Raw genomic sequence first — 60,948 nt, 5'->3', positions numbered from 1 at the left:
CAATGATCTTAACTCAAGAATTCCCCTTGAAAAGCCCTCTCAAAATCTCCAAAATCTGAGCTCAAAATATTGAAATGAAGTCAAAATCGCGAAACCTTCGTTTTAAACATTCTACCCAGACCCCTTTCACACTTGCGGCCATTTTTCCGCATCCGCGATCCCGCTTCTGCGGTGAAAACTTCGCATCTGCGGAAGTCACTTAGCCTAGCTTCCTCCGCCTCTGCGAGCCTTGGACTGCATCTGCGCCTTCGCAGGTGCGGAAACTTCCATCGCACCTGCGCGCCTGCCCGCACCTGCGCGCATCCTACCGCTTCTGCGCAAGCACTTCTGTGCCCATACACCCGCATCTGCGGCCTCTGCCCAAATCCTTCCTGGCTGCTTCTGCGGTCTCTTTTCACGCTTCTGCGAGCTCGCATCTGCGGTTCCTAATCCGCAGGTGCGATTACACCAGCAGTTGCAAACCTTCAGCATATTTTCAATTTCAAACTTTGGTCCGTTAACCACCCAAAATCAACCCGAGGCCCTCGGGACCTCAACCAAACATACCAACAAATCTTAAAATATCATGCGAACTTAGTCGAATCCAAAAATCACCTCAAACGACATCAAAAACACACATGGATTCAAGCCTAATGAACTTTGAAATTTTCAAATTCTACAAACGATGTTGAAACCTATCAAACCATATCCGATTGACCTCAAATTTTTCACACAAGTCAAAAATAACACCACGAACCTGTTCCAACATCCGGAATCGGAATCCGACCCCGATATCAAAAAGTCCACTCCTGATCAAACTTTTCAAAATTTCAACTTTCGCCATTTGAAGCCTAATTCTACTCCCAACCTCCAAATCACAATCCGGACACGCTCCCAAATATAGAATCACACAACGGAGCTAACCGAACCATTAAAATTTCATTCTGAGGTTGTTTACACATAAGTAGATATTCAGTCGACTTTTATAACTTAAGCTTTCAATTAAGAGACTTAGTATCTCAATTCACTATGAATTCTCTTCGAACTCGAACCAACTAACCCGGTAAGTTATATAATAACTTTAGAATACAAAAGGAGCAGAAAAATGAGGAAACGGGGCTACAACTCTCGAAACGACCGACCAGGCCGTTATAATATATATATACATATATATCACTTTCACTTTTATCTTATTTGATAAAGATGATGATTGAATTGAGTTGAAGAAAAATAAGAATTCATATCGCCGATCTTATATATATATATATATATATATATATATATATATATATATATATATATATATATATCACTTTCACTTTTATCTTATTTGATAAAGATGATGATTGAATTGAGTTGAAGAAAAATAAGAATTCATATCGCCGATCTTAACTTATTTGAGAATGAGGCATAGTGTTGTGATTTTCTTGTTTTACGTTCATTGCATGGATCCATCCTCCATGAACAAACTTTTAAAAATAAATTAAAATAAAACTTATCTTACAACTATGAAGTGGAGGATATCATTACTCTTGACTTTGCATAGAATCAAACTTTGGTTAGTCAACCACGTTCAAATAGATTATCAACCTCAAGAGGAGGATTCCTTTTTTATTTTGAGAAATAGTTTCATTCGCGCTAAGGCAACAACAATCCTTCAAGGCTGAAGGAAGCTCTTTCGAGCCCAAGAAGTGAGGGGTACTCTAGCAAGTTATTCTAGATGTAAGAAGTTTAAAGATTGAATTGAGAATGCAAACTCATTCAACAAAGAGCCTTTGTAGGAGTTGTTCGGAACTATTAGAATGATTCAGTTAAAAACATTATTTAGGTGCCAAAATGTCTTCAAATGGAGGATGTTGTCCTTTATTTTAAATTTGAGTGGATAAAGCAAATTTTATATATGTTCAACTTCAAGATGGAGGAAAGTTGTCATGCATTTACAATCTGTGGGGGAAAGTTAGAAAACTACCTATTTCTATGCATAAAGAGTATGCGGTTTGATTATTAACCTATTCGTGAGTTAATTGATTGAATTACTTTATTTTACCATTTCAAGATATAATTTATTGAAGTAATGAATTAATTATAAGAAATCCACTTTCATGGTAGGTGACAACATTTACAACTATATTAATTGATTGAATTACTTTATTTTACCATTTCAAGATATAATTTATTGAAGTAATGAATTAATTATAAGAAATCCACTTTCATGGTAGGTGACAACATTTACAACTATAACACGTATTTTGATTTCAAATTCAAATTTGTTGGAATGAAAAGGGCCCGTCTGACTCACTAGACTAGGCCATGAGAATAAGAGGGTCCTTTCCAATAAAATCAAGATAAATACCTTATATGAACATATAACTAGAACCAGCGTAAAGAGCCACTAGGAATACGACAACAGTGATAGAGAATCAGTTTGTATTTATGCTCGGTAGATCTACAACGGAGGCTATACTCTTACTAAGAAGATTGATAAAAATGTATCGTTAAAGAAAAAAAATATCAATATATGGTGTTCATTGATCTAGAGAAGGAATATGATAGAGTCACCAAAGGTCCTTTGGTAGGTAATAGAGAAGAAAGGAATTCATATAAAATATATAAATATCAACATGTATGGAGGAGTTATCACTAGTAAAAAAAAAGTAGAAGATACAAAGGAGCTTCCTATAATAGTGAGTTGACAAAAGGGTTTTGAATAAAACCCTACTTATTTACTTTAATCATAGATGAGCTAACAAACGCAATACAAGATGAGGTTGCATGGAGTACAGTATTTGCTGATAAAATTATGCTAATTGACGAGACTAGCGAGGGTGTCAACCAAAATATTGAGCTATGGATAAACACCTTAGAAAATAAGGATTTTACGATAAGTAGAATTAAGATTGAGTACCTATACTACAAATTTAGTCAGCATAAGAAAAGCAAAATTGAGGTGAGACTAAATGGGATTGTGGTGCCAAAATACAAATAACTTAGATATCTAAGCTCGTTGTTTCAAGATAATGGAATGATAGGTGAATATATTACTCATAGGATTAAACCTGAATGGTTATAATGGAGATGTACTATCGTGGTGCATACAATAAAAGGATACCTACCAAAGTGAAAGGTAAGTTCTATAAAACAAATATAAGACCAGCTATGCTATATGATAATGAATATTGAGCTCCTAAAGTCCAACATATCCACAAGATGAGTATTGCAAAGATGTGGATGCTAAGATAGATATGCAATGACACAAGATTAGATAAGATTAAAAATGACTATGTGTCCTAGAAGGCTGAGAATAAAATGAGAGAAGGTAGTTTGAGATGGTTTGGTCATGTATTGCATTGACCTATAGATGCACTGGTCTGTAGGAGTAAAAGTACATTGAGGGAAGGTATTAAAAGGGGACAGGATATACCTAATAGCACATGAAAGGAAATAGTCTTAAAATATCTACAAATCCTTAGAATCAATGCAAAGTTAGCTAAAGGTAGGCAAAATGGAAGATAAAGACCCATATGTGATGTGTACTAGTTGGGAATAGGTGGAGTACTTCTATTATTATTATTATTATTGTTGTTGTTATTATTGTATATATATATATATATATATATATATATATATATATATATATATATATATAATTTTTCTTATAGGTCGTGATGGCGCCTAACGTCGCCGTTAGGCAAGCTAACGATGAAATAACTACGTGATTACTCCTTTTAATAGGTTTCAAAAAAAATTTAATTTTGGTTACTAAGAGAATTTATGAAGTATAAAATTTAATAAATAAAACGAAAGAAATTGAGTGCAATCATAGATATATAAATACTTCAAAACCATAATGTCTACTAAAGTGTGTGCCAAGACCTGGTGTCACAAGTGTATGAGCACTAGTAGAATATACAAAACTCTAACTACTGTCTTAAATAACATACACAGAAAATAAGTACAAAATAAAGGCTCTAGGTGCTGCAGAACGACCCGGGAAGCATCTCACCACTAGGCCTCCGGATATCGGGGATGCGAGTTGGTGTGACCGCCAGATGCACCTGCCTCAGACCCTGCACGGTTAGTGCAGAAGTATAGCGTGAGTACATAACAACATGTACCCAGTAAGTATCAAGTCTAACCTCGAAGAAGTAATGACAAGGGGTCGACATCGACACTTACTATGGGCTATCAGTAAATAATAATAATAATAATAATAATAATAATAATAATAATAATAATAATAATAATAATAATAATAATAATAATAATAATAATAATAACTAAAGAAAAATAATATATTTTCATTCTTTCACATATGGTAAGTCCCAAAAAAATTTCTGTCTTATATAATTTTAGCCTCTCAAACCAGGGAAAGAGATTAAATATATAATTACACTTCGAGTGTTATCACGCACACTTATGCCGAGGTCGTACGGCCCAATCCAGAATAATGTGTACACTACTGAGGGTCGAGTGGCATAAACCATAGATGCATCTATCTATGAGCGAGGTGTTCGACCCGCTCCACAAGAAGAGAGGATACTTTATAAATAATCGGTTTAAGAGCTAATACAAGGCTGATGTACAAAGAAATACAAAATTCTTACTAACGATCAAGTAACCCGCCAAGACTCAATAAGTGAAATTCGGTCTTTTGCAATTCCTCTAACAAGTTCTGATATAATTTAGGCGCTTTAATTAACAAGTAGGGTGAAATATTTACAAGCATTTTATGATTCGGGTCCTAAACTACCCGGACATAATCATAGTTAGTAGCTATGCACGGACTCTCGTCATCTCGTGCGTACGTAGCCCCCACAATTAGAAGCAAAAAGTAATTTAAATCACCTATGGGGTAAATTCCCTCTTACAAGGTTAGGCAAGAAACTTACCTTGTCTCAAAGCTCGCTTTCCGGCCTCCAATTCACCCTAAAGCCTCAACTCGGTGCCGAAAAATCTTAAACTAGTCAAATGTTGTATGAATTAATCAATATATGTTCAAAAGTTAATGATTTAGATATTATAGTAATCCCACAACCCAAATTGGAAGATTTTAAAAATTCACCCCCGGTCCCACGTGCCCAGATTCCGAAAATATTTAAAGAAAGTTGTTACCCATAACCTTACGAACTCAAATATATAATATTCACTAAATTCCATAACCCTTTTCGTGGGTAAATCCCATTCTTATCAAAAACCTAGGGTTATTCATCTAAACCCATAATTTTCATAAATTTTCATTAAAATCTACCCATAATCTATGTATTTGACTCACATTGTATATATATATATATATTACATACCTCAAATAGCTAGGTGGAAACCCCTCTCCAAAAGCTCCAAAATCGCGCAAGCAAATGAAAGAAATGAGTCAAAACAATGGTCTAAGTCCATCTTAAATGACCTCACTGCCTTCGGTGATTTCACTTCTGTGGACAGTCTACTGCATCTGCAGAAGCCAAGTCGCATTTGTGGTCAGGCCTGGCCAGCCTCCAAGCGCACCTACGGCCGCTTCCTCGCAGAAGCGAGTCCGCTTCTTCGGAAGTCTCACTGCTTCTGCGGTCTACAGGACACAACCCAGACCGCATATGCGGTAGGAATCCCGCACCTTCACCTTCACAGATGCGGCCCTCTCCCTGCTTCTGCGACCATGAGACAACCTCTCCCTTACGCTTTTGTGGCCCTGGGCTCGCTTCTGGGAGCTTGCATTTGCGGCCAAAAGCTCGCAGATGAAGGCACACTAAAATTGGTACACCAGCAGCCCTTTGGGCTCTAAAACGATCCGAACATCATTCGGATGGCACCCGAGGCCCCCGAGGCCTCGTCCAAACATACCAACAAGTTTATAAATATAAAATGGACTCGCTCGCACCCTCGTAACGTGGAAAACAACATTGGAACTAAGAATCACAACCCAAAACCAATAGGATCAACTTATGAACTTCAAGTTCACCCAACTCGCCCCGTACGCACCGAATCATACCTAAACTACTCGGAATGACACTAAATTTTGCGTGCAAGTCTTAAATAATCATACGGGACTATTCCTAGGCTCGAAATCCCAAACGGACCTCGATAACATCAAAACCTACTCCAAACCAAATTTAAAGAACTTTTAAACCTTCAATAAGCCAAATTTCAACCTTAAGTGCCGAAACGCTCTCGGGGTCATCCAAGACCCTATCCGAATAAACACCCAAGTCTAAAATCATCATACGAACCTGTTGGAATCGTAAAATCCTGGTTGCAAGGTCGTTTACTCAAAATGTTGAGCAAAGTCAAACTTAGCCATTAAACTAAGGAACCAAGTGTTCAGATTTCAACCCGAACCCTTTCAAATCCCGAACTAACCATCCCCGCGGGTCATAAAATAGTAAAAGCACATACGAGGAGTCTTATTTAGAGGAACGGGGATCTAGAAAGCAAAAAACGATCAGTTGGGTCGTTACATTCTCCACTTCTTAAACAAACATTCGTCCTCGAACGGGTCTAGAATCATACCTGGAGTATTGAATATGTGTGGATATCTGCTCCGCATGTCCTCCTAGACCTCCCAAGTCACCTCTTCGACAGGTTGGCCCCTCCACTGAACTTTTACCGCTGAAATCTTCTTGGACCTCAGTTGGTGAACCTATCTGTCAACAATGGCAACTAGCTCCTCCTCATAACCCAGGCTCTTATCTAACTAAACTGTATTGATGTCTAACACATGCGACCTATCGGCATGATATCTCCGCCTTTCTGCTTAAGTCATCCACAACTACATTAGCATTGCCCGGATGATAAAGGATGGTAATATCGTAGTCTTTCAGTAACTCAAGCCACCTGCACAGCCTCAAATTGAGATCCGTCTGCTTGAAAAAATGTTGCAAGCTACGATGATCGATGCAAACCTCACAGGACACCCGATAAAGATAATGCCTCCAGATATTAAGAGCATGAACAATCACAGCCAACTCCAAATCGTGTACGTAGTAATTCTTCTCGTGGGGCTTCAGCTAACGCGAAGCATATGTAATAACTCGCCCCTCTTGCATCAATACACAACCCAAACCAACTCGCGAAGCGTTGCAATACACAATATAAATCCCTGAACTGGAAGGCAACACTAACACTGGTGCTTAAGTCAGTGTGGTCTTGAGCTTCTGAAAGCTCGCCTCACAATCATCGGACCATTGGAATGGAGCACCCTTCTCAGTCAATCTAGTCAAAGGTGTTGCAATAGATGTGAAGCCCTCCACAAACCGACAATAATAACCTGCTAACCTCAGGAAGCTCCTGATCTCAGTCGCTATGGTAGGACGCGGCCAACTCTGAACTGCCTCGATCTTCTTAGGATCTATCTTAATACCCTTGACTGATACAACATGCCCCAAGAATGCTACAAAATCCAACCAGAACTCACACTTGGAGAACATAGCATATAGCTTCTATTCCCGCAAGGTCTGAAGCACCACTCTCAAATGTTGCTCGTGCTCCTTCATGCTATGCTAGTAGACCAAAATGTCATCAATGAATATAATGACAAACGAGTCAATATATGGCCTGAACACCCGATTCATCAAATCCATAAACGTCGTTGGGGCGTTAGTCAAACCGAAGGACATCACTAGAAACTCATAGTGGCCATATCTAGTCCGGAAAGTCGTCTTCGGAACATCCGAATCACGAATCTTCAACTGATGGTACCCCGATCTCAAGTCAATCTTAGAGAACACCCTAGCACCCTGCAACTGGTCAAACAAATCATCAATACACGGTAACAGGTGCTTGTTCTTAATGGTAACTTTGTTCAACTAGCGGTAATCAATGCACATCCGTATAGTCCCATATTTCTTCTTCTAGAATAACACTGATGCACCCCAAGGAGACACACTCGGTCTGACGAACCCCTTTGCTAGCAACTTCTCAAGTTGTTCTTTTAACTCATTCAACTCTTTCGGAGCCATGCGGTACAGTGGAATAGAGATAGGTTGGGTACCTGTAGCCAATAAATAAATCGATATCATAATCTGGCGGCATGCCTGGAAGATCAGAAGGAAACACATCGAAGAACTCCCAGACCACGAGCACTGAATCAATTGCTAGAGACTCTGTAGTAGTGTCTCAAACATAAGCTATATAAGCCAAACAACCCTTCTCGACCATGTATCGAGCCTTCAGAAAAAAAAGATAACCCGACTAGATGCACTAATAGACTAACCCTTTCACTCCAATCTAGGAAACTCAGGCATCGCCAAGGTAACAGTCTTGGCATGGCAATCAAGGATGGCGTGATATGGAGACAAGTAGTTTAGGCCCAGGATGATCTCAAAGTCCGTAATATTGAGCAATAGAAAATCCTCTCTAGTCTCATAACCACAGAAAGTCACTATACAGGATCGGTAGATCTGATCCACAACAACATAATCGCCTACTGGTGTGGAAACATAAACAGGAGTACCCAAGGACTCATGAGTAACACCAAGGAAATGAGCTAATATATATGAAACATATGTATATGTAGACCCTGGATCAAATAGTACTGAAACATCCCTACCGCAGACAGAAATAATATATGTGATCATGATATCTGAGGCTACTGCATTTGGTCTGGCTGGAAAGGCATAGAACCTGGATGGAGCGCCATCTGGCTGGCCTCCACCTCTAGGATGACCTCTACCCACCTGCCCTCCGCCTTTGGGCAGCCGGACGGCTGGTGTGGCAGCTGGTGCTGTAATCATAGGTTGTTGACCTTGCTGCACTACCTTGCCCCGAAGCCTAGGGTAGAACCTCCTCACAGGACCAAGATCCCCGCACTCAAAATAACCTCTCAGTACGGTGGACTACTGACTTGAAGTCTGACCCTGATGGCCTAAAGGCCCACTAGAGGAACCCTAAATAGTTGGGGGATGGTAGAATCTATCTGGAATGGCTCCAAAATAAGGCCACATTGGATCACCCCGAGGAGGCGGCGGTGCTGGATATATGGGCCTGCAAGACTGACCCCTCACAAACTGACCTCTACCCCCAGCCGGGGCACCACTGAACCCTCCAGAATATCGAAATTACTTATCCCTCTTTACAAATCCTTCATCAAGTTTCAATATAATTTAGGAACTTTAATTTAACAAGTATGGTGCAAACATTACAAGTATTTCATGATTTGGATCCTAAACTACTCGGACTTCAGCATGATTAGTAGCTACACACGGACTCTCGTCACCTCATGCATACGTAACCCCCACAATTAGAAAACAATAGTAATATAAATCACCTATGGGGTAAATTCCCTCGTACAAGGTTAGGCAAGAGACTTACCTCGTCTCAAAGCTCACTTTCCGGCCACAAATTCACCCTAAGGACCCAACTTGGTGCTGAACAATCCGAAACTAGCCAAATATTATATAAAATAATCAATATACGCTCAAAAGTTAATAAATTATCTATTAGAGTAATTACCCAACCCAAATTGGAAGATTCTTAAAATTCACCCCTGGGCCCACATGGCCGGATTCCGGAAATTTTCGAAGATAATTGTTACCCATAACCTCACAAACTCAAATATATAATTTTCTTCCAATTCCATAACCATTTTCGTGGATAAATCCCATTTTTATCAAAACCTAGATTTTTCAACTAAACCCACAATCTCTACACTTTATATGCTAAGAATCTACCCAAAATACATGTATTAAACTCATCTCATTTAGAAATTACTTTTCTCAAAGTACTAGGTGAATACTCCTCTTCAAAGAGCTCAAAAATCTCCCTAGAGATGAAAGAAATGAGCTAAAATTGCCTAAGTCCCGACATTAAAAGCCCCCACTGCCTCCAGCGATTTCCGCTTCTACGGACTTCGGGTCGCTCCCACGATGCCGCTTCTACGGGCAAAGGACCGCTTCTGCGGAACACACATAGCCCAGAACCGGGCGCACCTGCGGAAGGGAACCGCACCTGCAGCCCGCTTCTGCGGCTCGCCCCTCGCACCTGCGACCTTGCCCACACTGGACCCCGTCTGCTTCTGTGTATTTTCCTCCGCTCCCGCAGGCACGCGCCTGCGAATCAAGTCCGCTTCTTCGACCCCACGCTACCTTAGCCATTTTCGCATCTGCGGCCACGCTCCGCATCCGCGACCTCGCAGGTGCGGAATTTTCCTCTCACCTGCGCTGCCAAGCCATCTCCACCAGCCTCGCACATGCGTTGCCAAGCCATCTCCACCAGCCTCGCACCCGTGATTAACCAACCGCACTTGCGGGACCGCACATGCGGCCATTCCCTCCGCATGTGCGAAACCACCAGGTTCAACAGCAGCAGCACTCCCAAATTTCAAGATTCCAATCCATTTTCGATTTGAATTTCACCTGAGGCCCCCGGAACCCAGTCCGAGAATACAAACAAGTTTGTAAACATACTACGGACCTGCTCGACCTCTCGAAACACGAAAAACACGAAAAATAACATCAAACTAAGAATCACAACCCAAAACAAAATAAAATCAACTTATGAACTTCAAGTTCTTCCAACCTATTCCGAACGCGTCGAATCATACTTAAACTACTCGGAATGATACCAAAGTTTGCGTGCAAGTCCTAAATCACCATACGAAACTATTCCCAGGCTTGAAATACCAATTGGACCTCAATAACATCAAGTCCTACTTCAAATCAAATTTAAAGAACTTTAAAACCTTCAATGCGCCAACTTTCAACTTTATGCGCTGAAACGCTCCTCGGTTATCCAAAACTCGATTCGAACATACGCCCAAGTCCAAAATTATCATACGAACCTATTGGGACCATCAAATCCTGGTTCCGGGATCATTTACTACAAATATTGACCCAAGTCAAACTTAACCCCTTTAAGCTAATATTAAGGAATTAAGTGTTCCGGTTTCGACTCGAAACCTTCCAAGCCCGAACTAACCGTCCCCGCAAGTCATAAAACAGTAAAAGCACATACAGAGAGTCTTAAATTAGGAAAACGGGGATCTAGAAAGCAAAATGACCAGTCGGGTCGTTACAGGCTCGGAACCCCAAACGGACATCGATAACACCAAAATTCACTTCAAATCAAACTTCAGAAATTCTTATACTTTCAAAATGCCAACTTTCCATAATAGGCGCCGAAATGCTCCCGGACCACCCGATACTCAAACCGAATATACGCCCAAGTCTGAAATCATCATACAAACATATTGGAACCTTCAAATCCCGATTCCGATGTCGTTTACTCAAAAGTCAAACCTCGGTCAATTCTTCCAACTTAAAGCTTCTGAAATTAGAATTTTTCATCCGAATCAACTCTGAACTTCCTGAAAGTTGATTCTAACTGCGCGTACAAGTCATAAAATATGAATTGAAGCTACTAGAGGCCTCAAACTGTCGAACGACGCGCTAGAGCTCAAAACTACCGGTTGGATCGTTACATTCTCCCTTACTTCAACATACGTTCGTCCTCGAACATGCCAAGAACTGTTCCGGAGTTTTCCAAAATCACTGTTTAACACCTCGTTCACCTGCTCGCGCCACCACAACCCATGTGAGAACATTAGCTTGAGCCATACTGAAGATCCTCCCTATAACCTTGGCTAACCAGACTTAGAACTAAATTCCAACATCCGGAATTCTCCACAAGACCTGATTCTAGCATACGAACACCACATCAATCCCTACACACTGTACCAAAACCTAATCATGCACCTATGCTGAAATCACACCATGCACCACACAAGTCGTCTACCCATAACAACATCCTCTGACCACAATATCTGAAATTCTACAAATCTGATGCCCGCAATACACCTCACGACACATATAAGCTATGTTCCAGCTCTCGCAATATCGCCATAATGAAAGAGATGCGTTGAAACTCATTACCACCTGCCAAATAAATAAATCATGGGGGTCTCTCCACCTCGCAAGAATCATTACCTCATTTTGAACTGAATAACAATATTTTCTCTTTAATTTACCCTACATAAATCTGATCGCACTGATCTTAGGTCCAATAACCTCGTCTCTCCCAGTACAAGTTGCTCGGGCAATAAGCCACCTCAAACACCATCTAAAATCTCATACAGTGCCATCAAAGAGCCAACGAGCTACAACTCGAATGTGACCCATAGGGAAGAATGAACTCTAGCAAAGAACCATCTAGCCCGTGTAACGAATAAAACAGCCAAACCGATGATATGGCTCTATCTTAGAGATGGGAAACAAGGTACACAAAATAAGTATAAGGAACCGTACTTAACATCACACTGTTGTGGCATGCAACCCGATCCAAATATGGCATTGTTGTGGCATGCAACCCAATCCAATCATGACATCGTCGCGGCGCGCAATCCGATCCACATAACATACCCGTGGCAGCGTGCCACCCAATACAAACAATATACCCATGGCGACATGCCACCCGATCCACTCATAACAATCAATAAGGAAACACCCATCAAGACGAAATGCTTATACTTAGTAAATGCCCGAATATCGACCACAAGCACGCCAAGTGCATAATACAACCCTAGGGAGACGGATAGTGACATACACTACAAAAACCCAAGCACGACTCAGGTGCAATAAATGACCTGCATCTTAGGAGCCATCTTGCTCATATAACACCACAAGCTACACGGGGTCACAACACATGTGAAAAGAATCAAGTCGTCTCACAACCCACCTGGCACAATAGAGTATTACATAGAATAGTTGAAAACCTGAAGACTCCTCGGTAAGAAATGCTATGCTGAATGAACACATCCTACCTGACGTAGAGCACACGCCCACATTAGACCCACCAACGGACCACAAGTCGATTATGATCATACCATACTGGGCCACAACCTTCCAAGGATCCACAATGGCCCTATTCATGACACACATGAGCAATCGTCCAATCCGAAACAAACTCCCACAGTCCACAACCAAAGGAGTAGAGTGCCTTCAAGGTATAAACTCTCACATTAGCGATAGTACCATAATCTCTACACTTGGTTTCAATCTTTAACAATCAAGTGACTAACATGTTATACTTATACGATCTCCTTGTAGGATATACCCCCACAATCTTCTGCATCAGGTAGTAAAATTTGAACATTAATGGCCATCGACCATGCTATATCCACAGTGCTAGTCAAGCATCCGCAAATCAATACACGATGCGTCTTACCCCGTACACCATTCTCAGGTAACACTAAGATAATGCCAGCTTACTCTAAACATCTAACCCCCCCCCCCCATCCTCTCCTCCGAGCTCGTGACATTCTTGCCAATATCGAACCACAACCTTGATCCTCCACTTCTAATTCCCATGCCTCTCATTACACCTATCATACCGCTACGCGAGAGTACAAGAATTCATTATAACCCTTGAACAACTAGTAGAATAAGCACTCCATTGGCTAGGAACCCTTCACTTAACTCATTTCAGAAGAACCATTACAACACGCAATTGAATCCACATAACTGCAGAAAATACAAACCTCAAGTCATGGTATAAACCGTCATAACTCTTTGGGGATCCATTTACATATAACAAGGCCATTAGAATCAAATACCTCCAAAATCAATCAAATTATGGTGGTTGTCAAGCCCGCACGTATAACCACCAACCACCTGTATAACTTAACGCGCCAAAGGAACTAATCATTGCCACAATCATGTTGATTCAAACCATTACCAACCAACCCAACTTACTCTAATTTACTCTTGACCTACCTTAGAAATAATAATAGCTCCATTCAAAAACATAACAAAACTCGATCAACACTCATCCCGAATGACCCAAATCACGAGATCACATTGTCTCAATACCCACTGCAAAAACTCAATCCTTAACCACACAACGGACCCAAAATCCTTAGGCATCGCTCTTACATCCTTGAACCTATTAGATCCATTATTGAGAGTCACCCATTCTGACCTGATCCCGAGTATAATCAAACTCCAACACTCTATTAGCATATGAACACTCCCGAAGAAGAAATCGAATGAATTATTTTCCTTGTACATCACCTCCACAAGAAGTATAAACTCTTAGTCTTCCCAAAACCTGCACATTAATCGATAAGGCCAAATATAGCACATATTCATCAAGTTCTTTGCTAGAATTACCCCTGATGTTTTCTTTTTTAGTCATAAATAATGCACTGATAACCAGAAACCGCATAAGCAGACAACCATATGATCCAATCAGGCGGTGGGCTCCCCCACTTAGCTTTAAGCTACAAGCATATAAATCTAGAATCCACAAATATTACCCCTTCCCAAGTGCTATGATCTCTCACCATTAAATCGCCAAACCTCTCGAAATATCTTGTTAAACGCTTCCTAAAACTTCCCAAATCATTAGCCACAATTGACTATTCGACCTCCCGTTGGGTAGTAAGTAGAACTCCTCGTAGAAGCTTCATCAGAAATCACGCAACTGTTGACCTGCTCACAGGAGATAACTCACCTGTGGAATTTCCATACCGACATCTTTCCACGACGTTGCACTGGGTATAACTACTACGAAATCAGTAAACCCTTCTGAGTCCATGCTCGTCCACCGGCTATACAAGTCTGTCCATTCCCCATTGACATCAACTGAAAGTCTGACATTACATTCCAAACTCAAAGTCATGTTGCATCAAAAACAATAATCAAGTTTTCACACCCCTCTTTATTTCAAGCAAACTCTTTTCTGCCGTACTCAATATTCTTCAGTACAGTAGCCACCATTCAAAATAAAGTCCGTAGACCTAGTCACTTTTCACCATGATTCCCAAATCGCTCTATACTTTCTCAAGGCACGTGGCTATCCTGCCACAGAATCCATACGCTACTCTGCCACTCCCACTTCAGTTAAACTATCTCCTTTAAGCAACCTCTCGACCTCTGCTTTTCATACTTGACCTGCTAACAATTCAACCACCACGAGACACCTCCCACCATGTCCTTCCTCATTCTTAGATGCCCAATTACTGCCTCAAATCAAAATCAATATATGTAGCACCTGAACTGATAAATTTGCTACTAACTCTAAGCCTCCTCGAAGATCATCTTTCTCGAGCCATCAGCATTAGAAACACTGATTCGATTCTAAAACCGCTACACACTACCATATCTAACAATGATTCTCAGACACCATTTCACAACACTATGCCCCGAAGGCAAATCAAGAAGACCATAACACCGGCGAGCCTTAATGCGTTCAACAAGGAAGATGACACCATATCATAATTAAGAGTTCCACCATGCTCAAAAATATCAAGTTCCGTTACCCCCAATCAACCGAATCCTGAACATCCATAGTCTGATTGTCTTTCCTCCGCTGGAATTAAATGCCGAACCTCTAAACCATGTACTGCGAAATCCTCCTTTTGAGTCATTCACTACCTAGACACATAAACAAGTACCCTACCATTACACCAACATTATGTGATAACAATGCATGAACATCATAATAATTTGTGCATAGCCTCGAAACCATAGGAAATACAGATACTAGGCTAAAACGGCAGAACACCCTTCCACAAGGCGGCGATAATAGCCTTCTCGAATACGCAGGGAGAAACATCCTGCACCACATCTATAGTACCACTACAACTCCTCGATGCCCAATTGATAACAAGCGCTCCACGTCACATAAGATTGAGTAGGAAGGAAATGAAGGCATAAGCTCTAATGGAATCAAACCACACGAAGAGGAATCAAAAAGGGAAGTGCTCCTAACAGCCATGTAGCTTCTCGAAGATAAGTACAGACATCTCAATACCGATCCGCAAGACTCTACTAGACTTGCTCATGACTTGTGAGACCCAAGTGAACCTAGAGCTCTGATACCAAGAAGTCACGACCCAAAACCCACTATAGGTCGCGATGGCGCCAACGTCGCCGCCGTTAGGCAAACCAACGGTGAACTAACAACTTAATTATTTATTTTATTTTTTTTGAAATCATAATTGTAATTAAGTAAGGAGGTTTACACCTCTAAAATTACGGGTACGTACATAACTAGTATTCTGAAAAAGGAAATGAAAGGTGATAATAATATACAAATCCATAGTCATCTACTAGAATATCCCAAAACTCGGTGTCACAAGTGCATGAGTATTTACTAAGGATTACACTAGTAATACAATATCTGTCTGGAATGTAAATAAGACAGGATAAAATAAGTAATACGATGGAGACTCTGTGGGCTGCGATACGTAGCCTGGAATTTGCAGCTCACCATAAAGTCCCTTCAGCAGCTGCGCCTATGCGCCAAGGTGACCACCAAATAAACCTGCCAGATCATGCACATTTAGTGCAGAAGTGCAGCATGAGTACGTAAATCAACACGTACCCAGTAAGTATCTAGCCTAACCCCATAGAAGTAGTGACGAGGGGTCAACATCGACACTTACTAGAGTTCCAATAAAGCAATATAATAAATTATAAGCAGATATGAAGCACACAGCAATAATGGGGTAAATCTGTAAGTTATATAATCTTCCAAAAATTTCTTTTAAAGGTATGAATTTCTCAGTCTTGTATTCTACCTCAACAACTCAGATGTATCAAGTACCAGTATCAAACGAATAAGAAATACCATATAAAATGTCACGCATTAGTGGAAGGATAATCTCGTTAATATTCGGACTGCCAGTGAAATAACGCACGATTATACCGAGGTTGTTCGACATGATCTAGAATAATATGTACATTGCCGAGGGTCGAGAAAGACAAGCTATAGATGCATCTATTATACTGTCGAGACATTCAGCCCGCTCCATAAGAAAGGAAGGGAATTACCAAATTACGAAACACGTGCTTACAATACAGTACATGAGCACAAAGTGAATTTAACCTTTACTGTTTCTCAAATAACTTTCCAACAACTCAAGGTGATAAGGCTCGGCCTAATATATACATATATTTCTAAATCAATTCAATTAATTAAGCAAGCAGAATAAGTTCAAATAATTCAAATATTACATGATAAAGTCCTAAGTCTACCCAGACATAAACATGCTTTAGCTACGTACGGACTCAAGTCACCTCATGCGTACGTAGCACCCATAACCAGTAGCACATAACAATTACATCACGTGGGGGGTAATTTTCCCCTCACAAGGTTAGACACGGGACTTACCTCGCTCTAAAGTTCCATAACTGACTCCAACACCTCTCTAACACCTCGAATCAAAGCCAAACGTTCTAAAACTTGTCAAACAACGTGCAAATTAAAATATACTCCAATCGCGATCGCGAATAACAAGTTGCCCAACTCCTCCAGATAGCCTCTAGTATAATGGTGATAACGTTTTGTACAAAACTCCAAATGACAAATGATTTGCCTTTTTGCAAAACTAGACACCAATGGCTACAACTTTCATTTTTAGATCATCTCCAAATTTCTTATAGATTGAAAGATATAAGATTCCAAATTCAGCCCTCTACAGCAGAAATTTCTTCTTCACGAACGCGAATTTGCCTCCGCGAATGCGATTCACATACCCCTTTCTCCATTTTTCTCTTCGCAAACGCGATCCAATGTCTGTGATCGCGATGCACACTACTATAGCCAAAAACCAGCAATTAAAAATGGCCTAGAAATGGTCTGAAACTCACCCGAACCCCTCGGAATCCCATACGAACATATCAGCAAGTCCCAAAATATGACACGACCCTGCTCGAGGCCTCAGATCACACCAAACAACATCCAAACTGCAAATCGACAATCAAAGCCTTCTTTTCAATTTCAAACATCCAAACTTCAATGAACGCGTCCGAATCATACTTAAACACTCTGGAATGACGCCAAACTTTACGTACAAGTTATAAATAACGATACCAACCTATTTCAAGGCTCATAACCCCAAACAGACATCGATAACACCAAAATTTACTTCAAATCAAGCTTTAGAATTCTTAAACTTTTAAACCAACTTTCCATAATAGACGCCGAAATACTCTCGGGCCACCCGAACATACGCCCAAGTCCGAAATCATCATACGAACCTATTGGAACCTTCAATTCTGATTCCAGGGTCGTTTACTCAAATGTGAAATTTCAGTCAATTTTTCCAACTTAAAGTTTCCAAAATTAGAATTTTCCATCCAAATCAACTCTGAACTTTCTAAAATTCGATTCCGACTACGCGTACAAGTCATAAAACATGAAGTGAAACTACTCAAGATCTCAAACTGCCGAACGACATACTATAGCTCAAAATGACCGATCAGGTCATTACATATATGGCTCATCAAAGTGATGTATCAAAATATCATATTTAATATAAAATGCAGATATCTTAGCAATAAGAGATTCTCATTCCTCTTTCCTTAACTTTTGCAATCTTTCTTTGCTACTTTAACAAGTAGCATGGTGTTTGCAATGTCTTGCTCTCTTTTTTTTGTAAACATTTATTGAGCTTATTTGTGATTGCTAAAATATCTCTCATCAAATGCAACATGAATTCAATCTCAAATGTTTGACAAGCCCTGAGATATTCTATTGCCATGGCTCTTTCATCTGTAGAATGTGCATCAAGAACAAGCGATTCAAGAACATTAAGAATAGAGCCAAATATAAGAATAATATTATTAAAAAATTTAAAATGAGATCCCCGACGAGTATCATATGCTCTTGAAAGACCAAGTTCTTGATTCAAGCCCCTACTGGTTGTAAGCTCACACATATCTAATGCCTCTTGAATTATTTCTTTTTGAGATTCTCGTAATTCATCCATACGCTTTAAATAATATCCCAATGTATTCAAAATATTTGAAATCAATACTACAAGTTCTCCCACTTGAAGAGATTTCTTAGAAAATACAACAAGGGTAACTTGAAGTTGATGAGCAAAAGCATGAATGTGATGAGCCGATCTACTTTCTCGCTTAATCAATATTTTAAGACCATTAATCTCACCTTGCATATTTCTTGCCCCATCGTAACATTATCCACGTACATATGATAGACTTAAGGAGTGTTGGCCATGTAACTTAACAATTGCACTCTTCAGAGATGAAACACTAGTATTTTGAACATGAACAACATCAATAAATTGCTCCATCACAAATCTCATTCTATCAACATACCGTAAGATAATTATCATTTTCTCCTTGCGTGACACATCAAAAGATTCATCAACTAGCAAGGCAAAGTAATCACCATTTAGCTCCTCGATGATAGATTTAGTTATTTCTATCTTATATGTTGTAACAATATATTTTTGAATCATTGGAGAAGTCATTTGATCATTTTGATGAGCATGTTCCAGTATAAAATCATGAATATTATTACACATTTTTGCATACCATAAGAGAGTTTGAAGAAAATTACTCCTACTAAGTGATGACTTAAATTCTTCATGACCTCAAAGTGCTAACCCTTGAGTTATAAGAAGTCTTACTATATTAACTGAAGCAGTTAAGCGGACCAAATACTCATGCTTAAATTGATTAAATTATCTCTCTAATGAAGATTGAATAGACTGTTATTGTCGCAAATCTTGACATTTTTGTTTTAACCGATTGTGAATGCTACTTGACCCACCAATATGTTTATCAAAACCTTTCTTTTTATGCCAACTCTTAAACCTTGTACTTTAAAATGCATCACCTCTACCTTGATGAATATTATTATCTTCAAGTAGATACAAAGGCGGATCCAGGATTTAAACCTTATGGGTTCAGCTTTTAAAATTTTTAGTATTGAACTCATTATATTTTTAAAGTTATGGGTTCATATCTACTATTTTTGCAATTTTAATAAATTTTTACATGTAAATTTTTACTCCGCGTCAAAAGTTATGGGTTCAATTGAACCCGTTAGTAATACGCTAGGTACGCCCCTGAGTAGATAACAATATAAACAATAGTCTGCATCTTTACTTACACTATACTCCAACAAATCATGATAATCATCATCAAACCATTTAGGATTAAATCGATGCATTGATCCAGAAAAATTAATTTTAGGAAAGTTATGAAGTCGAGGTTGACAAGAACCTTGTCGAATGTATTCTCTTCTAATAACATCACGATGATTTGGATGGGAGTTTAAGATTTGAGTTCTTTTCCCCGGGTCAAACTTTAAAGAATTTAAATCACATTCATGAGAAGATGGTACTTCTGAATGGTTAATATTCTCTTCCTGGATAGGTTATATGAGAAGCCAAATTTGATTTTGGTGCTTTGATAAAATACCTCTTCACTGAGTTTTGAGACTGAATTATAAAGTAGGAATGTAATTAGAAAAATTGTTATACAAATATTGTATTGAACTAAGCTTAAAGAAGGGTTAGCTTCAACATAAACTAAATAAAATACAAATTCATAAAAGGATTCAACTAGAAGTAAACATTGTTCCAAGACTCAATTTTCTTTAGTTTAATATCATCTTAATTTTCTTTAGTCTAATGTCATCTTAGTTTTCTTTAGTTTAGACAAAATTTTATTAGTCTAGTATTTCAATGGGACATATCACTAAGAGCACCTCTAAAATTGCATTTTGAACTTCTTCTCGCTAAAAGTAACACTTACTTTTTCAATACAATTATAAAGGTACTAGCTTTGACACATATTAGATTATTAATTTGATGTGTTAGGAAACTTATTTTAGTTGTAACTATATTATGTCTTAATTTCTTTAAGTAATTCACATGAACTAATTCTAACCCAATGCTTGAAACTTGTTGTTTCGAGTATTGAGCCTATGGCTTATGATGAAGTAGCTAGGAGATTATATGGTGCTGATGCTTATCTTAATTTGCCACATATGAGAACTAATTTCAATCCATTAAAAAAATCACAAAAGTTCAAATGGTTTTCTTCAAACAACTTTGTTTCATCATTCCCTAATAATACTACTGGCTTGCTCAACTTAAATGCTCAGCCTAATGTTTATGTAATTCACCATAAACTTTAAGAACTCAAGAAAATAGAGGCATCATCTTCAAGTTCTTCAATCAGTGATCCCAAGAATGAGATACAAAACTTCAGTAAACAATCCCGTTTGACAATTCCACAAGTTAAGGAGAAGGAAGTTGAATTTTCATCACAAAATAAATCAGTAGTTCAAGAAAAGCCTCAGATTGATCTGAATGAATTTCTTCAACAACTTGGAATACGGAAAATATATGATTATAAGGCAGATAAAAGTCAGGATCATAGCATTAGCTGTTTTACAGAGTCAGAAGTTTCATTGAAATATGACAGTTCAGTTGCTAATTTCTTTGCTGATGCAAGTTACAATTAGGACACATTGGGTGCAATATCAGAGAATTTGATGGTGCCAAAACTTTAAGAGTCATTCTCAATAACATCACTGATGCAATAAGAACAACAAATATCTATAAAGAAGCTTTTAATCTCCTTGATCGAGTCAAAGTATCTCAATTCTATAAAAACAATCAGCAATTATTTTTCATAAGTTTATAAAAGCAAATGCACTAGAAAACTCAATAATTTATAGTACTAAAGTCTACAAAATCAAGAATCAACAAACAACAAACAAGAATCATTAACCTAAATTAAGAATCAATATTCATTAATAAACACAAATAAATTTCTGAAAAAAGGTTAGGAAGAGAGAGGAACTTACCTGGGAAGCCACGACGGAAGAAACGTCGGCGATCGGCAATCGGCGAGGCAACGGAGAGAAGAATAGTGGCGAGGCAGACATATGAGACCAGTGGTGTGAGGTAACGAAGAGAGAGAGTGTCACGATCCCAATTTTTCTCTGTAGATTGTTGTAACGGCACATAGTCTCTAAGACTAGGTAAGCCTAACACGCGGAAGTAAATGAAAACAATAATATAATCTATAATCACAAAACTCAACAACATATATATAAAGGAAAATCTCTATAACTCAAGTGTATACAATAGCCCAAAACCCGACGTAATACAAGTCACAAGCTCTATGACAATGCCAAGTCATTCCTATACAACTGTGTCTACTAAGAAAAATATAAAAAGGGATAGAAGGGGACTCCAAGGCCTGCGGATGCGGGCATGTATACCTTGAACTCTCCAAATGCAAACTCAGCGTACTAGTGTTGGGACTGATAAGATATACCTGGATTTGTATAAAAAGATGTGCAGAAGCGTAGTATGAGTATACCATAATGGTACCCAGTAAGTGTTAAGTCTAACCTCGATAGAGTAGTGACGACGTCATGTCAAGGCCCTACTGGAGATAATAAGAAACGAGACGAAAGATATAATGATATACTGATAACCACAATGGAAATGAAACAAAAAGGAAATTTACCAAAAATTAACAACACTGAATCAAGATATTTTTTCGATTTATTTTTCATAAAATTAAAAACCTACCCTAATTAGCGGTACAGTTATAGATTTATATAAGAACCTACTATTTTATTAAAAGAAACCTAAAAATCGATTCGATGTGGTACGATTCGGTCGGTTTAATCAATATTTAAATATCCATTAACACCCTAATTACAATGAGGAGAAAGAAATATTTGGTTTATCTCTTGCGGTGGTAATTTGTTAAAAGAGTCAGATGTGCCGAAGATCGGGAGAAAGCAACAATAGCATTTGAGCAATATTTTTTAAAAAAACAAAGTTAAATTGACAAGAGATGGGAAGAACTTCCACCGAAATCAGGAAAAATATGAGTATATGACACTTCTCCTAAATAAGAGAAGAAAAATTCTCTCGGCAGTTATTTTTTATGAGAGAGAAAGAGAACTAAGATATCAAGAATTTAAATATAATCCCTTGTTTTTTAGTAAGAGTTGGAGAATAAATACGTTATTATTAAATACTAGTAGTATTTTATTTATATATGCTACATTTTGTAATAAAATCTGCAATTATTAGAATATTCCAAATATGGTAATATTAATATAACTACTATTTTATATAAGAGTCCTACAGTGTAAAAATCTCTTAAAATTTACAGCCACTTAGTCATTTTAACCATTTAATTAATTTTTATCCAATAAAAAGTTATTAATAATATACAAGATTTTTAAAATATCTAGAAAAAAATTTCAAATGGTTTTCATTGAAAATATATAGGCGAGGCAATATACAAAAATTAAGAAAGATTGAAGGTAATTTAAACTGGTTTGGAGTTAAAATTCGTAATTGAAATCGAGTAAAAAAATTTAGTGCTTAAAAAAAATCTTGTTTGGGGGGGTTGTGGGGGGGGGGGGGAGGTTCTCTCAATTATCTTTTTTTCTCTTTTATATTAGTAGATTGATGCAAGTGAATTGACCGAATCATATAAAATATATTATGTATCTGATTTATCGTCATCAAAGTTTGCTTTGTTAGCTTACATATGATACCTTAGTACCTCGATCCCAACAGATTTTGGGATATAGCAGTTCAATAGATTTTGGAACTTTTGTCTTTTGTCGTATAATTTATCTGCATTTTTTTGACACTGAAAAATCAAATGAAAGACAATTAACTTTAATGGAAATTCATCAAAAAAACTTTTCCTATTTTTGCAATCCAATTCATTATTCCTAGTCCTACAGCTATTATGATTCTCCTTAATAAATATAATGGTATTAAAATTAAAGCTTTTTCTCTTGTAGTTCTAATCCTGTAGTGGTGTTTCTTTCATATACACTTATTAACCATGATTAATTAATATATATAATCACCTTAATCAACTACTTGACCACGAAAAATTAATGTAGTTACACAGGGTGTGAGCAAGTTTTTCTCGTCCGAATTAATCTTCTTCTTTTTTTTTCTTTTTTTTTTGTGTTGGCAAGCCAAACTCTATATATAACTATTTGCCAAAGAGAGGAGTTATTAAAACATCAATGCAAGCTCTTTTAATTGGGTCAATATTTATTAGATTGAAAATAAAAATAAAAAATGTGAAATAAAAAATATAGCATTGAAAAGTTATGTTTTCTGGCAATTGTGATTTTTGGGTGAGTTAGTAAAACTATTGTGATTTTTGTGTTAGAAAATATAATTATATGATTTTGATTTTAAAAAATTATAGTTATATGAGCATTTATGAAATTTATTCATTCAAAGCACAACTTGTGAAAATGCTATCAATATTACATGCCTGGACTTTTCTTTCCATTATTTTTCTTCCTTTCAACTTATGGGAATGTTAAATAAAAAAAAGGTTGTTACACTTGACAAAATATCTCATATCTTTGCAAAATCAACAGTGTCCTTCCCATCATGAGCTTTCCTGAAGAAATGCTTGACATAATCCGAGTAAAGAACTTGCTTATAAGCTGGCTTTTCACCACTTTCCAACACTTCTTGTAAAGGACCAATAACATCATTTGGCTTAGGATTCACAAAAATTGGCACTGAAACTCTGTTGTTGCTTCCATTAGCAACAACACGATGTTCGATACTCTTGTATCGACCATTGCTCAGAATTTGAAGCGCATCGCCAACATTAATAACAAGCGCTCCATTAATCGGAGGGACAGAAAGCCAAGTACTATCATTGTCTAGTTTTCGCACGTAAAGTCCTCCGATATTGTCCTGAAGCAAAATGGTTAAAGTTGAGACATCAGAGTGACGCCCTACCCCGACAGTAAGTTCAGGATTCGGACATTTAGGATAGTAGTTAAGGTTGATCCTCTTTGAACCCATTAGAAGTGATTCTTTAGCTTCATCAATCTCTTTCACATTTAGTCCTTTCATTAATGCTTCCATCAATCTTTTGATCACAAGCTCTGCCTTTTTCATGAATTGAAGTGCTTCATCTCTGAGATCAAACAATAATTAGATAGGTTTTCTTTTGAATATGTTTCTTAACAAGTTAATTTCACATTGGTTCTCTAAATTTTATCCACTGTAACAATAAAGTCGCTAAACAAATATTTGTCGCATTAAAATAATTGAACTTTACTCACTATAACATTAATTAGCAATGAAATTGACCATATTAATCTTTACTATCTCTTCACATAAACACCCCTAACACATACTCCAACACTATTTACTCCCAGGGAAATGTAGGAAAAAATAATTAATTCATTCTTGAAATCTGAAAAAATCAGATATTTTGGACGCCAAAAAATTACTTATTATGGACCGGAGGGAGTAGTTGGTAAACTTCAATTAATCCAATATGACAAATATTATTTTTGTGACTTTACTATTATAGCGGATTAAGTTAATTTACTTTAATATAACAAAAGATGGTTTTTATAAGGGATCTTTATATAAATAGTCAGCTGGATTCATTTCTTACTTTTCCTAGCCGGTATATCGATTATATACCGGCTGGATACATAGATTATATATTGATATACACGATGATATACATATTATACATCGCTTATACATATATTATACATATGTCGTCTATTTTAGTTTAAGTGGTTGGATGAGCGGCTATTTAGGTTAATTTAAAGTTGGATGATTGTATGTGAAATTAACCTGTTTTTTAACTTGAAGTCGAGAAAAACATGAAAATTAAAAGAGAATGAAACCTGCAAGCAGGAGGCCAAAAATCAGCAGCTTCTTCATCAGAAACATAGAAGAGGCTAAGGTAATCTTTCCACTCTAAAGCCTTTTCAGCTTGAGGAGTAAAGCTTGTCCCAAAACGAACATTATTTGTAGAAGAGTAATCTTTTGAGTACTTTCTCTTTTCTTCAGCAGGCAAAGCAAAGAACCTATGTGTAGCATCCTTAACATTCTCAAATACTTGAATTGGAATTCCATGATTGACAATCTGAAAAAAGCCCCATTCCTCTGCTGCATTGCATATCGAATTCGCCGCTTTTGGATCATTGAAGTTTGACATATCAATGACTGGTATAGATAGTTCTTCAGCCAACTTAACATTGCTCACGTAAATTCGTTCTTCGAGTGGTTGAATATATTGCTTAGGTAGAGTCTGAATTCCCATATCTGCAAGACCTTTCACTCCATGGCCTTCATTTACAACAAAATTCTTGACATTCCATGTGTTGGAACTAAGGAGTGTTGACAATGATGGAGCCATAGTTTTTGATTATTATAACTTCAGTTATTGAGCTTATAATTTGTAAGGAGAAGTAGAAGAATAGATGGATAACTTCAAGTGGTATTGAATGCTATATATATGAGTTTTCAAGATTGCATTCTATTGTAAGCCTACTTTGGTTGCAATTCTCATGCTTTCCTTTTCATGATAATGCTCAAGTTGCATTGATTATTCAATTGCAAATACTTGGCCTTGTACTGGTGCCAAAGTAATTTGCCTTTTGAGTTTAATTTCAATGCACTGACAGTGTAAAAACTATTTACAAAATCACCAATTATAAGATAATTACATATAAATATATGCATCAACGGTAAGTTGAATTTGATTTTTTTTTTTTAAAAGTCAATAAATTGCTATAATATGTTAAATTATACTATCGTAAAAACATTACTGCCAATTTATAAGACTTATATTCTTTGCCTATGTGATTGTAGGCCTCGAGTTAAAGTTTTTGATATTTATATTTTGCTAGAAGTTGCTGACATTATGAAGTTTATATTATTAGCAAAACAAAAGGAGCAGAGCCTTGGCATGTTTTACTCAAGTTTCAGTACTCGGGGTTGGTAGAAAGGAGTTGTTGAAATTGCAGTATGTTTAATGGCTAAAACTCTCAATGACTGATCCTACTATATGATAACTTCCTCAAATATATTGTTCATGGGTGGAATTAATCAGAAATTGAATTGTATGATCATTATGTCTCATTTTCTTTTTCTTTTATTTCTTCTATTCTTTTTTGTCATTTTCTTGGCTCTATTTCATATGTGGCATAATGGGTTACAGTAGGTGACACTTGCCATTTTATGGAGCTTTCTTTTATTTTACTATATTTTTTTATTTTTTATTTTTATTTGCATTTTCCTTTGAAAGAATTGAGGCCGTGAAAGTCACACTGTAACACTTAGCTCTAGGTAATGGGAATTTGGCACTGGCCATTCAGAATAGTAATTGGTAAAAAGGAAAAAAAAACATTTTATTGTACTTAACACGGTCCAGCCTGATTTGACTTTTTTAGTAATAACTTTGGCAGAACGTAACGAAGTGCAAAAAGTACTTATTCATCACACTTATTCCCCATCCTCTCTTCTTCTCTTCTTCGTTGATAAATCTAGTAGGTGTTACTTGTGTGTGCTAAAATTCGAAGTTTTCTACTGTTTTCAAGAGTTTAGAATTGAAAACTTTAAACCCTACTAGTTCGAGTAGGTGATTTATCTACCTAAACCCTTTGGTAGACAATTTTTCGTGTTGGTGAGAGGTAATATGCACCGAATAAAATAGTCTAGATATACACAAGCAGGTACACGCACTACTGTTATTAAATTAATTTGTAATTTAAACGTTTATTTTATTCAGTCTTTGATCAACAGTATCACTTCAATTTTTGTTATGATACGGAAATTTTATTAGTTCCCAGTTACAAGCTAATATAGTTTTAATTGTTATACTTCAATTAACAATTGGGGCGGGATGGGGAGATTGATGGAGATGTCACACATTGTATTGGGGCTGGATGGATGAAATGGAGACTCGCTTCCGGTGTTTTGTGTGACAAGAAGGTGCCACCGAAACTTAAGGGTAAGTTCGTGGTGGTCAGACCAACGATATTGTATGGGGCTGAGTGTTGGCCAGTCAAGATCGCTCATCTCCAGAAGATGAAGGTAGCAGAGATGAGGATGTTGAAATGGATGTGCGGGCACACTAGGTTAGATAGGATCAGAAATGAGGTTATTCGCGACAAGTTGGGTGTGGTCCCCTATTGAGGACAAGATGCGGGAAGCGCGGCTTAGGTGGTTTGGTCATGTGAGGAGAAGGAGCACAGACGCACCGGTGAGGAGGTGTGAGAGGTTGACATTGGAGGGCCTACGGAGAGGTAGAGATTGGCCAAAGAAGAGGTGGGGAGAGGTGATTAAGAAAGACATGGCACAACTTCAGCTGACCGAGGACATGACCCTTGATAGAAAGATATGGAGGTCGAGGATTATGGTAGTAGAGTAGGTAGTCTAGAGTGTTCATAACAGTAGTATTGGCACGCAGTCTCGCTTTCTGTTGGTAGTAGGTTTTTATGACTAACCGTTGTTTTCTTTCATTGTTGATCACCTTACTGTCTTGTTGTTTTTATTCTGCTTTTATATGGCTTTTTGGTACTGTTCCTTCTTGTGTATATTTTCATTAATGTGGTGCTTATGCTTTCCTGAGCCGAGGATCTATTGAAAACAGCCTCTCTATCCTCACAAGGTAGGGATAAGGTCTGCATACACACTACCCTCCCCAGACCCCAACAGTGTGGGATATTATTGGGTATGTTAGTTGTTATACTTCACTCTAACTCAGGCTTAGTAGTGTTATTAATAGACATTGAGAAAACGGACGACGTTTCAGATCTCAAAGTTGGAGGGGCAACTCGTATGAGTCACATTTCAGTGCGTTTCTTCTATATTTTGTTTTAAAAAAATTGACAACAGCTAGAAGTGTGAAATCACCCTATGAATATGCATCTCATCCAATTAACTGGTCTAACTTCAATCAACTCATCTAAAAGATTTTGTTCGAGATATATAACTTGTCGAAGCATGTTAAACTGGGACATATTAGTTAAGCATGTGTCTTAGTTTGATTGGACACATAATTTAAAAAAAATAAGGAAGACTTTTAAATCTTATAGTCTTAAAGTAAGGATATGTATAATGTACCAAAATGCCCTTGAATCTTGTAGTTTTAAATATGCCATAACATTTGTGTAAACAATTACTAAATACAGAAAGAAGTATTCTTTTTTAAAGAGATTAAAAAGAAAAGTTATACACATGAATTGAAACGGAGGGAGTATGTGTTAATGCTCGGAAAAAAAATACTCAATCGACGTACGTGGGTGTATACCATATGTTCTTTTCCTTTATCGAATTATAACGAAATTGCTAGTTAGATAAATAGATTAATTGGTAACACTATGACCGACTAACAAACATCTATTTGACCAACCTACTGGTGCCACACAAGAAAAACAAGTTCAAAAAAATTAACCAAAACAGAACAGGTAGTAGTTACATGGAAAAAGGTTAAAAAGAGAGAAGGGGAAAGGAGAGAGGGAAAGGATCGTTCATTGGTCATTAGTAAAATGAGAAACACGGAACATTCCATAAATCTGGATTGCATAATGCAACTTCTAATAGTAGTAGTAAATCAATAAATTGAGAAGAAAAAATCGGAATGATAGAACTCAACCAGAAAAAATTTATGTTGCTCTAGAAACTAAGATATAGTTAAAAAATAAAAAAAAAATTCACCAGGAGAACACAACAAGGCTCATATCATAAACTTCAAACAAACTATACTGCCAACACCCTTCTAGACGACTAGACGTAAATCTTGAGAACACAGTTTTTACAGACGTACAAGTGGGGTTACTCAATGTCGCTTAATTTTGCACCATTGAACTGAGATTACACAGGGACACGTTTCCCGCGATAGCGGTCAAAGAACTGCAGAGAAGAATAAACAATCTCAGGTAAAAGAAACTGAACAAGAATTGCAGTATGCAATTGTCAACAGATGCACAAGGATTAGAAAATCAGAAGTTACTTAACAAGGTTGATAACCCCATAGCAGTCTATGACCTTATATAGCATCTCACACCTTCACCCAACTTCATATCAGTATCTAATAACTAGACATAAATGTTTAATTTATTTTATTAAAACAGAAAGGTCTCAGATAAGATGATAGTGATCAATGAAGAGGGGAACGCCCCTATTTTCTATTTCCGGGTAAAACAAAGAAATCAGGGAGAGCCTTGGCAAACTTTACAAGTAGATGTGTAAATAGTTACTCCTAACTCGTAAAACGGCTTCTGTGCTCATCTCTAAATAGGGTTAGAGAAGGAATCAAGTCTTAAGACAAGACCAAGAAGAAGTCGCCCAATATGGATCTTTACCGGATCTCACTAAGTCAGGTCATATCAATTGCCTATTTATATTGATTCATAGGACACTGCCTGAATAAGTTGAGTGAAACAATTTTAGACCCTGTTGCTTAATATTTGGTCTGGTCTAACATTCAGTCTATCTCAATTGTGGAAAATAACATCTCAAGTTGGTAGCATGGGCAGTCCAATGACAAGCTTGTAAAACATGTGCAAGAAACGGTTTGGGTGCAGAACAAATTTTAGTACCAACTAGGAGAAAGAAATGTGGTTTCTCTTAAACATTAATCCACCACACCACCACCTGATCTCCCAGGAGCCCAACAAGCCACGTGCCGACTCCTCAGTGTTTTCACTTCTGTGTTCTCTCCTTCCTCTCCACTGCCACCTTTATCCAACGAACCAAATTCTGCAGTGTAGCACCACCTCATAGCATTTTTGTCTTTTTCTCCCCTCATATAGCTATCTTTTCCCCCGCCACGTGCAATTCTCCGCCTACGTGGCTTACTCTGCTCTGTGTAACCCAGTTCTGCCTGTCACAGCACACCCTTCGTCCCCAACCCCTTATTGCAAAGATAAGGACGCGTACAGGTTGGATATAGGAGCAAGGGATTACGGCAAACACTACTTTTGAGATTCAGGGGAACACGATACAGGGGAGGGGAAATGGCAATAGAGAGAGGGGAACTAGGGTTCAGGAAGGAGAAGTGCAATAGGGTGAGGGGGAGGTGGCTACATCAGCTCCTAACGAAGGACTTCACATATCTAGGTTACTACAATGAGTACTGTGCAGAATATCCGACAGTAAGGTTTTCGTCACTCATAGTTAATGGCCACTGACCAGCAACCAAGAATTACAGAAAAATGAGGCCATCAAGTCCCTTTTTTCCTCTTTCCTTGAAATAACTTCAATATCATCGGGAAAGAACTGCAAGACTTGGTCCTCTTTTCACCTCTCTAATAAAATCCTTGATTTGTCTCATTTTTTTTCCAATCCTATCCAAACTAATTTCTAAAGAAAAAGGTTAAACACTAGGAGTGAGAACAGCATAAAGTTAGTTCAAATTTTGCCTAAATCTTATTTTAATCCATCCAACTACATCTCCATCTCAAAATAGTTGGATCAGTTATATGAATCCTCTATATCCATTGCGCTCAATACAAACAAGTTGGGTCGGCAATATTAATCTCAAACTCCACCTATGTGAGCTTTGCAAAATTTGTCTATCAAAAAAGTTCATTATATTTATAAAGGTGATGAATTTTTCAATTTCATGGGGCTTTTGCTTTTTTAAGTTGTTGTAATATTGAAATCAATTAGCCTTGGCAAATAAAAGATCTAGCTAGCTAAGTGATAATAGCTTAATGTGAAACCATGGGTAAAATGTTTACAAGTGAATAATACATAATAGATAGATTATCAGGTTGATCTAATATTTTAACCCTTTGACACCATATCAACCCATGTATACACTTCTTATATTTCGGGTACAGGCCCCTGTCCTATCTTACCCTACCTAAAGATTGGGACATCATGGCCTACGACATCTCGGAGTCTGCCCCCTCAGGTATGTACTTTGCGGCTCCCTTGGTCCTGTGGGTTGGACTTCCTCGAAGTCTTACCCTACCTAAAGATTGGGCTTATATCCACTTCTTATATTTTCCAATGAAAGATATGTACAAGGGAGTGATCACAAGTTCAAGAGCAGTAAAAAGAGTTACAGAGGAGTTCCCGTAAACCATTGGATAAGCTAACCAATAGTATACAGGATGATGTTCCGTGATCCAGGAAATTTGCAAATGATAATATGTTAATTCATGAAATTAGCAAGGAGGTCAACCGAAAGTTAGAAATATGAATAAGCACGCTAAAGAGTAAGGGTACTAATAGCGTGTTTGGCCAAGCTTCTAAAATCAACTTATTTTTAAAAGTGTTTTTTTAAAAAAAAGTATTTTTGGTGAAAAACAGTTTGTGTTTGGCTAATCAATTTGAAAAGTACTTTTGAGCAACAATTAGTGTTTGGCCAAGCTTTAAAAAGTGCTTCTAAGTGTATTTTTCTCAAAAGCGCTTTTCAAAAAAGTGTTTTTGGGAAGAAACTACTTTTTTCTGCTTCTCAAAACCGCATTTGCTTCTACTCAAAAGTACTTTTTTTCTTCTTAAAAGCTTGGCCAAACATCTCAACTTTGAAAATAAATACCTTTTTAAAGAAAAAAAGTGCTTTTGGCCTTGGAGAAGCTTGGCCAACCAGGTTATAAGATAAGTAAAAGTACATAGAATATATGTATTGCAAGTTTATCACTCAAAATAATAAGTGTGAAGTGGATGGTGTTTAAATGCAGAAAATTTAGGTATAGATTTCAGTATTCCAAGGAAATGACATGGATAGATAAAGATGTAACAATAGAACAAAATTAAGATGGTCGAAATAGAAGAGTGTCACAGGAATATTATTTGATAAGAAGATGCTTGAAAAAAGTCAAAAAAGGAAGTCTATGGAATGGACATGAGAACAACAATGTTATATGGGCGTGAATGCTGGTCCTAGATATCTACAAATGAGTGCCATAAAAATGAGACTGTTAAGAAAGGTGTCCGGTGAACATGATTAAACAAAATTAGAAATTGTTACGTTTAACAAAGAGATCAAGTAGCACACATAAATGACACAATGAGAGAACAATCAAATAGTATGACACAATAAGAGAAAATTGCTACGGTTTGACTATGTAGACATCCACCTACCATAAACTCCTCTAGGTGTGACACAGATTGCACATGCTAAAAGACAAACAAAGTAACTCTAAAATCATACAGAGTAAAGATGTGCAAATGACCTACAATATTTCGTAATAAATGTGGACTAATTAAGAAGAAACACAAAGCAAAAGATCAATATACACCATAACAACTAATTGCAATTAAGTGAGGTTCTGTTGACTGTTGTTACATTTTCATTAGGCCTGGTGCTTGTTAGGAGTATGGTGCTTGTTAGGAGTATTTAATCTGGCTAGACTCATATGTTAGCATAGCAATAGTGTGAGATATAGAGAGCCTCTAGTCTTAGAAAACCATATCACTTTTCTTAAAGACAATTTATCTAGTGTTGGAATGAAATATACCCCAATAAATCGGAATGGATATAGAAGATTTATGTAACTTCCCAACTAGCTTTAGATTGAGGCACAGTTGATTAATTGTTTGATCAACTGTTGTGGCCAAGTTCATAGATCGTAATTACGCCAATGTAATACACAAACATTTGGCACACTAACAAACATATTCCTATGGAATCAATTCATGTGGGATTAAGATCCAATATCACACAAGATTTAAACTTAAATAGAAATCTCTCATGTATAACATAACCATTAGCCACTCGAGTTGGATGACAAGATCATGACCATTGGCAACTTAATGGTGGTCTACCAGAAAGGTGGTTCCTTCTTTTAAAATGGAAGATTGAAAAGGAAAACAAAAACGATAAACGGTGCAGAATGTTTTTACCATAGCAGCAAATTTGATAAAAGAAAGGAAAATAAATCACTTCTATGTTACAAAGATGATCAGATGATGCAGGAAAAGATGGAGGTGGAAGCTTGCAAAGGCATAATTTTCATGTACTAGAAGTGATTCGGAGCATGAAATTAGAATCACCAACTCTCACATACATGTACTTTCAAGGACATAAGAAAAATAAATTGTCTTTTTGGAAAATATTCCTTCTACACATTGTTATTGACCAAATGATCAAACAAGGAGTAATTACAGTTATGAACTTATCTATCTCTATAAAAATGGTGGGGAATACTGCAACGACCCGACCGGTCATTTTGTGTATTTTAGTCTCGTTCCCCTATTTGATATTTGCACATATATGTATTTGATGTTTGGCGATTTGCGGGGATGGTCGGGATTGGTTTCGGGAAGGTTTTGGAGTGAATTGGGACACTTAGTCTCATTTTGGAAGCTTAAGTTGTAAGAGTTGACCAAGGTGTGACTTTTGTGTTAACGACCTCGGATTCGTATTTTGACGGTTCCAATAGGTTCGTATGGTGATTTCGTACTTTGGCGTATGTTCAAATTTGAATTTGGAGATTCCTAGGTTGGTTTGGCTCAATTTGCTGAAAGTTGGCAATTTGGAAGTTTAGAGAATTCCTAAGTTTGACCGGGAGTTGACTTTGATGATACCGGGCTCGGATTGTTGTTCCGAAAGTTGGAATAGGTTCATTTTGTCATTTGGGACTTGTGTGCAAAATTTTGGATTTAATCTGGACTGGTTAGGCTTGAATCAGACGCTTGGTTCGAAGTTTGAAGTTAATGAACTTAAGAGGAACTTAACATGTGTTTTGGCCGTTGATTCTTGGTTTTGATGTTAGTCGTAGTGTTTGGAGCATTCGGACAAGTTTGGATAAGGTATCGGGACTTGTTGGAATGATTGGACAGGGTCCGGGGAGGCTCGGGTGTGTTTCCGGGTGGTTTCGAATAATTTCTTCTTGGTTTTGGATTGCTAGTTTCCTGATGCGTAGCAATGCTTCGTGATTGCGGAGCTTGTCTCGCGATCGCAGAGAAAGGGAGCTGGCTGGGGGACTTTTACTCTTCGCGTTCGTGTTGGAGGTGTCACGTTCGCGAAGAGATGGGATCATAGGCATCGCGTTCGCGTGCAAGGGCCGCGTTCGCGTTGGTGTAGCGTCTGGCAGTGGAAGTGCCTTCGCGTTCGCGGAACTAGGCTTGCGTTCGCGTAGGCTAAGCAGGCCAGTGCTCCGCGTTCGCGATAGGTGTGTCGCGTTCGCGAAGAAAGAAAGTAACTAGGCATGAATTTGGCCTTTACGATCGGGAAGGTGGTCCCGCGATCGCGAAGTGTATAACATATAATTTCGGGATTTTGCCCATTCTCTCATATTTTGAACCCTAGACTTCGAGAGGTGGAGATTTGGAGAGCAAATTCACTTCTATTTTAGAGGTAAGCAATTTTTACTTGGATTTGATTTTATATCATGATTTTTCATAGATTTCTACACCTATAAGCTTGGATATTAAAGTGAAATTTGGGGGGGGGGGGGGGAACTTTTGGAAAGCGAATAATTGAGATTTGAACCCCGATTTGGAGTCGATTTTGGATGAAACTTGTATATTTGGACTTGTATTGGAATGGGTATTCAGGATTTGTGAGTTTTGTCGGGTTCTGACATGCGGGCCCGGGTTGACTTTGTGCATTTGTACAAAGATCGAAGCTTTATTGTTTGAGGTTGTTTCCTTTGGCTTTATGATGTTATTGAGTTGTTTTTTGCTAGATTCGAGTCGTGTGGAGGTCGATTCGTATAAAAAGGTGTTTTGGAGTATTGATTTGGCTTGTTTGAGGTATGTATCTTGCCTAAACTTGGTTGAGGCACTAGTTGCCTGAATTATTGATGTTGGCTACGTGCTAAGGGTGATGTACATGCGAGGGGTTGAGCTCATATGTGTGCACCGGGTTTTATTCATGTTCGGGGTAGTTTTTAAGCTATGTTATACCTTGTTTTGAATATTTGTGATTCTTACTCTCATACTTTACATGTTGAAGATTACGTGACTTCGTAAGTCATGTTAGAGATTATGTGTAGGTTAACCTCCTATTCAGACATGATAACTACTACTTTTGAGGCGTATCCGCCTAATCTGAGTCGTAATTGTACACTTCGCACATGCATACACTTTAGCATGTTATTTTATCAGTCCAGGAGCACTTGATTTGATGTTCATTGACTGTATACATGTATTCTTGTATATGCTTTATGTGTTCTGGACTGGTTAGACAACACATGAGTTGTTCGTGCGGGTTGTTAATTTTGGCACGTGAGGTGTCAGTGCGGTTGTTATGGCACGTGAGCTGTCCGTGCAGCATGTGGATAAGGATCAATCCACCTAGGGTCGTCCTCTTATGTTTCTCCTTGATGACGTACACGTGGTTGTGGAAACTGATAGTGTTTGGGTTTTGTATATCTTCTTTATATGCAGAATTCCTTGGATGTATACATGATTTTACTGCATATCTCCTCCATATGCTAGCTTTGTACTTGTATACATGCCTTTTATGCATATGTCGTTTCTGTTGATGAAATAGTACACAATGCATATCTTCTCTATATGTCTTTCTCTATGCAATTTGACTTGCCTTTTTCGCATATCTCCTCTATATGCTGAATTATTATCATGTTTGATGTCTGTGTATCTCTTCTGTATGTGCACCATGAGCTTGACCTACAGTTATACATAGATTCTGATATTGTTATTGCGTATTCGCATGTATTCATGTCTTGTGCATATTTTATCTCATGAGTATCATTGGTGATTCTTTGGACTATTTCTCAGAGGTCAATCATGATACTTACGGAATATATGTAGTCAGTTGTACTTATACTACACTCTGCGCTTAATTGTGCAGATCTAGGTGTGGGACCTAGCTTAGAGTTGTGTTGGATCAGTGTGGAGTCGCTAAGAGACGAGGTAGATCTGCATCCCGATCGCAAATCTTGGTCTCTTTCCATTACTATTACTGTTATTGTGTTCAGACAGTACTTTTATATTATCATGCTCGTACTCCTATTGTAGAGCTCATGACTCTGTATTACTAGTTCTGGGGGATTTATTGTATCGGCACAGTCTTTATTTATGATATTTGGCTTTTAGACTTGTATTGTTTCGTATTCATTATCTTGAATCGGTATTGTTATGCTTGGCTTGCCGAGCAAGTGAGTTAGGCATCGTCACGACCGGATGGTGGATTTGGATGGTGACAACTATAGACTGCAAGATTGAGAAATGCTAGTGCAATGAAGATATTGGGTGTGAGCAAGTCAATTTTAAGAGTGGTGGACAATAAATATTGAAGTAATTTGCTAAATATTGGGTGGAAAGGGCAGAAAATTTACTGTATTATTCGTCTAATTTCTTTCATTTATTACATAGAATATCATGATATAACAAAAGTTAGTAGGGTTAGGAGTAGTTGCTGAATTTTCAGTGTGTAATTCAATGATGATCTACTACAGCAGTAATCAACACCAAAAACAAAAAATTGGTGTAGCAGGTGCCTTGCCCAACAACTCACAACATAAAGCTATTAAGAACAATTACCCCCAAAGCCCCATTCAAACAATCATAAAAACGAAGACAAAAATAAAAGCAAAACGAAAACAAACCAAAGAAAAAAAGGGATAAAAGTTTGCTAGTCCAAGCGCCACCTTAGACTTTAGACAAAACTGCTTATTGAGCGGAAACTAGTTAACAAATTCCTTGACACACACCCCAAATAGAGAAAGAGATAGTAATGCAATTAGATATATATGATTAGCAAACATACCGATCTGACAAAGGGCTGCTGGAAGATCCAACCTAGAATAGGTATCTTTTGCAGGAATACTGACAGTGTTGGCCAGAAACCACTGCACACAACAACTCATCAGCAATTCAGCAACCAAAGGAATAATAAAAGAAATTACAACATTCAAAGAAACACGAATTCAATATACCTGAAGAGTACAATGAATCCATAAGCTTCAAGAATCATTCCCAATATAGGCCAACCAATGACAACAAAGAAAAAGCCAGCACCAAATGAAGCTGTTCCCTATGGAACAAGGAACCGATATAAAGAACAAAAAAGATTAAGTAATAGAAACACAAAAGATATATCACCAAAATATCTATTTCGAGAGAGAATAAGAGGAAGGAGGGGGTGAGAAGCAGAAAGGAAAAAACACATAAAAGAAAGTAAACCTTATAGTTGCTCCGTTTCATAAAAAATTGCAACGATGACTTGAGACCAATTGTTAGTGCCACCCCTGAGAAGAAGAGGATCTGATTCAGTAAAATAACAGTGCGTCAACTGGGAGGCATAAGTAGAAAGCAAAGAAAAGTTGATGAACTAAAAGGAAAATTTAAGATAGAGTGATTGTGGCAGCATAATTGTACTTACATTTCCCATGGCAATTAGTCCCTTATCGAAGAACAAAATGATCCCCAAGAAGGAGAAAAACACCCCGAATCCCGTCAATCCTAGCCCAATCTCTGTTTCAACAAGCATCCCAAGTTTAGTAGATATAACAATTTAATAGAAAAACAATATGCTTCCATCTTTATGTTACCATCTTTCTATCTCTAGATATGCACCAAGTAGCAGAAACATCATACACCCTCTATCCCAATGTATAACACTTTTTTTCTTATTGGGATGTCCACAAGTGTAACACTATTCTACAAATAATATTCATTTATGCAACTCTCACAAGTTCCTAGATTCAAAAATTATTTAACAAATCAATTTTTAAGTTTTGATGTGATGTTTAATCTTTTCTTTCATTTCTAATAATAAATCATACAAGTTCAAAAAATATCTTAAACTTCGACTTCAGTCAAATACGGAGGGAGTGTTTGCTAAAAGATACGTGAAAATTGCTAACGTTGCACTAACCTAAATAGGAACTCTGCCAGAATTATTCATTCTAATTAAGGAAAAATTTCCACCTAAAAGCGTAGGAAGCCAGTGCCAGGAAAAATAAAATGTAACAACTACACCAAACTATACAGTTTAAATCTTTACGCTCCCTCGAGCTAAGACAAATATGATCATGATTTCCTGTATTATACAAAACTAAACTGGATACAACATATCATAATCTACACCAGCTTATTAGCTACAGGTTCAACACAACCCAGTATTTTCGACACAGAACATGAATATATATGTGTGAAAAAGCCATTAAACTTTAACAACTATGATGTTGTGAACCCATAATTTCAAAAATAAGTTGAGTGCAAAGAACTTTAAAAGTTGAAATCATCAAATTTAAATTTCAGATCTCCGTTACCATTTCAAATGGAGGCTAGACCACGACATCAAATTGGTCATAGTTCCACGAGGAGATACCATTATAAAAAAAAAAAAAAAAAAAAAAAATCAAAACTCATAAACACAGGTTCTTGCATTCCACATTTCGATATAGGTCAGTAATACTAATCCTCAAAGCTCATGAAATGAGAACAAAGACAATTTGATTCACAAGCCACAATTGATTGACTTACTTTTCCGATCATTCATTTCGAACGAAACCATCTTGACCTAATCCAGACAAATCCAAATCAAATTTTCACACCTGCAAGTCTGCAACACCGAATCTATCAAAAATATAGTTAATTAATCAATTATTACGAATCCAAGCGAAAAAACATAAACTCCAAAATTCCATGTCAAAACAGTCCGTTAGGATTTCAAAACGAACACTTCAATAAAGATCCGAAACTCGAACACGTTCAACACTATGAAGAAACGAACGGCAATTGAATCTAGAGAGAAAACCTGTGAAATGGAGAGATGAAAGGTATAATTTGCAGCGGATGATCTCAGAATCGAAGGATGCGAAGCGAGTTTTGATTTGGGAGTCGTCTTCGATACGAAGCAAGAGAATGCTGTAAGCGTGATGACATGTATCAACTGAAAATTCTGAATCTGATTATCCCAAATCAGTAAGCTATAACCCGTTTTCGAAAAATGTGTTTTTATGCCCAGTTGACCTGATTAAAGAATAGTCGGGTGCTCATTTTTAATTTATTTCTGCACTTTTTTTCACTTATCTACATGCTTGATATATACAAAAGGTATTTATAAATCAATTTTAACGAAATGTCATAAGTTGATCATTTTTAATGTGTGACTTTTTAACTTATAAGTGTTTTTTTATCAATCTATCTATATTATTATAAAAGCATAAAAATAATATCGGTTTACAAAAATAATCTTATAATATTAAGCATAATAACTCATAATGAAAGGACATAACCGAAATTTTAGATATTAGTCTTATAATCCTATTAGTTTGATTACTTTCCGAGTATAAATATATTATATAATTACTATTAGGAATTCTATTAAAATATGCCGACGAAAAAAAAAAAAAAAAATATATATATATATATATATATATATATATATATATATATATATATATATATATATATATATGGTTTGCGTGAAAACATACTCAGATCAGGATAAAAATCTGTCGCCGGAAAATTCTTTTTTGCCGGAAAAAATAGTGTCCTTAAAATTCCGACGACCACCATTTTATGCTGACGGTGAACAAAACAAAAACAAAGAGAATGAAATAACAAAAAATAATAAAATAATAAGAAAAAAGAAAAAAGAATAAGAAAAAGAAGAAAGAATAAAAAAAAGTACTAAATATACATGTGGTAGCGCGTGTAGTTCACCACTTGCCAAAAGTTTGGTTGTCTAGTTTTAGGGTGATATTTATTCCATTTAAAAAATATTTAGGGGGGTAATAGGATTCCCGCAAAGATAAAGTGTGTAGTTGAAAATCCGGGTATAGGTCGGGGGTATTTATGCATTTTCCCAAAATTTTAAGAAATATATCCTAAAAGTAATAAGATTACATGGCTAAAAATATGTCCATATCCCGAAAGTAATTATGCTAATAGAAAATCTATTAGTATAAAGGTAATCAATTTAAATGGGAATATATTTTTAGTCTACTCAAATAATATATTTTCCAATTTAAAGGTAATCAATTTAAATCCTATATGATTACCTTTAGGAATCCTATTAGTATAATTACTTTCGCACTTTTTAATGCATATAAAATTAAAAAAGTAAATATCTTTAGTCATGCAATTCTATTGCTTTTAGGGTATACTTCTTAAAACATTCTATTGCCAATTTAATTTGAAAACGAATTATAGTGTCATATTACTAATTTAATTTGAGAATATATTATATTGTCCAAATTCATTTAGAAAATGAAAGCCTATATTATTATAAAAGCATAAATACAATATTAATATATCAAAATAGCTTTAAAATATTAAACGGAGTAACTCATAGGGAAAGGACATAACTGCAATAATCTATTTTTTGGACTACAATACTTTCCATGGTAATTTTTAATATTTAAAATTTTAAAATTAATAAATCTTGTCTATTAAATTTTTATTAAAAATATGTAGGAAGGTTTAGTAAAATCAATTTCATAAGAATCCTCAGTATTGATAATACACTACCACTACATAATGTCCAATACGAAGAAAATATAAAAGTAATATTAAATGGAATACATAAAGAGTTGAGATTCAGAAAAAAAAAATAACACCACGATAATATATTTTTATATTATAAAAAAATATTTAAGAATATAAATGTGTAAAAAAGAGGAGAAAATGGTTGGTAAGAGTTGTAAGCATGTAATTTTTGACCCGCGTAACTTTTAAAAGGAATATTTCAAAAAAATTGTTTATTTTTATTTTTAATAGGATTTCAGTCAACTTTTAGTTTTAATTTTTAAACATATGTTTGAAAATACAAAAATAGTTTCATGTCATAATATAGATATTTTAATTAATTAGGATTGATTTTACATTTTTATGGTATGATATTTTAGGAAAAGAAATTAATATTTTAGCTTTGTAGAGTTAAAGGGCCACCTTTAAAGGCAAATTTGGCCCAAACTTGAGCCCAATTTCTGACAGCCCACTCCTCCCTTCAGCCCATTTACCCATTCCCTAACCCACAACCCTTTTATAATAAAAAAAAAACCTAAATTCCTAAGCTAAGAACGGCGGACCAAGAAAACAGAAAAGAAAACGGACGCAAAGATTTGGAATGTTGTTGCTGGAAAAGAATTGGTCTCATATCATTTGATAAAAGGCCAAAATGTGTTGAATGAGTTGGAGGAACGGACAAAAAGGGGTTTCTTTGGAACAAAGGTTTTAAAAAAAAAAAAACAAAGAGGAAACGATAAAAGATAACAGAAAGATGGTTTTGGAATCGACTCTCATCTCTGCATCGGTTTAATCAATATTCTCGCTCAACTCCTCTCGCTTCTCCCTCTGTTGATATTATTTCAAGCGAAACTACACAAAAAATATTTGCCTCTATTTTGATCTCGGCTCATGGAGTTTGATTGAGGTCGCGTTTGGGTTTCGAGTTTTCCGATGCCGATTCGAGGTTTCGGTTCGCAATTTCGGCGTTGCAGTCCAATGATTGTTGCTTTGTTATTCCAATTGAGTTACAAATTTTCAGTTTTATTCATCAATATAAAGGTCCATTTCTTAACTTTGTTTTTAATGGCTGTACATTTTTGTACTCTGTCTATATTACCTATTTTCTTAGTTTTCCTTTGGTTCTTTGAATGACTGGTGGCGTATGAGACTAATGTTCTTGTTTAAAGTTGGTTGTTTTTATTTTGATAAGTGATTGTATTAACTGAAAATTGGGAAGTAGTGTTTTCATAAAATGAAGAGGTTTATTGGCTAAAAGATTTTATTTTGGGAGGTGGGGTTGCTTTAATTTTGATAATTGGTTGTTCTGCAGTTATTGTAAAGTATGTTTTGCTGAAAATGAAGGGGTCATAGGGGTGACATCGAAAAAGGATGGCATATGGTCCATTTGTTTACGTCTTCCCCTTAATTCCTTATCCATAAATCATGGCCTCTTAATAATCTCAAATTAGCTTTAGGAAAATAATCAATGAACATTGTAGCTTGCTTTAGGCACGAGTAATAAATCGTCGTGACTATGGGTGCGGTTCCCGTGGCATAGTCATGATACGTAATCCCCAATTCGGGTGTGCATTTTATGTGACCCGACCATAACTTCAAATAATAATAAAAATTAACATGTTATAAATAGCGGGTGCATTTCATGTGACGCGGTTTGCAATGTGTACAAAACAAACGAGTTGCGACATTGCGACTTGTTCAAACAAATGCCATAAATAATTAAAAGCGGTTAGAAGATAAAATGCACAATAGATTTTAAAACATGTAATACATCAGATAATTAGGCCAATTATTAATAGTTGAGCGACCGTGCTAAAACCACGGAACTCGGGAGTGCCTCACACCTTCTTCCGGGTTAACAGAATTCCTTACCCGGTCTTCTGTGTTCGCAGACCATGAATAAGAGTCAATTTTCTCGATTTGGGATTTAAAATAAACCGGTGACTTGGGACACCATAAATTATTCCAAGTGGCGACTCTGATTTTAATAGATAATTCCATTTCGATTAATGTCACTTTAATTGGAAAAACTCCCTTATCCCTTATCCCGTTCGGGAAAAAGGAGGTGTGACAGCTCTGGCGACTCTGCTGGGGATCGAACCCAGAATCTCTGGTTCAGGGTTCTGAATTCGATCTTAGAATAGCTATTATGATTGGCTTTCACGATTGTCTAATTTTTACGTGTTTGAGCCTAATGTGCTAAATGCCGCTTTTTTTTTTTTTTACCGCTTTGATATTGTGTGAATTGTATATAAACTGCTACGAAACCTTTCCTCTCTCTGACTCTTCTAAATCTTCTGGGAAGTGCACGCTGGCGTGACTTCTTTTCTGTTAGTGTCATATCCTAATTTAGAACGAGGATCGGATCAATTACAAAGCCGGATGGCCTTTTGGTTACCGGTACGTTGCCCCCCCTCGGCTCGAGTTGTCCGCTCGGGTAAGCCAGGTCTAGAACCATACACCCAGGGTTTTAAGCCTAGAATAACATAGCCTCATGCCGGATCCCTAGTAGGTACGTTTGTTTGCATTACGTGCATTTGACTTTGGAGACTCAACACAGGGGTTGGGTCTGTCTAGGACAGGTGTACCCAATTTAAAAGACCATTCTGATGCATTTTTACATGTTACTTGTGCATTTATCGGTTTCGACTTGTATGTTGACCGGCTTTTAGAATAGGGAAAGGAAATCAAGCAAAATCAAGAAGTGAGGTAGGATAGAGAAACATCCAAAAAATACCAGTGTTCAAAATATCCTGAAACTCTACCGAATTGTTTTTTAAAAAAAAAAGAGAGAAGAAAAGGATGAGTCTTTGAAAAATATAAGTCCTATTTTTCCACGAGTCAAAATTGGCAGAACTACGCGGGTCTGATTCTCACCGGATGTGAGATACGTAGGCAAACCTCATCGGTTCCAGACCATAATTTTCAAAAAATCCAAAAATATTTTTCTTTACCTCCTCTTTAGAAAGTCTTTCTTTTAGACCATAATTTTCAAAAAAAATCCAAAAAATATTTTTCTTTACCTCCTCTTTAAAAAGTCTTTCTTTTAGACCACAATTTTCAAAAAAAATCCAAAAATATTTTCCTTTATCTCCTCTTTAGAAAGTCTTTCTTTTAGACCCCAATTTTCAAAAATCTAAAAATATTTTCCTTTATTTCCTTCTTTAGAAAGTCTTTCTTTGAGACCCCATTTTTAAAAATCCAAAAATATTTCCTTTAATTCCTTCTTTTAGGAGTCTTTTTAAAAAAAAAAACCCAAACAAATAAAAGATTAAAAAATAATTTTAAACCAAAAAAAAATATTTTATTTGTAGGAGTCTTTCATTAGAAAAAGAAAACAAATGAAATTAAAATCCAAAAAAAATATTTTCTACCTTTTTTTTAGAAAGTCTTTCTCCCAAAAAATCCAAAAAAAAAAAAAAACATTAAAAGCCAAAAAATATTTTTCTTTCTTATATAGAAGTCCTTCTATCGGAAAAATTAGAAAAAATAATCAAATTCCAAAAATATTTTCTTTCTTCTTTATAAGTCTTTCTTTCGGAAATTAAAAAGAAAAAATCAAAATCCAAAAAAGAGTTAGTTTATTTACCTTATTTCTGATCCTCCCGAACTATGCATGATCTGATTCATGTTCCCACATGATATGTAGGCAACCCACATCAGGTTCGATCGACCAAAAAAATAAATAAATGAAAAAATAAAATAAAAATGATGATGATAATAAGGACCGACTGAGTCCATTCTAACGTGTCTCTTGTTTCGAATCATAGAAAAGTTTGAGGTGGTCAGTTTGTGGTAAGTTGGCAACACAATATCCAAGGAAAAAATGCCATTGACAACTGGCATCGAAGCTGTTACAAGTGCTCAAGAGACTCAGGGTCAGAGGGTTCTACATAAGTCTACTATGATTGAGGAAAATAGAATACTGAAACAGCAAACGACTGAAATATGTCAAGCATCGGCCAATGGTCAAGGACCACCCCTTTCTTATGTTTTCCCAAAACTCACACCCATCTCGACTACTACCACTCATGTCTCATTGTCTGATCGATCCTATCCATTTGGGTTCAGTCTTCATCCCAACTGTACGACTACAGCTGGAACTTCTGTTGCGCGCTCCCAAAGTGTGCCATTGACAACCAATCAGACAATCACTGCTGTTATGCCCGTTTTCACTATCCCACAGCCAACAGTGGTACAAAAGAAAAGTCATGAGTCATAATTTGCTACCCAGCAAGAACAATACCATTCTCCTGAGTACCACTCGTACCTATTTGATCTTCCTGCAAAGATTGAGAATCCTGCCCGTAAGATGGCATAGGAAGAAATGACCCAAAGAATGAAAAGCTTAGAACAGCAGTTGAAAAATATGCAAGGGTTGGCAGGTAAGAAGAGTGTTGCCTTCAAGGATCTATGTATGTTCCCCGATGTTCGTTTGCGACTTGGTTTCAAGATCCCCAAATTTGAAAAGTATGATGGACACGGCGACCCCATAGCTCACTTGAAAAGGTATTGCAATCAGCTAAGAGGTGCGGGAAGAAATGAAGAATTGCTAATGGCTTATTTTGGGGAAAGCTTGACAGGGGTGGCCTCTGAATGGTTTATTGATCAAGACACCTCTCACTGGCATGTCTGGGATGACATGGCCCGGGCCTTCGTCAGACAATTCCAGTACAATATCGACATCGCCCCAGACCGCAATTCCCTTTCTAACTTGAAGAAGAAATCGACTGAAAGCTTCAGGGAATATGCCATTAAATGGAGAGAGCAAGCAGCTAGAGTTATGCCACCCATGGATGACCACGAGCTAATCACTGTCTTCCTTCAGGCTCAAGAGCCAGATTATTTTCAAAACATGATGTCCGCAGTTGGCAAATCCTTCTTGGAAGCAATCAAAATTGGGGAAATGGTTGAGAATGGCCTTAAGACAGGCAAAATTATAAGTCAAGCAGTTCTCAAATCTGCAACTCAGGCTGTAAAGATTGAATCTGATAATTTTAGTGACACGAATGAGAAGGATGAAGAAACTATGATGACAATAAGGTCGAGAAGAGGTCCTAGGAGAACATCTCGAAGGTATGAGCAGCCTCATCAGGTTTCCGATGATTCCCCTGAGCACTACTATCCACCTCAGAACCCACAATACTCTATTGCTCCATTTCAGTATGTTGTCCAGCCACCAAGACACCCCAGAAAGCGAGCACCAGCACCGCAAAATCTCCACCAGTCTCCACAAAATTTTCAAATACCCTATAACCCACAACGGAGCCAGGGGTATAGAGGGGAACAAAGGTTGAAAGATAATTTTACACCAATAGGAGAGTCCTATGCAAGTGTGTTTGAGAAATTAAAGCATTATGACATGATTGCACCTATTCCTCCAAATCATATGGACCCACGTGCAAGAAGCTTTGACCCTTCTAAAAGGTGTGAATACCATTCCAATACCCAGGGGCACAATGTTGAAAGTTGTCGGGATTTGAAAAGAGAAATAGAAAGGATGATCCAGGAAAAACTGATTGTGATCCAAGATAATGACACCCAGAATATCACGCAGAATCCTTTATATGCACATGATGATGCACACTTTGTGGGGATGATGTGTGGTGACATGGAGTATGAGAATCCTCTCGGGAACTTGCCGGCTGTAATTGGAGAAGACCATGGTGATTCTGATGAACAAATTTGTGGCTAAATGTCAAGCTTAGCAATTGAAAAGTCATTCCCTCCTCACTAGGAATGAATCTTGGTAGCTTGTTTTGATGTTTTTTCTATTACCTGGGTTATTCCAGGGTGTGATCCAGATTTTATTTGTTTTATTGAGTCGAACCCTTCTATCCCTCTATTTTGTCTGTGTGAGTCTTGTCTGTTCGTTTTGTTGCTATTTTCATTAGCCGGGTTATTTTAGGGTCGTAACTCGGATTTCAGTTTGTTTGTCTTATCGTCAAATCCTTCTATCCGTTATTCAATGAAATACAGTTTGTCCTCGTTTCATTCTATGCTTAGTTCTTTCGCCGCTAGTTTTAGTGACATGACATGTATGCGGAACTTTTGGCCAGATCTTAGAAAATTGATTTAATCTTGAATCGGATAACCGAAAAAAAGAAGAAGATATTTTTGAGGGTGAACAAAGAGTCGAAACACTTTGAAATTAAGCTCGAGTAAGTTTTACATTCAAATCATTATGAAGATCGGGTTTGGGAAAGAATCAATTGAAGTTTGTTGGAAAGTTTGACATTAAGGGATGAAAAGTGTCTTTCGACCACGACAAACCAAGAAGACAAACATGGTCATCAATGTTGTGGCCGCAAAAGATAATATGTTTGGCGTTCTCGAGGCTGGGAGGCCCTTTTTGTGCTACCTAAACACTTTATACCCTTTGTTACCCCTTTTGAGCCTGTGTTATTTTCTTTGATCACCCTCTTTTGGAATCAAGTTTAGAGTCAAAAGTCTAAGAAAAAAAAAAGAAGAGAAAATAAAAAGAAAAGTTCATGTCCCAAGAGTACAAACTGGGGAGACTCTTAGAAAGTTCAAATGAAAAAAAAGAATAAGAAAAGAACAGTCAAAGGTCCATGCCCCTAGAAAAAAAGCTGGGGCAACTTGTTTTGAAAAAAAAAGACAAAGAAAAAGAAAGAAAGATGAAAAAAAAACAATATCAGGTCAGGTGTTCGAACTACGTTCGACCTGATTCCTTTTAAGGATACGTAGGCAACCTTACACGGTTCGGTCCCCTCAAAATAAAAGTCCAAAATTCCCCAAATTCGAAGAAACTGGGGCAGAAGTTTTAGTTTTGTAAAAAGATCTGATTCCAAAAGTTGTAATTTTGAACCCCTTCATCTTGAATTATTTTGAGCCCGCATGCTACCCTTTCTTTCTAACCCTGTCCAAACCCTACACTACAGTCCAAAGAAAGACCTTCTGATCAACTTTGAGGATGCCAAGCCAAATGAGATGGAGGTGCGATTTACATCACGGGTAACACCTTGGTTCATGGGCACAAGGAAAAATGAATAAATGAGAGAGTCTTATTGGTGAAAACCCTCACGGGCACCATAGGGCGATGGTGAGTCAAGAGAAAATTCAAATGAGAGAGTCTTATTGGTGAAAACCCTCACGGGCACCATAGGGCGATGGTGAGTCGAGAGAAAATTCAAATGAGAGAGTCTTATTGGTGAAAACCCTTACGGGCACTGTAAGGCGACAATGAGTTGAGAGAGGAGCAAATGAGAGAGGTTTGCTGGTGAAAACCCCTCGGGGCATTACAAGCTGAATCAGGTTCATGACTTTACAAAGAAATTGAATTATGGAAAACCCGGTTTTGAAGTATGAAGACATGGCATGAACTGAAATGTGATTAGTTGGATGGATTAGGCTGATCAGTCCGAAATGCATGTCATGATCATTGGAGCCAGTTGCTTCATTCAGATAAGTCTCTTTTCCATTTTTCTTCAAATAGTCATCGCTTTTTTTTTCTTTCTTTTGTTTTATTCCTAATTCTCGAAGTCACTTCGCTTCGTTTCTTTTGGGTCTATTCTTCTAAGTCTCAGTCAAATTAGTCTGTTGTTAAGCAAGCAAGAAAGGACTTCAAAGCCCACTACCAACTTTTTATTTGCACTAAGCGAAATTCGGCCAGGCACATCCCAAGTGACATGATGTAGAATTAGCAGTGCGGGGGTAACTGAAGTTCAGGTGGTCAAGTGATTCGTGAATTTGTAGGAAATGCAAAGGTTCGACAGTTGTCAGAATGAAAGTACCATACGGCGAGTTGAGTGTAAGGGATTCAAGTCATTCAGAGGTTTTGTGGTCGAGGTCCGATTGAAAGGTCAAACAATTCTTTGTGAAGCGGGATAGTGACAGAAGCAGACACCTTCAGCAAGGATGCCACAAACTAACCGCCACAGTTTCAAACTGACAAAATTTTCTTTGTTTCAAGCAGGGGCAAGAAATCTTGTTTGCTTTGCCAAGAACCCTCCATGAGAAAGCATGTTCCAGATAAGTTCAGTTTTAAGTTTCCGGGACCCTCCTGGACAATGGGAGTTAATTTCAACTTTTCAGGACCCTCCTGGATAATGGGATGCAACTAACAATCAATGAATGTTCCTGGTACAAACTGGGGCAAAAACTTTTCTCTGTTTTGTCTGTGTTGTCATAATTGCAGGCACCCACCTGGAGAACGAGGGAATTCATTTCAGTTTCTAAGTCAGCAGGCACCCACCTGGAAAATGAGGGAATTTATTTCAAGTTTTAAGTCAGCATCAGGCGCCCACCTGGAGAATGAGGGAATTCATTTTAGCTTTAAGTCAACATCAGGTGCCCACCTGGAGAATGAGGGAATTTATTTCAAGTTTTTAGGTCATCAGGCGCCCACCTGAAGAACGAGAGAATTTATTTCAAGTTTTTAAGTTATCAGGCGCCCACCTGGAGAATGAGGGAATATATTTCAAGTTTTTAGGTTATCAGGCGCCCACCTGGAGAATGAGGGAGGGAATATATTTCAAGTTTTTAGGTCATCAGGCGCCCACCTGGAGAATGAGGAAATTTATTTCAAAGTTTTTTAAGTCATCAGGCGCCCACCTGGAGAATGAGGGAATATATTTCAAGTTTTTAGGTCATCAGGCGCCCACCTGGAGAACGAGGGAATTTATTTCAAGTTTTTAAGTCATCAGGCGCCCACCTGGAGAATGAGGGAATATATTTCAAGTTTTTAGGTCATCAGGTGCCCACCTGGAGAATGAGGGAATTTATTTCAAAGTTTTTTAAGTCATCAGGCGCCCACCTGGAGAATGAGGGAATATATTTCAAGTTTTTAGGTCATCAGGCGCCCACCTGGAGAACGAGGGAATTTATTTCAAGTTTTTAAGTCATCAGGCGCCCACCTGGAGAATGAGGGAATATATTTCAAGTTTTTAGGTCATCAGGCGCCCACCTGGAGAATGAGGGAATTTATTTCAAAGTTTTTTAAGTCATCAGGCGCCCACCTGGAGAATGAGGGAATATATTTTAAGTTTTTAGGTCATCAGGCGCCCACCTGGAGAATGAGGGAATATATTTCAAGTTTTTAGGTCATCAGGCGCCCACCTGGAGAACGAGGGAATTCATTTCAGTTTAAAGTCATCAGGCGCCCACCTGGAGAACGAGGGAAGTCACTTAAGAATCCAATCCAAGTTAGAAGTAGCAAAAGTTCGCCTCGAGAATGCGAGCTGACAGTCCGAGATAACCAAAGGAAGAAGTCTCAATCTAGAATAAAAGGAAAAGGGTGAATCCAAAATGCAGAAGCCGATGAAAGATGTGAACTGCTCAAGACATGGCTGAAGTCACAAGCTTTGCATGTCCCGTCTTGATCCGAAAAGCTGAAGAAGAGAGACCTAGCACCTGCAGCTAGCAAACATCAAGGTTTAAGTCAAAAGTCCGCATGAAGAACCATTCAAGACTCAAGATCAAGCTTCAGAAGACTTATATATAGGAATCTTGTAACTCATAGCTGACATGCTTAGTTAGTCTTTTTTATTTTTTGATTTTGATGTAATAACAGGCCGCGGACCGGAACCTCGACGGAACGGCACCTCACTCGACTCTGTCATCCTCTCCACACACTCCAGCACTGCATTCACTTCTGAACTACACGTGACCTGATTCCTTTAAAGCCAAAGATATGTAGGTAGCTCAGATACCAGGGCTCGGTCACAATCTTTTATCCGTCTTTGTTTCGTTTTGAATAAGCGTCGGGTCATAAATCAATTACGTTGCTTATTGTTCTTTGCTCCGAAAACTCTTCGTGTTTCCAAGCAAAGAGGGGCAGCTGTAAGCATGTAATTTTTGACCCGCGTAACTTTTAAAAGGAATATTTCAAAAAAAAATTATTTATTTTTATTTTTAATAGGATTTCAGTCAACTTTTAGTTTTAATTTTTAAACATATGTTTGAAAATACAAAAATAGTTTCATGTCATAATATAGATATTTTAATTAATTAGGATTGATTTTACATTTTTATGGTATGATATTTTAGGAAAAGAAATTAATATTTTAGCTTTGTAGAGTTAAAGGGCCACCTTTAAAGGCAAATTTGGCACAAACTTGAGCCCAATTTCTGACAGCCCACTCCTCCCTTCAGCCCATTTACCCATTCCCTAACCCACAACCCTTTTATAATAAAAAAAAACCTAAATTCCTAAGCTAAGAACGGCGGACCACCCTCTCCCTTCCAAGAAAAAAAAAACTTCTGCCATCACCCTTCCATTCTAAAAAAACCAACAACACACTACCGACACACAGAGAAAACAGAAAAGAAAACGGACGCAAAGATTTGGAATGTTGTTGCTGGAAAAGAATTGGTCTCATATCATTTGATAAAAGGCCAAAATGTGTTGAATGAGTTGGAGGAACGGACAAAAAGGGGTTTCTTTGGAACAAAGGTTTTTTTAAAAAAAAAAAGAACAAAGAGGAAACGATAAAAGATAACAGAAAGATGGTTTTGGAATCGACTCTCATCTCTGCATCGGTTTAATCAATATTCTCGCTCAACTCCTCTCGCTTCTCCCTCTGTTGATATTATTTCAAGCGAAACTACACAAAAAATATTTGCCTCTATTTTGATCTCGGCTCATGGAGTTTGATTGAGGTCGCGTTTGGGTTTCGAGTTTTCCGATGCCGATTCGAGGTTTCGGTTCGCAATTTCGGCGTTGCAGTCCAATGATTGTTGCTTTGTTATTCCAATTGAGTTACAAATTTTCAGTTTTATTCATCAATATAAAGGTCCATTTCTTAACTTTGTTTTTAATGGCTGTACATTTTTGTACTCTGTCTATATTACCTATTTTCTTAGTTTTCCTTTGGTTCTTTGAATGACTGGTGGCGTATGAGACTAATGTTCTTGTTTAAAGTTGGTTGTTTTTATTTTGATAAGTGATTGTATTAACTGAAAATTGGGAAGTAGTGTTTTCATAAAATGAAGAGGTTTATTGGGTAAAAGATTTTATTTTGGGAGGTGGGGTTGCTTTAATTTTGATAATTGGTTGTTCTGCAGTTATTGTAAAGTATGTTTTGCTGAAAATGAAGGGGTCATAGGGGTGACATCGAAAAAGGATGGCATATGGTCCATTTGTTTACGTCTTCCCCTTAATTCCTTATCCATAAATCATGGCCTCTTAATAATCTCAAATTAGCTTTAGGAAAATAATCAATGAACATTGTAGCTTGCTTTAGGCACGATTAATAAATCGTCGTGACTATGGGTGCGGTTCCCGTGGCATAGTCATGATACGTAATCCCCAATTCGGGTGTGCATTTTATGTGACCCGACCATAACTTCAAATAATAATAAAAATTAACATGTTATAAATAGCGGGTGCGTTTCACGTGACGCGGTTTGCAATGTGTACAAAACAAACGAGTTGCGACATTGCGACTTGTTCAAACAAATGCCATAAATAATTAAAAGCGGTTAGAAGATAAAATGCACAATAGATTTTAAAACATGTAATAAATCAGATAATTAGGCCAATTATTAATAGTTGAGCGACCGTGCTAAAACCACGGAACTCGGGAGTGCCTCACACCTTCTTCCGGGTTAACAGAATTCCTTGCCCGGTCTTCTGTGTTCGCAGACCATGAATAAGAGTCAATTTCCTCGATTTGGGATTTAAAATAAATCGGTGACTTGGGACACCATAAATTATTCCAAGTGGCGACTCTGATTTTAATAGATAATTCCATTTCGATTAATGTCACTTTAATTGGAAAAACTCCCTTATTCCTTATCCCGTTCGGGAAAAAGGAGGTGTGACAAGAGTCAATACCACTAATGATTCTACAAACATAAAGATCTAAAAGTGACATGTCATATCAATCTTTTACTCTTTGAAAATAAAATTTATGGTGGATAAAATTATAATTAAAATTAAATATTCAAAACAAGAGATGAACTAATATTAAGATCTAAATCAACATAGAACCAATTATTTTTTATGTTAAAACCAAATAATTAAATCTTTAATTAATTATTTAGCAAGAGAATCCCATTCAATTATTTTTTTAAACTCATCATATGAGTAAAATTCTTATTCAAGTTTTAAAAAATATCTTAGGGTACATAAATATATTCCATAAAAAGAGCGTTAGAACTCAAAGTATAAAGGTTAGTATATTATTAAGAATCAAAATGATATGCAAGTGTCTGAGGAAACACAATCAAAGCTAAATCCTAAACAAGAACAAGTTTTTAATACTATATTATAAAGAGCCGACTCTGGTATAACGGGATTATTCTTTGTAGATGCCTCCGGCGGAATCGAAATAATATTTATGTGTCATACATTACTTACAAATATCATATTAAGAGGCATGACATTATTAGCAATAATAGCAAGCGGTGTACCAATAACGATTTTATTGTGAGACCACCCACTTTAGATTTGATATACCTCTTAAAACAACTTAAATAACCATTACAAATATATCAAAACATAGAAATTATGCTAAATTTATAAGGAAAGAAAATTTGATAATATGGGATGAAGCACTTATGGCTAAGTGTCAAACGATCGAAATAGTTGACTGAAGTTCTAGAGATATATTGGATATTAATGAATAGTTTGATGAAAAATTAATAGTTTGGGAGGTGATTTCTGTCAAGTATTACCAGTAGCTCCAAAATCGACAAAAGCGGAGACTATAAAAGCTAGCTTGCCAAAGTTATACTTCTGGCCTCAAACGAAAAAGATTCAACTGGCAGGAAATATAAAGTAAGAATATATTCATTAATCAGTGTCTTCTTGCTTCGTGTCGGAAACGAAGAAGAGCATCCAATAAAAGATGATTTGGTTCTTCCTAACAACTTGTTTATCAATCCCAATGGGTAATAATAGCGCATTTAATAAGAGAAATATTTATATCATTAGATTAAAATACAATTTGTGCAAATCGCATGATAGAATCTTAGCTAACAAAAATGAATAAGGTGATCAACTAAGTAAAAGGTTGATTGCAAAATTTTATAGTAAAAACAAAATATTTTTCAGTTTTTGACTCAGCATAAAATGATACCAATAATTACTACCAAGAAGAATACTTAAATACTTTAATACCAAATGGCCTTCTACCATACGTGTTTATTGTCAAGTTTCTTATTTCTTACGTATATTAGTGGCACTGTATATATAATAGACTAAGTTAAAATTGATCTTTCATTGTATATCAGTTGATTTTGAAGAAAAATATGCTTGTCATGCTACTGAAAAACTTAAATACGTCGAGTAGCTTATGTAATAGCACACAAATGGTATATAGAAGTTTTGACAATAACGTCATACATGCAAAAATTATGATACTGGTTAATGTGCTTCTAAGTATATTCTTATCCCTCAATTCAACTTTCGTCTTCCGAAACTAAGGAATATCTTTTTAAATGTATGTGAAAATAATTTTTAGTATGTTTATGTTTTGCAAATATAATAAATAAAACATAAGGACAAACATCCTAAATATTGGACTATATTTACCACAATATATTTTCTTGCACGAACAATTGTATGTTGCACTTTCAAGAGGTGTATCAAGATCGATAACAAGAGTTTTGGTTAAGGCAGAGCAACCAACGCATTAGGAAGAAACAAATACAGAAAAATATTATCCACAAAGAAGTGTTCGTTAAGATACCATCACATTAAATACTTTTAAACTATAATATATAATTATCTAACGAACATGACAAAATTGATCATTTGAGTAATTTTTGGTGATGTCCTTTTATTTTAAATTCATGTATTATGCTGTAATAATATTTTTCGACATTTAGATGATTGTTGTATTATTATACATAAAATTTCTCTCATTAATTAAACTTTATTTTTTTCATATAAATAAATATTTAAATTATCACGTGCCATTATTATCGTAAAACGCACGTTCATAGATACTAATTTGATCAAATTTCTTAATACTTTTTTGTGTTCCACCAAATGCCCTTCTCAAAGTAGACTCCTAAGTTCCTTTTTATTTCATTTTTGCAACTTCGGCATTTTTCATTTAAATATCTTAGCGAAATGTGATTTATTTTTTTTATCATTTTAAAATAGGATTCACACGGTATAAAATAGTTATTTTATTATTTTTAAATTATTAGAAATAGTCATTTAATTAATTACCTACTATTTATGAATAGTCATTTAATATTTTTCTAATATTTATAACATTAATTATTCCTTTTGGTTTTAGAATTTTAAGCACATACATTAGGAGAGCTTTTCGTTAATTACAAAGTAGAAAAGTTTATGTTCAACTCCATTTTAATTTAGGGCATTATTAAATTTCTCCTTTTAGATTTATGAGGGCTCTTTCATTTAATAAAATTTTGACTAATTTATACACACTAGGAAAGTATCGGTACTTTCAAACACATTCAGATTTAGAAGTATTTTAGTTGAAAAGTTTTTTAAGTTAATGAAATTTTGAAACACACTAGAAAAGTTTTGGTATAACGTTTTACAAGTAATTGTTTTATAAATATATTTGGTAAAAATGAACTCTTTGAACTTCTTTTTTGGTTTAAGAGTCTTTATTTGTTAATAAATTTTTATATAATTTTATATACCCAAATACTTCTATAAATGAAGCTATAGTTCTAGCTTTTCATCATCAAAATTCTGTCTTGTTCAGACAACAGTTACAGAATTAAAGGCTTCTAGTTCTCTTTGACGAGCAAAATTTTTTTATATTAGTAGTTAATTTTGCATTCATGTAATTGTATTAGTAATTGAATTTTCTTCGATATATTTGTAAACTTTGTATTTCTATTTACTGCATTTATATTAATAGTAGTTAAATTTTGCCACGTATTCAACCAATCCATCTTTATTTTAGTCTTCTTGATTGTGAACCTTGGTTATAAAGTTGCCTTTTTGCATTAGATTGTGTTCTTCAACCTTTTGTCAATCTATTTGTTTTTCACTATTTTGTTATACTCGCATTAGACTTTATCTCTATGTTGGTTGTCCAATTTTATATCAGTTTTTAATAGATTTCATATTGAACAATATTATAAATAAAATCTTTTTCCTAAATATTCTATAATCAGCTAAAATTTTGGTTATAAACTTTTCCTTATTTGAATTAAGTAGGGAGTCCTAATATTTATTAATTTAACGTCATTAAGATTTTACCTTATATACTTTAATTTATTTGAACTATATAAAGCACCTATAATTTATTTTTAAAACTTCATCAGTCGAAATTTAATAATAATGGAATATGAATTCTATATGTACTCTGGTTTGTAATGGAACGTGAAAAGAATCCTTCCCTTATAGCAATGGCCAATGATTTTGTTACTTCGAGTTCATGCACAATTTAAAACTATTGCCCAAGAAACATCAAAGAAAAGATATAACATAATTTTTAGTCCGGATATTAAATCTGTTGGGAATCATACTTCTTTAAAAAGAGTTTTACGTTAAAACTTTAAATCTTCAAAAGTTATTTTTTCTTGCTGAAACTTAAAAAGTAATATGATAACTTGTGAAACTTAAATAACTAAATTATAAAATTGAAATTAATCTTAAGTTACATATTGATTGAGATGATATAGATTTTCTTCCTTTATTGAATAACTAAATAAGATTAACAATTAACCATTTTAGAAACTTAATTATACTTTTTAAATTTTACCTTTATAATTAAAATAATATAACATAAAAAAAAAATTAGATTGATTGAGATGAGTTACACACGCAATACTCGTATTCTAAGACTAGTCTTTAAAAATATGTTAGTAATTTTATTAAATCTTTTATTAAACATATCAACTGCTTCGCTTATTCAATTTTATTATTTTTATTCAAACATATAAATACTTATTTATAAAATTAATCTCATTACTTCTAAAATACATCTAGAAAGTTCGGAGAATAAATAAAGTACTAAAGTATGTTTAAATTGAATGGCACGTAAGAAGGTGTAAGTTTTTTATTATAATAAATGGATAAATGGCAAAGGCGGTTAAATTATGACATTATGTGAGAAGTTCTCTTAAGAAACGCGGTGCCGCAATTCCTATATTACCCCTGCAGCAAATCCTTCTCCTAAAAGAAATAGGATTTCTGATTCTTCCTTATATATATATATATATATATATATATATATATATATATATATATATATATATATATATATATCCTTTTTCCTCCAACAATTAACAGAGCTAAATACAATTGATCCCAACGAGTATACATACGTAAATCCAATGGTGAAATCGACAGTATCTGAGTCCTCGCCGGAGATGGAGGCAGCTCTGCAGCTAATTCAACTCAGCGGCGATTCTCATGGCTGCAGCCTAATTGAAGAAGAAGGAGAAATAAGCGTGGGCAACAGTACGGCAGAAACGTACTCTTCTGAATACGAAACAGCAAACGGCCGATCGGATTCGTCTATGAAGAAAATTAGGAAGTTCCGGTCAGTGGTCGATCTCTATCGGGCAACGAAACCGCTTATAATGAAGAAGAAGAAGATCAAGAAGCATCGAAAGGCTTTAATTTGAAAGAACGATAGCATCTGTATATTAATTAAGGAATTCATATGTAGTAGTAAGTAGGTGTATAGTGCTGGTGTTCAGGAAGAAGATATTCTCATATTCCAATTGCAGATTGAAGTTCGCTGCAAAAGTATTAGTAGTAGTATCAGATCTCATAAAGGTAAAGCGCAGGAAACTGCTGCGTGGAAGTTTTATTCTCTCTGGAGAAGTTACGTTTCCCTCCTTCAAGTGGGAGTTTTCTTCTTGTTCTCCTTATTTCTCACTGATTTCTTAACACAATCTTTAGATAATGTCAACCATTCCCTCGTATGTTCATAATTGTTGCCATGAATGTATGTATGTTTTCCTATAGATTATAATGGATGAGTGGTTCGACTGTAATTAGGGAGTTTATTATATTCAATCGGAAGGCTCAGACTGACGAGACAAGTGCCGTTCTCTTCACTGTTAATCGCTATGCCTGGACGCTCGAGACTTGTGGTCGTGTGGGTTCAGCGATTACCCGTTGGTAAACAGAATTTTGAGTTTTGAGTCTTGTCAAATTGTGAAGCGGCACTTGATCGTTGACAAGTCGGTCTAACTTGTTAATTCAAATGTTTTAATATGATATAACTTTATTTGTTAAAAAAATTATTTCAGCAACTTAACATGTCGTAGATAGGGATAATGACATTATATAGTTATTTTAAAAATAATAGTCAAAAAAATATTTTTTATTTATATATATTTCTATATATTATATACAAAAAACATATAAATTTTATATATTTTTACGACAACAGGATATAAATAGTTTATGTTACAACTAAAATTAATCTTTACCAGTATTATACATAAGAAACTTTGGTTTTCTTCTCATCCGACCCAAAAAGTTTTGGGTGTGAATAACTAAGGAAGAATTTCCACATACGTTGCGTTTATGTTGTTTCGACATCCAAATTGATCTCTTAGTTCAAATTCTTTGCATCTCACCTTATCTATTAGTGATCGTTGTAATAGCCCGTACTTTCAAACTAAGATTTGAACCATTCGACATATGTAAGTAGACCCAAGTCCTAAAGAAATTGAGTTATATTCAAGATATGCATCAAGGTTCGAAGTATAGTAAGTCGTGATTCGAGAGTCAGACAAAAAGCTTTGTTGGAATTAAGTTGGTGAATTAGACTCGTATAAGGTCCTACTTCATATATAAGCATAACTCCCTGTATATATGGTATTATGCCATGACCCAAAATTCCACCTTAAGGATCATGACGACACTTAATCTCTAAGACTAGGTAAGCCTAACACATGATGTGATCAAACAAAATAAAGCAACTTAACCATTTAATAAAAGCTGGAAAATGCCATAACATAATCCTAAAGTGAATATAACAGTCATACATCCCAAAACCCGGTAATACGGAATCATAAGCTCTACATAGAATACACAAAAAATCTCAAAATATAATATTGTTTGGAGTGAAAATAAATAGTAGTAAGGGAACAATAGAAGGTGACTCTGCGACCTGCGAGCGGAACAACAAGTATACCTTGAAGTCTCCACAGCTCTGTCTCGACTCTTTAGTGACCAGCACGATCCGAGGTACCTGAAAAATATATGCTGAAGCGTAGTATGCGTACACCATAATCGGTACCCATAAAGTATCAAGACTAACCTCAGTGGAGTAGTGATGAGGTTCAAGTCCAAACACTCACTAGTCAAAATAACCTTTGAAAGATATCACCATAAAACAGACAACGGAAAGCATTCAGAACAAATATTAACCACCTCGAAGAATATGCAACAACAACTCAATGTAGAGTAATCCGCCTTTGCCAACATAATATCAACGGGATCGGGGCACGTAATAACCTATCAAATTCCACCAACAACTCATAAAACTCAAGGAAAAGTCATTTAATGAAAACAAAAGTTTGATCAAAACATCAACCCTCATTTTCCCAACACATGAACAATAACAAGAATTAAACCTGGTATATCTCATAACACCCCCTACAAGCCACCCTTATGTCGCCCCATACACATCATCAATAGAATACCATCCTTATGTCACCGCATGCACATAAATAGCCACTCTTATCTCGTCGCATGCACATTAACAATGGAATGCCACCCTTATATCGCCACATGCGCATCACATTCAATCAACCCGCATAACACGTGCCCAAGTGCCACAATATCACTAAACCAATAATACCAAAATCACACAAGATATAGCCCACGACTCAACAACAATATATACAAAATCATAACAACAATATAAGAGTACGGGTAGTGAACAACAATAAAACATGTTTCACATAACAAACAATCCCAATTAAAGGCATATTAATAGTCTAAGGTCTAATCCGGTCAATTACCACACATACACCCGCGTACACACTTGTCACCTTATGTACACGTTATTTCACATAGTACAAATAATGCAAATTAGGTCAAATCCTGAGGGAAAATCCCCCCTCCCCCACAAAGTTATCAATAAAATCCATAGAAAACAAGCTCAAATGATAAAACTAAGATCTTGGTTCAATTATGCAAAGTCAATCCAAAAAGCCAACCCTAGGCCCGCACCCCGGAACCCTACCAAACCCATAAATTCCGAATACCCATTCCGATACGAGTCCAAATTTATGTGTTTCATCCAATTCCTGCCTCATATCGACCTTCAACTCATCAATTTTACTTTAGATTTTTTTTTAGTAAAATCCTCAATTTCTTCACTTAGATTCATCAATCAATCTCTAAAATCAAGGTTGGAATCATGAACAATAAACAAATCCAAGTAAAAAAAAATACTTACCCCAATTTAAATCATGAAAATACCCTCCAAAATCGCCAAAATCCGAGCTCTATAACTCAAAATGTGATAAAATAACCAAAACCCTAGAAATAGAGTACTTAAGTGGTTTGCCCAGGTGTACACATCACGATCGCGGAATCACATTCACGAAGAACAAACTCACGTAGCTGCTACCCCATCTTCGCGAATGTGACAGACCAGTCGCGAACACGATACCTAACTCAATTGTGCCTACACGAACACTCTCCTTCTCCCGCGAACGCGAAGACTAAAAGCCTGATTGGCCCCTTCGATCTCTCCTTCTATGCGAACGTGGAGCCCAAGGCGCGAATGTGAAGACTAATACTTCCCATGCTACATGAACGCAACCACACTATCGCGAATGTGGAGAACAAAACTCACCTACCAGTAGAATACCTTCCGCGAACGCGACTCCGTTGTCGCGATTGCAATGAACAAAACCAGACACATGCATCAACAGTCCAAAACAAGGGAGAATAATCTAAAACCCATCCGAAACACACCTGAGGCCTCCGGTACCCCATCCAATTGTACCAACCAATTTCAAAACATAATATGAACCTACTCGAGGCCTCAAATCACCCAAAACAACATCGAAGCCACATATCGCACCTCAATTCAGCCTAAGGAACTAATCCAAATTTCAAATTCAAAACTTACACCGAACATGTCTAAACAACTCAAAATGACCTCAAATTT

At 36.4% G+C, this 60,948-nt stretch overlaps 3 protein-coding genes and 1 pseudogene across 4 annotated transcripts; 1 reads left to right on the top strand and 3 right to left on the bottom strand.

Moving 5' to 3' along the window:
• Positions 1-18,292: 18,292 nt before the first annotated feature.
• LOC142173396 (uncharacterized) lies at positions 18,293-18,865 on the bottom strand. The gene has a single exon (XM_075238976.1). It carries the CDS (start codon positions 18,863-18,865, stop codon positions 18,293-18,295), a length of 573 nt encoding a protein of 190 aa, XP_075095077.1.
• Positions 18,866-20,646: 1,781 nt separating this feature from the next.
• On the top strand, positions 20,647-21,237 carry LOC142173395 (dehydration-responsive element-binding protein 2F-like; annotated as a pseudogene).
• A 2,771-nt stretch (positions 21,238-24,008) lies between these two features.
• On the bottom strand, positions 24,009-25,979 carry LOC107763182 (feruloyl CoA ortho-hydroxylase F6H1-3-like). The gene is made up of 2 exons (XM_016581648.2): positions 25,396-25,979; positions 24,009-24,665 (listed from the first exon to the last, which is right to left on the bottom strand). The coding sequence occupies exons 1-2, from the start codon at positions 25,908-25,910 to the stop codon at positions 24,089-24,091; spliced, it is 1,092 nt and encodes a 363-aa protein (XP_016437134.1). The 5' UTR covers positions 25,911-25,979; the 3' UTR covers positions 24,009-24,088.
• Positions 25,980-29,119: 3,140 nt separating this feature from the next.
• Positions 29,120-39,444, bottom strand: LOC107763181 (vesicle transport protein GOT1). 2 transcript variants are annotated; one of them, XM_016581646.2, is made up of 7 exons: positions 39,186-39,444; positions 38,912-38,990; positions 37,806-37,897; positions 37,607-37,687; positions 37,360-37,457; positions 37,191-37,272; positions 29,120-29,410 (listed from the first exon to the last, which is right to left on the bottom strand). In XM_016581646.2, the coding sequence occupies exons 2-7, from the start codon at positions 38,940-38,942 to the stop codon at positions 29,372-29,374; spliced, it is 423 nt and encodes a 140-aa protein (XP_016437132.1). In that variant the 5' UTR covers positions 38,943-38,990; positions 39,186-39,444; the 3' UTR covers positions 29,120-29,371. The 2 variants fall into 2 exon arrangements, with proteins under 2 accessions (XP_016437132.1, XP_016437133.1); XM_016581647.2 differs by having other exon boundaries at positions 38,912-39,004; positions 39,186-39,386.
• Between the last annotated feature and the right edge of the window lie 21,504 nt (positions 39,445-60,948).

The sequence above is a fragment of the Nicotiana tabacum genome, chromosome 19 (assembly GCF_000715075.1).
Source record: "Nicotiana tabacum cultivar K326 chromosome 19, ASM71507v2, whole genome shotgun sequence".
Lineage (NCBI taxonomy): Eukaryota > Viridiplantae > Streptophyta > Magnoliopsida > Solanales > Solanaceae > Nicotiana > Nicotiana tabacum.
The sequence above is the reverse complement of the archived record's forward strand: the minus strand, read 5'-3'. Positions and strand labels throughout refer to the sequence as shown.

What these genes read in the sequence shown, in the direction of transcription:
- LOC142173396 (XM_075238976.1), bottom strand. Translation starts at nt 18,865, where the DNA reads ATGCAAGGTGAGATTAATGGTCTTAAAATATTGATTAAGCGAGAAAGT.
- LOC107763182 (XM_016581648.2), bottom strand. Translation starts at nt 25,910, where the DNA reads ATGGCTCCATCATTGTCAACACTCCTTAGTTCCAACACATGGAATGTC. An exon ending in TTTTGGCCTCCTGCTTGCAG is followed by an intron (nt 24,666 to 25,395) that starts GTTTCATTCTCT and finishes GTTTGATCTCAG; the next exon opens with AGATGAAGCACTTCAATTCA.
- LOC107763181 (XM_016581646.2), bottom strand. Translation starts at nt 38,942, where the DNA reads ATGGTTTCGTTCGAAATGAATGATCGGAAAA. An exon ending in GGATTCATTGTACTCTTCAG is followed by an intron (nt 37,273 to 37,359) that starts GTATATTGAATT and finishes TGTTGTGTGCAG; the next exon opens with TGGTTTCTGGCCAACACTGT. An exon ending in AGCAGCCCTTTGTCAGATCG is followed by an intron (nt 29,411 to 37,190) that starts GTATGTTTGCTA and finishes TCTTCTCTGCAG; the next exon opens with TTCTTTGACCGCTATCGCGG.